This window comes from Dama dama, chromosome 9 (assembly GCF_033118175.1).
Source record: "Dama dama isolate Ldn47 chromosome 9, ASM3311817v1, whole genome shotgun sequence".
Classification (NCBI taxonomy): domain Eukaryota; kingdom Metazoa; phylum Chordata; class Mammalia; order Artiodactyla; family Cervidae; genus Dama; species Dama dama.
The window spans coordinates 13,379,822-13,451,910 of NC_083689.1; the positions used below are offsets into that span (position 1 = coordinate 13,379,822).

A 72,089-nucleotide genomic window follows, 5' to 3' on the forward strand; every position below is an offset into this window, starting at 1 on the left:
ACAGTGAAACTCCGTATTTCAGTGAGTGGAAAACTCATTGAAATAGAGTTGAAAAAGAAAAATTCTGAACTGCCTGAAAATATCTGCAGAGTAATAATTGCATGATTTTATATTTTCCTTCATCTTACTGAAGATCAACTCTACTGCCTGGTCATATTATTTCAATCTTTTTTCTATATTTGTCTTTTGCTGTAGATTCCGCTTGAAGACATGTATTTTATTATCCACTTGAAGACATGTTTTTTATTACCAATTTTTGCCAGCAACTATGGTAGACACAGTGGCATAAGCAATGTATCAGAGTCTAATGAATAGAAAAAGAACATGACCAGTGATAACATCCAGTATGTTAAAGTTTGGATTATCAGGAAGAGAAATTAAGGTAATGATGTGCAAAGAATGATGTTCACAAAAGTGATAAAGAATGGTCTCAAATTCTTCTCTGTAATAATGTTATATAAATAGCTATCTTGCCAAGAGGAATTTCCTCCTCATAGGAGTAGTACAGCTACTATTACCATAAAAAAAAAATACATGGTGTGATTTATTTTATTTGAAAAGAAATTAAATATTTCATGTTCAAGGTTGGGAATACCATTTGGATAATAGAGAGATCACAAACCTTAAAAGTGAGTTGAATAAACTGTATAGAAAATTTGAAATAAAAATAGAAATTCCAAGAAAATTGGAAGAAACATGTTCTATGTCCACAGTCTAAGCAAAGACTGGAAACTTTTGGCTTGCTTTGAGCTCTGTTATCCAGGGCACTTCTTACGCCTTAGGACAATGGCCCTTTTAGAGTCACCTTTCCAAAGAGTGTTTTCAGACCCCTCTTTAAGTCTTTATTTCTCAGACTGTAGATGAAGGGGTTCAGCATGGGTGTGACCACAGTGTACATCACCGAGGCTGTTGCACTTGAGTGTGAGCTGTTGGTACTGGCAGAGCTGAGGTACACTCCTAAACCCGTACAATAAAATAAGGAAACAATGGAGAGGTGGGATGCACAGGTGGAAAATGCTTTATACTTCCCCTGAGATGATGTGATTCCATATATGGAGGAAATTATCTTAGAGTAAGAGTAAATGATACATGTGAGGGAACCACCAGCCAGCAACACAGCTCCAGAGTACATCACCACATTGTTGAGAAAGGTATCAGAACTGGCAAATTGGATCATCTGATTGAGTTCACAGAAAAAGTGAGGAATTTCTAACGAGGTACAGAAGGACAGTCGCAATACCATTAAGCTTTCTAACAAGGAATGCAGGGCACTCATGACCCAGGACACCAGCACCAACAGTTCACAGAGCTGGGGGTTCATGAGGACCATGTAGTGCAGGGGGTGACAGATGGCCATGAAGCGATCATAGGCCATCACTGTTAGGAGTAAGATGTCCAGTCCTCCAAAAAGTATGAAGAAATACATCTGGGTGATGCAGCCTTCATAGGTTATAACTTTGCTCTTTGTATATTCACCAGCATCTTTGGGATGGTGGTGGAGGTGAAACAGATGTCTACAAAGGACAGGTTGGAAAGAAAGAAGTACATGGGGGTATGGAGGTGCAGATTTGAACTGACAGCCAGAATAATGAGCAGGTTTTCAAACACAGTGATCAGGTACATGGAGAGGAAAAGCTCAAATATAAAGGGTTGCAATTCTGGTTCTTCTGAAAACCCCAGAAGAAGAAACTTGGAAACACTTGTTAGGTTCCTTGGTGCCATGTGGTGGTGGTGACTAGGAAAAAATGGGTAAATAACATGACTTATTTTCACACAAATGGGCATTACTCACAAGGTATAAATGCTACCATTTACATTTCCATCAATAAATTACTTTTAACATTATGTCCATGAATTTTGTGCACTTGAGGGCACCTCTTGTGTTACCTCTAATTAACAAACTTGTCCAACTGTCAGTTTCCCCCAGGATGTCATGTATAGTACAGTTTTAATAAAATTCTGTCATGCATTTGAGTAATATAAATTGAATTGTGACAATATTCTAGCTACTATGTGAGCAAGGAGTTTAGAGTGCCGAAAAACAAAAGCTACTAAAATCTGGTTGTGGAGACAGAATACAAGCAAATAAAAAGGTTCATATGGAAATAAACACACACACACACATATGATGTCTTTTGGTTATAGATGTTACGAAGGAAGCAGGTACAAAGAGAGAGCAAAAATAGAGTATGGTTTTTATGCATATTTAGGCAAGACTTGCAAAGAAGATATTCAAATAGACTTCAAGTGTCACTACTGTGAGCACATTTGGGGAAGGGTATCATCATAAAGGAACGGTTAGTGTGAAGACCCTGAGGAAAAGGTTTGTTCAAGATGCTCCAGTGGATAAACGGAAGCCAGTCTGGTGAGGAAATGAGCAGGAGGGAGAGTGAGGAGAGATAATGTCAGAAGATGTTGAGGGAAAAGGTGGCCTCCATTCTGTTGTTGAAACTTCAAGTCACAAGGGGGCCCTTGTCCATAAAAAGTATCTTCAGCACTTCAGGAAATTTCATAGTTTAAAAAGCCTAGTCTGAACCAAAATTGAAGGGAAATCCAAAACTAAATTCTTAAAGAAATGATATACACTAGTCACAACTTAATGATATCCCTGAGGGTCACTAATTCAATGTTAGATTGCAAAGATTTGGATGTGAAGGAACATGACAGAAAGCCTTTTAAAATGTGAGGAGCAAGCAGTACCTAAGTTATAACTTCCCCTCACATGTAAACATATAGATTCAAATACAGGTACAGAAGATAAAATTTATCTGTAGCTAAATGCAAAGGAGAATGCCTTACAAATGGTGGCTGAATACGATACAACTTTCACGAACAGATCTGATCACAATAAAATCAATTAAACAATAAGGGATAATAAATGTGGAAAGTAGTTGGACATCCATAAAAAGCATGACTTATTAAGATGTATATGCAGAAGAATATTCATTTTCATTTATGTGTAAAGCAAGGATTTGCAAGTAAAGAATATTTAAGTGGCAGCCCTCTTCCTTCAGTTAAAAAAAATACAGCAATGAAGAATATAAGATGATACAGAGATTTCACCACACAAAGTTTATAAACTCTCAGACAGACATTCTGTACAAATTCTTGCATATGTACATAAAATGGCTAAAGGCCAAACAACGAACTTGAAAACATTCCTATTTAAAGAATGAAATAAAAACTAGGAATAAAAACATGCTGATTCACCATACAGAGGCAAAGGAAGTGAACAAGCATAGTTCTACTTTTTTGATAAAAGGACTGACTAACTAACCAACAAACATATTTAGCCTTACAGGAAATAAAACAATCACAAATTAAACTCATTAGCACAACCTTTTCTCATAATAATTTTTTTTTTTAAATACTGAGAGAGGAGATACTGAGAAATTTATGTCTCATGAACTGCTGTTGCAAGGAAATATGTGTCAGCATACCTTGGTCTGGATTTTTCTCATCATAGTAAAGTGTGTTGCATATTTAAAAAAAAAAAAAGGTGTATCTCTGTACATTCCTCCACAGTTAATACCCCATATCTCTACTATAGTTAAAAGTTAATTGGGTTCTGCTTATACTGGAAGCACTTTACATGTCCTATTCACCCTTCTAACTGAGCTTCCATGTCCATCATTTGGGCTTCCCTGATAAATCAGTTGGTAAAGAATCTGCCTGCAATGCAGGAGACCCTGGTTTAACTCCTGAGTCAGAAAGATCTGCTAGAGAAGGCATAGGCTACTCACTCCAGTATTCTTGGGCTTCCTTTGTGGCTCAGTTAGTAAAGAATCTGCCTACACTGTGAGAGACCTGGATTCGATCCCTGGGTTGGGAAGATCCCCTGGAGAAGGGAAAGGTTGCCCACTCCAGTATTCTGGCCTAGAGAATTCAATGGACTGTATAGTCCATGGCATCAGAAGTCAGCATTGACTTTTACATTGCAGAGTTCCATATTCATTTGTATTTTGGGCATCAAAAATTAATAAATTAAAGTATTAATCAATCACAGGGGGAAGAAACACAATAATTTTGGGTTTGGGCTAGTCTGGATTGGCTCTCATGAACTCAGGTAAACATTGCTATTCCCTTTGACCATCTTCAGTATTTCTGGGTTCTTAGACTCACCTGTTGGTGTCTCTCAGAGAAAGGTCTTGACATAAGTGTTCAGATTCCTCTTGGGTGGTTGATGATGGAAATAAAAGCTCTGTTCCCCAACAAGACAGTGGGATGGACTCAAGCATTGGTCCCCTGTATCAGTTATGACATCCAAAGCAGCATCCATGTCTCGTCCATGCCAAGGATGCACAGGCTGAGGGATGCAGCAGAGGAGATATTTACAGCTCCCCGTGTCTGCTCATTACCATTTTCCTCTCCTTACCACCACCTCTAGTAACTGATTTCCCTGAGGAAAGTGGTCTGGACAGATAGGAAGTTTTGCCTGCTCATTCTCTGTGTCTAGTGCACAATGTTACAAACCAGATGCATTCAGGGTTTATTACTCCTTCCCCCAATCTCTTCTGTCTTCCAGAAGAATAAACCTGAAAGTCACATTACCTCACTCTAGCTTGAATAAAAGTTTTCTCCAGGATCCAAGACTGAGATTTGTCTTGATTATGACCCTCCCTAGACAAGCACTGGCTGTAGTGAGTCACAGTCCCACTATTATGTAGGTGGGACTAAATTAATCACAACTGTCCTCTAAATATGAAAGAGAAGGGGCAAATGCATGTTACTCTGAAAGAAACTTAAACATGCGGGAAAGACCATTAGCTGAAGAATGCAGGTGGTCACTGGAAACTGGGATAGGAAAAGAAACTAATTTTTGCCTGGGGTCTTTGGAAGGAAAGCAGCCCTGCTGACACCTTGGTTTAGTCTAATGAGACCCACTATAGGCTTCTGATCCTAGAACTTTAGTCTATTGAGAACATAACTTCGTTTGATGTAAGCCAGTAGTGTGGTAAACTTTCAAAGCAGCAGTAAGAACATATTAATAATATACACACTTATCCAATAAAATGTTGTTCAGGAAATTGAGATAAACATCACTATTCATCCTTTTAGTTTTCCTTGGGTAAGGATATTTTGTATTACATCTCTCAAGTAGAAGTAGAAATCTAAAGACAATTTGGATATAAATAGCTTGGATAGTTGATAGAGAATGCAACCATGCCTCAAGATTAGATGCTTTTGACGTGTTGCTATAGGAAAAGAAATAATTTAAATAAAAATTATTCAATTATTTTTAAATTTTGTTGTCTAAATTGTACATTCAAGATTATGTCAACTCAAATGTTCATTCTTTTCATTTTTGTTCTCTCCAAAAATTTTTCATGCTTCCTTTCAACATGTAAGATGTAATTAAGTAAGTCTGTGTTTATGCACTGATTGATGTGAGAATGCCAGCATAGCCGCTCAGTGCTGTCCGACTCTTTGCATCCCATGGACTGTAGCCTGCCAGGCTTCTCTGTCCATGGGATTTTTCAGGCAAGAATACTGGAGTGGGTTGGCAATTCCGGGGAATCTTCCCTACTCAGGGATCGAACCTGTACCTCCTCTGTCTCCTGCATTGGCAGGTGGGTTCTTTACCTGCTGAGCCATCAGGGAAGCCTGTATGTGAGTGCACTTGCTGTAAATAAAAATGTATACAAATGTACATATACATACACATGCACAACCTTTACTTTTGAACATTTGACTCAATGACATATTTCTACACCTTTCACTTATTCCATCTGAAGTTATGCTTACTATTCCATACATTCTTCTTTGATAATAAAGGCACTATGTTATATCATTTGCTTGTAGCATGGCTTGTATGCAGGAAGAGTTATGTAACTCAATCATCCAAGCAAACAGAACTGAGGGCGGTTATAATGATCTGCTTGATTATCAGCACTGTTGTATTTGAAGATAGCAGTCGTAGTTACTCTGTTAAGATGTTTATTTCAGACGGCTGTATTAAAATATGACCATATTGGGAATACATTTCAGGTATCCAAGAGAGGCTGAAAGTACATGCATATTTCTGTGGGAAAAATGCTGATGTGGAGCTGTATGACTGCATAGCAATTTAAAATTTTTCATCACTCATTCTTCACCCATAGAGATAGATTCTTGAGCATAAAAGATATATATATATATACACATATATAATTGGAAGATACTGATATATATATACACACAAATATACATATGTATATGCTAAATATATATGTACATACATATGTATATATGATAAATATATATGTGTATACATATGTGTGTGTGTGTGTGTATATATATATATATATATATAATTAGAAGATGCTGATAATGATCACTCACCATGCCTTTAGTTATCATGACAAAGTATTGATGCAGGGAGACATTTCATTCAGAGCAATGCACTGAGTCATCCTGAAAGCGCATCAGGAGATTTTTAACACAAACAGGAAGATAATTCAATAAAAAATATTTTAAATGCCAGTCAATTGTTAAACCATATCTATACACTCCTGCATACCTAGACAACAACCCTCCACACTCCAATGAGTAGATAACCAACATGAAAAAGAAATATTGTTACATAATAATGCACTACATAATTTAAAACTTTGCTCCAATAAATTTAAGGTCAATTATGGCTCTTCTGGTTCAACCAGATCACCTGAAGAAGGGCATGGCAACCCACTCCAGTACTCTTGCCTGGAGAATCCCATTAACAGAGGAGCCTTGAGGGCTACAGTCCATAGGGTCGAAAAGAGTCAGACATGACTGAGGTGACTTAGCACACATGCCTGCCGGCTTCTCTGTTTATTTAAAGTTTTATTTCTTTTTTTTTTAAACCAATAAAATATTTATTTATTTACACTTAATTTTTGCTATCAAGCTCCTTCTACTCCTTTTCTAATGATCTTTTATTCAATTTATTTTTTTTAATTTTCTTTTTCATTTATTTTTATTAGTCAGAGACTAATTACTTTACAATATTGTAGTGGTTTTTGCCATACATTGACATGAATCAGCCATGGATTTACATGTGTTCCCCATCCCGATCCCCCCTCCTGCCTCCCTCCCCATCCCATCCCCCTGGGTCTTCCCAGTGCACCAGCCCTGAATACTTGTCTCATGCATCCAACCTGGGCTGGTGATCTGTTTCACCCTTGATAGTATACTTGTTTCAGTGCTATTCTCTCAGAACATCCCACCCTCGCCTTCTCCCACAGAGTCTAAAAGTCTGTTCTGTACATCTGTGTCTCTTTTCTGTTTTGCCTATTGGGTTATCGTTACCATCTTTTTAAATTCCATATATATGCGTTAGAATACTGTATTGGTCTTTATCTTTCTGGCTTACTTCACTCTATAATGGGCTCCAGTTTCATCCATCCAGAAACTATAAAACTCCTAGAGAAGAACATAGGCAAAACACTCTCCAACATAAATCACAGCAGGATCCTCTATGACTCACCTCCCAGAATATTGGAAATAAAAGCAAAAATACACAAATGGGACCTAATTAAACTTAAAAGCTTTTGCACTACAAAGGAAACTATAAGCAAGGTGAAAAGACAGCCCTCAGAATGGGAGAAAATAATAGCAAATGAAGCAACAAAGCATTAATCTCAAAAATATACAAGCAGCTCCATTCCAGAAAAATAAATGACCCAATCAAAAAATGGGCCAAAGAACTAAACAGACATTTCTCCAAAGAAGACATACAGATGGCTAACAAACACATGAAAAGATGCTCAACATCACTCATTATTAGAGAAATGCAAATCAAAACCACAACGAGGTACCATTACACACCAGTCAGGATGGCTGCTATCCAATTCTACAAGCAATAAATGCTGGAGAGGGTGTGGAGAAAAGGGAACCCTCTTACACTGTTGGTGGGAATGCAAACTAGTACAGCCACTATGGAAAACAGTGTGGAGATTTCTTAAAAAACTGGAAATAGAACTGCCATATGACCCAGCAATACCACTCCTGGGCATACACACCGAGGAAACTAGATCTGAAAGAGACACGTGCACCCCAATGTTCATCGAAGCACTGTTTATAATAGCCAGGACATGGAAGCAACCTAGATGCCCATCAGCAGACGAATGGATAAGGAAGCTGTGGTACACCTACACCATGGAATATTACTCAGCCATTAAAAAGAATTCATTTGATCAGCTCTAATGAAATGGATGAAACTGGAGCCCATTATACAGACTGAAGTAAGCCAGAAAGATAAAGTTTTATTTCAATGAAGAAAACTTTTGGCATCATGTATTTAATGATTGTTTTTTCATAAGGACTATGGTTTGCACCATGAACAGAGAGCTGAATAAGAGAATAAGGTTTTAATGAGAGGAATAAATCCAAATGATCACCTATAAAGCACGGTATGTGCTAAAGTATACATTATCCAGAAGAGCAGCTAAGATAGTGATATACATAGGATTGATATGGCTTTAGATTCACTTTTTTTTTTTTTTGCAAAAATATTTTTTTTCCTTGGGAGCTGTCACGTTCTTAAAATTTTTAATTGGAGGATAATCTTACAATGTTGTGTTGGTTTCTGGCATACAACAATACAATGTGAATCAGCCGTGTGTGTGTTGGTGGGTGGGTGGGTGCTAAGTTGCTTCAATCATGTCTAACTCTTTGTGACCCTGTGGACTGTAGCCCACCAGGCTACACTGTCCATGGGATTCTCCAGGCAAGAATATTTGAGTGGGTTGCCATGGTCTCCTCCAGGGGATCTTTCAGACCCAGGGATCGAACTTGCATCTCTCATGCCTCCTGCATTGGCAGACAGGATCTTTACCACTAGTGACATCTGAGAAGCCCTGCGAATGAGCCATAAGTGTGTGTGTGTGTGTGTGTGTGTGTATACATATATATTCCCTCCCTCTTGAGACTCCCCTCCCATCCCTCTAGGTAGTCTCAGAATGACAGGCTGGGTTTCCTGTATTATATAGCAGCTTCCCATTAGCTATCTATGTTACAAGTGGTAGTATGTGTGTGTGTATGTATATATATATATATATATATGTAACATTGATATATATATATATATATATATATATCAATGTTACATTCTCAGATAGTCCTACACTTTCCTTACCCTGCTGAAAATTACTAGAGCTAATCAATGACCTTAGTAAAGTCATATGATTTACTTCTACTACAGATTTTATAGACAACGTTAGTTTCCATGTGCATTTTCCCCATAGTAATAGAAACGCTCATGGAATTTCTTTTATGTAAAACAAAAGATAAATTATTGAGTATGATTTTGAGATGAAAATATTCTTTAAAAATATACTTTGTCCCATTAGGTAAATGAAATTTTTAAATATTTCTAATGCAAGGTCAACAACATATTCTGTAAAGTAAAAAAGCAACAAAGGGATATGGTAGGCTATCCAGGACCAGAAAGCTTAATAAAGTGAGTTACTTAATTTGAATAAAGAAGTTGAAATAAAAACTTCCAAAAAGACAAAAAAGGAGTAAGTTCTATACACAGAGCCTCATCAAAGTGTTATAAATTCTTAGTCTGAGGGTCTGATCACTGCAATCATGACACTTCTTCACCCTAAGAAAAATGTCCCTTTTAAAATTCTCTTTCCAAATAAACTTTTCAGAGCCCCCTCTACGTCTTTTTTCCTTGGACTGTAGATGAAGGGGTTCAGCATGGGTGTGACCACAGTGTACATCACCGAGGCTGTTGCACTTGAATGTGAGCTGTGGGTAGCAACAGGGTTAAAGTACACTTCTAGACTCATACAATAAAATAAGGAGACAACTGAGAGGTGAGATGCACAGGTGGAAAATGCTTTATACTTCTCCTGAGCAGATGAGATTCCAAGTACAGAAGAAACTACTTTTGAGTAACAGTAAAGGATACCAACCACTGAAATATCACCTGGCAGCCCAGGGGCAAAATACATCACCATACTATTAAGAAAGTTGTCAGAATAAGCAGATTGGACCATTTGTTTGAGTTCACAGAAGAAGTGAGGGATTTCCAAGGCTGTACAGAAGGAAAGTCACAATAACATTAAGTTTTCCAACAGGGAATGAAGGACACTCATGACCCGCGACACCAGAACCAGCTTTCCCAAAGCCAGGAATTACTGTATAGCACAAGGGGTGGCAGACGGCCACAAACGAGTCATAAGCCATGACTGTCAGGAGAAAGTCATCCAAACATGCAAAAAGCATGAAAAAATACATCTGGATGATGCAGTCTTCATAGGTATTATCTTTGCTCTGTGTCTGTATGTTCCACAGCATCTTTGGAATGGTGGTAGAAGTGAAGCAGATGTCTACAAAAGGACAGGTTGGAGAGGAAGAAGTACATGGGGGTGTGGACGTGGGTGTCCAAAGTGATGGCCAAGATGATGGGCAGGTTTCCAAACACAGTGATCAGGTACATGGACAGGAAAAGTCCAAATATGAGGCGCTGCAGTTCTGGATCTTCAGAAAATTCCAGGAGAAGAAATTCTGAAATTTGTTTATTATTTGCTGGATCTATGTGGTGGAGGTGACTACAGGAAAAAGGGAAAACCTGATCAATTTTACAGAAATGAGCATTAAAATGTAGCTGAAATATTATAATTCTTACTTTACAATGAAGAAATATTTCCAATATTTAGTGCCCATACACAAAATTCTCTTGCAAGCAATCTTCATTTTATCCGTGATTAGGACTTTTTATATCCAAATGTGCATTTCAGTCATGAGAATATAAAGTCAATAGTTTAAATGAGAAATTCTCTCATATATTTGAGAAATACAGAAACACACACACACACACACACATACATATATATATTATATATATATATATATGTAATATATATATATATATATTCAGTGTAGACTATCACTAAGGCACTGTTGCTGAAAGACAACGTGCTACAATCTAATAATTGTGAAGGTACATAAGTGAATATAAGAATTATATAGCATTATATAGGCATGCTTCATAGCTCCAAATCATATGTGACTGGAGCTATGAAGCAACCATGCAGATATAAAGCAGGGAGTAGCTATGTGGTGTCATGTTTTACTGGATGTTGTGGCAAGAGGTCAAATAAAGTGACAAGTGAACAGAGACCTCAAGGCAGAGGAAGCAGGAATTGGAGCAAATCTAGGGAAGTGTATGCCTGGCAAAAGCAACAGTCACTGCAAAGGCTCTGAGCAGGATGCTTCTTTCAGATGCTGAAATCCAAAAATAGAAGTCAATGAGGGAAGAAGGGTAAGTGAGAGGGAGACTGGTGGATGATGGAGTTAGTGCATTTTTAAAGAACAAGGGGCCTCACTGCTGCTTAAAGTTTAAGACACAGGGTGTCTCTCAACCACACGATGTACCCTTTGCACTTTTTAATTCTTTGAATTGAAACAGATCTCCTTAGTATCATCAGTTGATTGTATTCTAAGAATGACTTTGGAATACATGAGCTCATGTACCCCTGTCTGAGAATAATTCTCAGTCCACAAGGCATACACACACACACACACACACACACAGAGCACACCGTAGCCTCCTTGTAGAAGTTACTCTTATGTTCTTCTCACACTCCTCACTGTTTATAAGTTCACACAATTTATATTCCACTGCTACCCAGGAAAAATAATAAAAGGTAAAATAAATAAACAAATAAATTTTTCCAAGAAAAAACTAGTGATATCTTTATGGTGTAAAACTTCTTGCAGATTGAACATCAACAAGAGAGAAATGACTAAAAGGGTTAAATCATCACTCCATAAATGTTTTATTTTTGTGTGTGTTAGTCACTCAGCTATGTCCAACTCTTTGTGATCCCATGGACTATAGCCCACCAGCCTCCTCTGTCCATAGAATTCTCCAGGCAAGAATACTGGAATGGGTTGCCATTCCCTTCTCCTCATATAAAAAGGTTATATCAAATATATTTAATTTTGGTTTGGGGATTTCAAATGTCAGATATCAGAAAGCTTGATTTTCCAGTACTCAATGATGGAGTAGAAGGATGTACACATCTCTTCTCCTGCAAGAACTTCAAGATTACAACTCCCTGCTGAACAACTGTTGACAGGAGGATGTTGAATCCCACCAAAGAAAGATACTCCATGTCCAAAGGCAATGGAGAAGCCCAAGTAAGATGGTAGGAGGGGTGAAATCACGTTTGGAATCAAACCCCATACCAGCTAGAGATGCTTGGAGGGCTCAAACAAACCTTGTGCACACCAGGACTCAGAGACCCCACAGAGGTTGAGCCAGAACTGTGTTTGAATGTCTCCTGTGGAGGTACGGATCAGCAGTGGACTGCTGCAGGGACAGGGGCTCTGGGTGCAGCAGACCTGGGTATGGCAAGAGCCCTCTTAGAGGAGGTCTCCATTAACCCCACCGTAGAGCTGCCAGAACTTACCCAGGACTGAGGAAACAGACTCCTGGAGGGCACAAACAGAACCTTGTGCACACCAGGGCCCAGAAGAAAGGAGCAGTGATCCCACAAGGGACTGACCCTAACTTGCCCGTGAGTGCCCACAAGTCTCCGTCAGAGGTGTGGGTTGGCAGCAGCCTGCTGCAGGGTTAGGGGCACTGAGTGCAGCAGAGCCTGCATGCAACCTTTTGAAGGAGGTCGCCGTTATCTTCATGACCTCCACCATAGTTTGGCCTCAGGTCAAACAAAAGAGAAGGAATACAGTGCCACCCATCAACAGGAAATTGGATTAAAGATTTACTGAACATGAGTGAGTGAAAGTCACTCAGGTGTGGTCGACTCTTTGCAACCCCATAGACTATGCAGTCCATGGAATTATCCAGGCCAGAATACTGAAGTGGGTACCCTTTTCCTTCTCCAGGGGATCTTCCCAACCCAGGAATCAAATCAGGTCTCCCTCATTGCAGGTGGATTCTTCACCAGCTGAGCCACAAGAGAAGCCTTTACTGAGCATGGCCCCGCCCATCCGAAGAAGACCCAGTTTCCCCCCTCAGTCAGTCTCTCCCATCAGGAAACTTCCATAAGCGTCTTATCCTTCTCCATCAGAGGGCAAGCAGAATGAAAGCCACAATCACAGAAAACTAACCAATCTGAACACATGGACCACAGCCTTGTCTAACTCAATGAAACTATGAGCAATGATGGGTAGGGCCACCCAGACAGACCAGTCATGGTGGAGAGTTCTGACAAAATGTGGTCCACTGGAGAAGGGAATGGCAAATCACTTCAGTTCTCTTGCCTTGATAACCCCATGAATAGTATGAAAAGGCAAAAATATAGGACACTGAAAGATGAATTCCCCAGGATAGTAGCCCTGTACACTACTGGAGATCAGGGGAGAAATCACTCCAGAAGGAATGGAAAGACGGAGCCAAAGCAAAAACAACACACAGTTGTGGATGTGACTGGTGATGGAAGTAAAGTCAGATGCTAAAAAGAGCAATATTGCATAGGAACCTGGAATGTTAGGTCCATGAATCAAGGCAAATTGGAAGTGGTCAAACAGGAGATGGCAAGAGTGAACATTGACATTTTAGGAATCAACAAACTAACATGGACCAGGATGGGTGAATTTAACTCAGATGACCATTATATCTACTACCATGGGCAAGAATCCCTTAGAAGAAACGGAGTAGCCATCATAGTAAAAAAAAAAAAAAAAGAGTCCGAAATGCGGTACTTGGATGCAGTCTCAAAAACGACAGACTGATCTCTGTTCATTTCCAAAGCAAACCATTCAATATCACAGTAATCCAAGTCTATGTCCCAAAAGTAATGCTGAATAAGCTGAAGTTGAATGGTTCTATGAAGACCTATAAGACCTTCTAGAGCTAACACCCAGAAAGGATGCCCTTTTGATTATAGGGGACTGGAATGCAAAATTAGGAAGTCAAGAGATGCCTGGAGCAACAGGAAAATTTGGCCTTGGAGTACAAAATGAAACAGGTCAATGGCTAACAGAATTTTCCCAAGAGAACACACTGGCCAACACACAAGAGAAGACTCTACATGTGAACATCACCAGATGGTCAAATAGCAAAATCAGATAGATTATAATCTTTGCAGCCAAAGATGGAGAAGCTCTATATGGTCATCAAAAACAGGACCAAGAGCTGACTGTGGCTCAGATCATGAACTCCTTATTGCCAAATTCACACAGAAATTGAAGAAAGTAGGGAAAACCACTAGACCTTTCAGGTATGACCTAAATAAAATCCCTTATGATCATACAGTGGAAGTGAGAAATCGATTAAAGGGATTAGATCTGATAGACAGAGTGCCTGCAGAACTATGGATGGAGGTTCGTGACAACCTACAGGATACAGAGAAAAATCATCCGCAAGAAAAAGAAATGTAAAAAGGCAGAATGGTTGTCTGAGGAGGCCTTACAAATAGCTGAGATAAGAAAAGCCACAAAAGGCAAATGAGAAAAGGAAAGCTATGCCCATGTGAATGCAGAGTTCCAAAGAATAGCAAGGAGAGATAAGAAAGCCTTCCTCAGTGATCAATGCAAAGAAATAGAGGAAAACAATAGAAAGGGAAAGACTAGAGATCTCTTCAAGAAAATTAGAGATACCAAGGGAATATTTCATGAAAAGATGGGCACAATAAAGGACAGAAATGGTAGAAACCTACCAGAAGCAGAAGATATTAAGAAGAGGTGGTAAGAATACACAGAAGAACTATTAAAAAAAAAAAGATCTTAATGACCCAGATAACCACGATGGTGTGATCACTCATTTAGAGCCAGACATCCTGGAATGCAAAGTCAAGTGGACCTTAGGAAACATCACTGTAAACAAAGCTAGTGGAGGTGATGGAACTCCAGTTGAGCTATTCCACATCCTAAAGGATGATGCTGTGAAAGTGCTGCACTCAATTTGCCAACAAATTTGGAAAACTCAGCAGTGGCCACAGGACTGGAAAAGGTCCGTTTTCATTCCAACCCCAAAGAAAGGCAATGCCAAAGAATGTTCAAACTACCACACAATTGCACTCATCTCACACGCTAGCAAAATAATGCTCAAAATTCTCCAAGCCAAGCTTCAACAGTACATGAACCGTGAATGTCCTGATGCTCAAGCTCGATTTAGAAAAGGCAGAGGAGCCAGAGATCAAATTGCCAACATCCGCTGGATCATCAAAAAAGCAAGAGAGTTCCAAAAAAACATTTGCTTCTGCTTTATTGACTACACCAAAGCCTTCGACCATGGGATCACAACAAACTGGAAAATTCTTGAAGAGATGGGAATACCAGACCACCTTACCTAATAAATCTGTATGCAGGTCAGGAAGCAACAGTTAGAATGGGACAGGGAACAACAGACTGGTTCCACATCAGGAAAGGAGTACATCAAGGCTGTGTATATATTGTCACCCTGCTTATTTAACTTATATGCAGAGTACATCATGAGATTTGCTAGGCAGGATGAAGCACAGTTGAAATCAAGATTTCCAGGAGAAATATCAGTAACCTCAGATATGCAAATGACACCACCCTTATGGCAGAAAGTGAAGAAGAACTAAAGAGACTTTTGATGAAAGTGAAAGAGGAGAGTGAAAAAGTTGGCTTAGAACCAACATTCAGAAGACTAAGATCATGGCATCTGGTCCCATCACCTCATGGGAAATAGATGGGGAAACACTGCAAACAATGACAAACTTTATTTTGAGGGGCTCCAAAATCACTGCAGATGGTGATCGCAGCCATGAAATTAAAAGACGCTTGCTCCTTGGATGAAAAGTTACGACCAACAGAGACTGTATATTAAAAAGCAGAGACATTACTTTGCCAACAAAGGTCTGTCTAGTCAAAGGTACGATTTTCCCAGTAGTCAAGTATGGATGTGAGAATTGGACTATAAAGAAAGCTGAGGGCTGAAGAATTCATGCCTTTGAACTGCGGTGTTGGAGAAGACTCTTGAGAGTCGCTTGAACATCAAGGAGATCCAACCAGTCCATCCTAAGGGAAATATGTCCTGAATACTCCTTGGAGGGACTGATGCTGAAGCTGAAATATCTTTGGCCACTTGATGTGAAGAACTGACTCTTTGGAAAAGACCCTGATGCTTGAAAAGATTGAAGGCAGGAGGAGAAGCAGACGACAGAGGATGAGATGGTTGGATGGCATCACCAACTCGATGGACATGAGTTTGAATAAGCTTCAGGAGTTGGTGATAGACAGAGAAGCCTGGCATGCTGCAGTCCATAGGGTCTCAAAGAGTCAGACATGACTGAACAACTGAACTGAACTGATTCCATATTTATTTGATGATTTTGTCTTTTTGTCATCCAATAGAGCACAAAGCAAGTTCATTTGTCACTTTTCTTAAGTGGCATCTTCTTTTTTGTTATTCTCAGACTTTGGGTTTTGATATCTTTTTTGCCAAGTCAGTGGACATAATTGTTCATGGTTTTGTTGTTTGTCCAATGTTCAGACCACACTCTATAAAATCCTGAGCACCCCGTTACAATACACCCTCTTATCCAATTATTTTTCTTTGTGCAATTTAGCTCAGGTTATTACATCATACTCACCTTTATTTCATGAACTCTGCCTTTCCCGTTATGATGCAATTAGCAAAGAAGCAAGGATTTTACCTGCTTTGGTCACTTTTACATTTTCAGAAAGATATGTAAACATATGTGCACTTATATAGAAACTCAATTAAGAAAACAAGATGTTATAAAGTAAAAAAGTGAGACAGAGGACAGTTAGGTTAAATGGCATGGTTTTCAAACAACTGAATTAAACAAAATTGTATTGAGCACTGAAAACTAACTGAAACATATTATACAGTGTAAGTATGTTAACACATCAATAATAATTAAATTATCAAAGACCTTGACATGTAAGAGTGTAACATATAAAGATTCTGGAAATTTCTGTCTGGCAAATGCTTTTTTTTTTTCCCCCAGATGACACCTAGTGGTAAAGAACCCATCTCCTAACGCAGGAGGCAGATGCTTTTTTATTGTTTGTTGAATGTCAGGACTTATGTCTCAGTATACATGGGCATTTAATATATGACAAGCTTGTATTTCATTTGGAACAGGCTGGATTGTTGAATAAAAGCTAGCATAAAGCTCTGAAAATGTGAAAGAGAGTGAAGTGGTTCCCTGTGTCACACATGTAACAAAAAATCCGAGGGCTTAAACCCTCAGGTTAAGAGTAACTATTATGTTTTAGGCATAAATCTTGAAACCTAAACATAACATCTATAGAGGCCCAACCATCATAAACAAGGAAAGAACTTTAGAAGTAAGAAGATATACATATTTAACACCATAAAAGTAGAATATTTTATGGCCCAAAATACCTAACCAAAAGTCAATAGAAAAACAATTGTCTGTAAAAAAATCATTTTAATAGAAAAAGAGCATATGATATACCTGCAATGGGCTTCCCTGGTAGCTCAGACGGTAAAGTGTCTGCCTACAATGTGGGAGGCCTGGATTCGATCCCTGGGTTGGGAAGATGCTCTGGAGAAGGAAATGGCAACCCACTCCAGTATTCTTGCCTGGAAAATCTCATGGACTGAAGATCCTGGTAGGCTACAGTCCATAGGTTCTCAAAGAGTCGGACACGACTGAGCGACTTCATATAAGCAAATGAACATAGTGACCAAATATATGCGTACTTGCTGCCACTCTGTAATAGTCTGAGAAACAAGAAGTTTCTTTCAAATCCATTATTCGTGGGGTGGAGGGGGGGGAGCTTATAGAGCTGCCACATAGATTGGAATTGGAAATTATAAACAGGTAATGAATGCAGTATTCTGTAATTTTTTCTAGTAGAATTGCGAAGTGTTACAATATCTTGGAGAAATATTCTGAACATATTTAAAAGTATTAAAAACCCAGATATGCCTTCATTCGGTGTTTCTCAGTCTTGGCTCTGTCACTATTTTGGACCAGATCCTTCTCTGTGGTGAAGTCTCTCCTATGCTCTGTAGATGTTTAGCAGCATCCATATTTCCACCCATCCTTCTGCAATGTGGCAGCTAAAAATGTCTCCAGATACGGTTCAGGTTCCCTGAGCATACAATTGCCTTCTGTTGAGAAACAATAGTTCTAACTTAACTGTCCTGAAAGCAGTCTGTAGCACTGATACAAGTTAATAAAAAATAATAATTTAATGAAAAAATATGAAAAGCCATCAAAAAGTGCAATTCATACAGCCTGAATAGGAACTATTTTTCAGGCATTGAAATAATGAATCACTGTGCTAGATGTTTAGAAGATCATCTGTAAGGTAGTATTGAGTAAAAATGGAGGAGAAAAACTAAAAAGATCATGTTAAAAAATAGAGCATATTTGTTGTGTGTAGATTTTCTTTCATATATTTGAATTAAAAATGTGTGAATGTGTACAGGTCAGGCTCAAACTCCTTAACTATACCTCCCCTCCACCCTACCCCATTGGTAACCATAAATTGGTTCTCTATGAGTCTGTTTCAGTTGTATAAATAAGGATAACCAACAAGGACCCACTATACAACACAGACAAATCTGTTCAACATTATGTAACAACCTAAATAGGGAAAAAATCTGAAAAAGAATAGATCCATGTATATGTATCTATATGTATATGTATGTATATACATATGCATGTATATGTATATGTATGTATCTATAACTGAATCACTTTGCTGTATACCTGAAACTAACAAAGCATTGTTAATCAACCATACTGAAATATAAAATACAAAATTTTAAAAACATGTGAATTCATATGTGTGCATAACATAGAAGAGTTTTCAAAGAAACAAAGACTTTTGGATAATAGAATGGAGGTGAAAATGCAATTAGATTAAGTACAGTACAAAACTGTGTGAATCAAGACTGAAAGAAATCCAAAGTTAACTTCTGAAAGAATATTGAATGTAACAACATCAAGATGGGTCACTAACTTATATTAGACTGCTAGAGGCAGGAATTTTTAAAATATACATGTATGAAAGTACTTTAAAATGTGAACACTAAAGAGTATCTTAAGTTTTAATTTTATCTTATATGATATGTAGATAATGAATTGCCGGGGTCCAGCCTCGGCAGGATCCAGGGGGTACCCTCAGGATGAACGGCGTCGGCGAGAGAGAGAGAGAGAAGACACGTGAAACCAGCCTTGATAGGGCCAAGTCTGCGAGGGAGAGAGAGAGAAAGAGAGAGAGAGAGAGAGGAGAGAATGACCAGACGGGGGTGTTTGCAGGGTCTGGCAGAGTCTGGCAATGCTTTATTTTTTACCGTGGCTTTTATACCCTAAATTAGCACATTTCTAAGGGGAAGATAGTTTAACATTACATCAGCTTGTTCTTCACGAAACCAGGGTGTTTTCTGTGTACTTCTTTGTTTACGAGGGTCTTGTACATTATCTTCTGGCCTTAGGGCCTATTGACATTTTATGACCTAGGTGAAAGCAAAGCTGTTTTCCCTTAATGAACACAAAAGTCAGTCCTTTTGCAGAAGTTATCAGTTAAATTTATCTACAATGTTTACCACACAAAGATTCTGCAGCTCAGGTGAGGCAGCCCCTGTTTAGCATTCCTGGTTAAAATTAACAATTCTAAACTCTTAGTTTTCTAAATCTTTAACTATAACCACTTTTAGAATAATATTTTATGTTCTCTAATAGGGCTTCCTCACCCCCGAAGGGCTCTGTGCCTATTAGGGCCTTTATGTGATCAGGTTCTTTATGCTGTTTATGATTAAGGTGTTGTGAGCAGTCATGTGCATTAGTAGGCATTTGCCAAGCAGGCTAGAATGCCAGCAAAGGGGTCTAAATTGAAACACTCCTTTCATCCTGGATAATCTTATAGGATACCCCCGTCCTTTGGCGACATATTGATTAAAGTTCTAAGTTGATTCTGTTTGGAGAGAGATCGGGGAAGGCCTTCTGCCTGTGTCACAGAAATTAGGGAGTAGTGTATTGAAGCAAGCATCAGAAAGACAGATATCATCTTTAAGGTGAGCGCCGGGGGCAGCTTTTCGGAATCCCTGAAAACCTGATCCGCCTTGCTTGTCAGGTTTTCTCCCTCATGACCTTGTCATGGGTGGGATCTCATGTGCCGGCTCCCGGCAATGAATATGATTGCAGTGAGGAAAGCTGATCTCTAGTCAAATGTAAAGAATGCTTTCCAAGGGCTTCCTGATAACTCAGATGGTAAAGAATCTGCCCACAATGCAGGAGATCTGGATTTGATCACTGGGTCAGGAAGATCCCCTGGAGAAGGGAAGAGCTACCCACTGCAGTACTCTTGCCTGGAGAATTTCATGGAGAGAGGAGCCTGGCAGGCTATAGTCCATAGGGTCAGAAACAGTCGGACATGACTGAGCAACTAACACACACACACAAAGAATGCTTTCCAATAGTTAACTGAAAGTGATGCAAGTTTTAGAAATAGAACTAATTACAAAAGGTCAAAAGTAACAATAAGGAATAATAGAGATGTGAAAAAGAGATATGTCCAGTTGCCCTTTAGTACTGGGTAATTGGTTCTAGGGCCCACTTGTTTAGTCATTGAGTCGTGTCCGAATCTTTTGTGACCCCATGTCAGGCTCTTCTGTCCACCGGATTTCCCAGGCAAGAATACTGGAGTGTGTTGCCATGCAAAGTAAGCTCGTTTGCATACCCTTCCCCACATAATATATAAAAAATATTTTCACTTGAATACTCAATTAAAAGAGGCACTGTGATGTATCTCTCTCATATGTTGCCATTTCAAGGATGTAATTGCTAGCATTCTTTCCTCTGATTCTTTCTCTTTAAATGGAACATAAAAAGAAATGCCCTCATGTTACTGAATATCCCTCCACAGCTGATACCTTACTTCTCTACTCTGTTTAACTGCCAAGACCCTTGGTCTCATGTTCTACCTTTACTGAAAGCCTCTCATTCCTCTGACTAATTGGGTTTCCATTATATTATTTAATTTTTGACATTAACCCCTGCATTGCTGAGTTCAATTTTAACATCTCTTTTTAACATTATAAATGAACACATATTTGTTAATCATTACAGCAAACTCTAGGTTCCAGATTAGGCTGAACTGGCCTTATGTGACCTCAGGTAAATATCCCTGGCTTTCACTCTCTCCATCTTCTCCTGAAACACCTACAGGGCTCTAGAGCTCACCTGGGTGGGGTCTCCGAGAAGAAGATCTCCACTTGGAAATGAAAATCCTCCTCTGTGTGAGAGATGATGGAGATGGGAACTCTGTTCGCAGACAAGAAGAGCAGAAAGAAGTCAAGCTTCAGTGACTCAGCCAGACTTAGGACTCCAAAGGTGGCAACCACATCCTGTCCATCCTGAGGGATGCAGCAGGGGACTATATACAACACCCTGTCTGCTCATTAGCGCATTTCTCTCTTGTCACGAATGCTTCCAAATAATTGGGCTTCTTGCTGGACACTGGTCTGAACAGAAAGAATAATTTCCTTGTTGGATCTCTGTCCCTATATGACTGGGCTATAAGACAGGTGAATTCAGTTTTTATTATTCCTTATCTAATAATTCTCCTGACTTCCAGAGGTCTAACCTTAAGTTGTTTTATCCAGTGTATAATATTGAGCAAGTCATCTTGCTTAAGTTTCTTGGACTTTCAAAGTTCTGACTTGTGATGGGGATAAAACTCCTGATATTTCTAGAAGGTTGATTTTTTTTTCCTCCTGAACAAAAGGGATACATTTTTTTCTATAACATAAAACTTTTATAATATAGACCTTAGCTTTGTGACACTTTTGCCAGATAATGAGGGATTTCATATTTATATAGCAGTAGAAGTGTTACTTAAAACTTCAGTATTAAAAGTTTGTTAATTACAAGAGATATATTTAGGCCTTAGCACTTTATATGTATTGTCTAATTGTTTTGAAAAGTCTTGTTTATGCATGCTTAGTCGTGTCTGACTCTTTTGTAACACTATGGACTGTAGCCTGCCAGGCTCCTCTCCATAGGATTTATCAGGCAAGAGTACTGGAATGGGTTGCCATTTTCTCCTTCAGGGGATCTTCCTGATCCAGGGACAGAAGATGTATCTCCTGTATCTCCTGCATTGCAAGCAGATTCTGTACCCACTGAGCCACTGGGGAAGTCCTATTGTCTATGAACACTTACAATTATGATCTCTGTTCTTCATGCACGAGTGGGGTTTAGAGGGGTTTAGTGATCTGCTCATGTTATAGTCAGAGTAACAAATGGAGTTTTGATTGGAAATATGTCAGGATGCTTTCAGTTCTCAAACTCTGTAGCAGTGTTTATCATCCATGTATGATTTTCCTCCTAAGGATATTTGACATTGTCTGGAGGGATGGGCTGGTAACACTGGCAATGCAGAGAATAAACACCAACAAATAATAATCGAACACAAATATAAATGGTAAGAATATCAATTTTGGACCAACACTTCAACTTTTTGATGTGCACAGGAGTCACTAGTAAACTAGGGAACTAGTGATGCTAGTTCAAATATAAATGCTGATTCAGTATATCTCCTGTGAGCCCAGAAACTGTGTTTCTAACAAGCTCCTGGGTGATATTGATGCTGCAGGTCTTAATCTATGGACCACTGTCTGAGTTGCAAGACTGTGGTCATGTGTTAAGAGTCAGGTGTAGTTAAATTTTTCTTCACCATGTATTTTGCTAATATAAGACTTTAATGAAAAGTATATTCAACCAATTCAGAAGCTACCATATATTCTGTGTATGACATTTATTACAAACCTCAAGGGACTTCATTTAGTATACTTCTGAAAAGACTGTGTCGTAAACAGGATGTGTTATTGTACTCAGTTGAATCAGACTCTTTGTGACCCCATGGACTGTAACCTGCCAGGTTCCTATGTCCATGGGATTTTCCAAGCAAGAATACTGGAGTGGATTGCTATTTCTTCCTTCAGGGGATCTTCCTGACCCAGGAATCAAACCTGCATCTCTTGCATCTCCTGCATTGACAGGTGAATTTTTTACCACTAAGCCACTTGGGAAGCCAGTAAACAAAATAAGAACTTCCAAAAGATGTCTACCTACTATAATATGTTAGTTTATATATTATATAAATATATTATATAAACTTAATTATATATTAAATAAACTTTTGTCTCAGTCAACTAAGTTTAAGCCTCTCATTTCATTTGTTTAGCTTACCTTGGGTGAGGATATGTTACCTTGAAATTCCATCTTAATAAAAGACAAAGTTTAAAGTACTTCTGGAGACAGGCTACCCACTTTAGCTGGCCAAGTAAATGGCCTTTTCATTAATGTAAGTGTGAGTCTGATGGTCTGATTCTGAGGCCTTTGAGGAATAAATATAGGAAAATAATTTACTATGAAAATTAAGGTCACCAATTCTATTTTAATTCTGTTTCTGAATTTCTACACTTAACAGTTCATGTTAATTCAAACATTCATACTTAGATTTCTATCCTCTCCAATTTACTCTCAAATTTTCTTTCACCATAAAAGAAGAGATCATAGTTGTCTGTGCATTTGTACATAAATGTGTTTGTGCTTATTTGAAAGAAGAATGTGTACAAATGCACATACACAGACCACTCCCATGAATGTTTTCTTTGAATTTAATGATATATTTCCACACACTTTTTAAATTCACCATACATCTCTCTGAATTTTTTTTTAATCCCACAGTACCTTCATAAATATAGGCTTCCCAGACGGCTCAGTAGTAAAGAATCCACCTGCCAATGCAGAAGGCATGGGTCAGAAATATTCCTTGGAGAAGGGAATGGCAACCCGCTCCAGTATTCTTACCTGGGAAATCCTGCCAGAGGAACCTGGCAGGCTACAGTCTATGGGGTTGCAAAGAACCAGACACAACTGAAGCAATTTAGCATGCATGCACTTTCAGAAATAAGAAAATTGAAGTTTATGGAAACTAAATTTTTACTAATTACATACAAAACCCTTAATGGGTATTTTGTATTTTCTTGAATTATTAATATATACAAATGCAAAACTGCAGTATGCCCTCTTGATTCTGTAAAGTTTCTTTACTTCATCAAAATTTACACTTAGTGGGTGCAATTTATTATGTTCATTATATGCCAATGAATTCTTTATTTTTTTGTAAATTAATTTATCTATTTAATTGGAATTCTTTAAATGAAAAAAATCTCGGTTGAAGTAGGATCTAGAAAGCACAAAAGTAGCTGATTCACCCTTAAAATGAGAGAAAGGTATGTTTTCTAACCATGACAAAAGCAAAATGTCACATACATATAGGATCAGTGCATTGAAGTCAAAGTATATATGCTAAATATGGGTTTTTTTTCTGTAAATAGAACTTTAATAATAGAAATGAAGTAAACTGACCATAAATTGGTTCAAACCAAAAGGCACTATAGACACACACGGGACATGGATGAGCTAAGGCTTTTAAGGTTAGGATTTTAAGAAACCCACCGCAGAGCCTGACAGCTGACTCCACACTCATAAGGAACCCAGTAGAGTTCAGAACAACCCCACATCATGTAGCCTCTTTTAATAATAAAGGCATTCAATTAAACCACTTGCTTTTCTGAAGACCTATTATGCAACAATAGTTAACTGATACAACAAAGTCATCTGAACTGAGGACAGTCCTAAGAGTTCACTGCTTCTTACGTCAGTGATCTCTGTTCTGATATTTGAGGACACTGTTCATGATAACTCTGATACAGTTTATTTCAGACAACTCTACTAAAATGTGAGGTTCTGTTCCAGGGAACTTGGACAGGTGAGAAGGAGTTGTATTTTCATGCAGAAAATCTGCTGTCCCTGAATCACATGATTGGAAAGGAATTCAAACTCTCCTGTGAGTCATAAATTCTCATGAAGATTAACATCTTGTTCATTCTGCAAGTAGACATGGAATGAATAATATGTTAGTCCATTACTCCTTTAGAGATGATGATGCAACTTAGAAAAGATTGAGGCATATCATCTATAGAAATGGAAGGATTTATATAGGTGGGCAGCACTGGACATTTTCAAACAGGTTTAGGAAGATCATCAATCCCATTGAAATACATGAAACACTCCAAGTCCTTCACTCCATTATATAAACCCTCTAAAAGATAAACACAAATCTTCCATATGTCAATGAGTAGATTTACAACTTGAACAGCAAACATTTTGCATATAATGTATAATTTTAAATTTTGCTTTGTCATATTTAGGGTCACCTATGACTTAATATTGGGGAAAAAAAAAAAAAAAACTGAGATCATGGCAACTGGTCCCATTACTTCATGGTGAATAGAATGGGAAAAGGTGGAAGCAGGGACAGATTTCCTCTTCTTGGGCTCTAAAATCACTGTGGATGGTGACTGAAGCCATAAAATTAGAAGACAATCATTTCTTTGCAGGAAAGCTATGACAAACCTAGACATGTGTGGAAAAACAAAGATGTCACTTTGCCAAAAAAGGGCCATATAGTCAAGGCTGGTCTCTCCAGTAGTCATGTATGGATGTGAGAGCTGGACCATAAAAAAGGTAGAGTGTCAAAGAACTGTGATGCTGGAGAAGACTCTTGAGAGTCCCTTGGACAGCAAGGAGATCAAAACAGTCAAACCTAAAGGAAATCAATCCTGAATATTCATTGGAAGGATTGATGCTGAAGCTAAAGCTCCAATCATTTGGCCACCTGATGCAAGGGAGCTGACTCATTGGAAAAGACCCTGATGCTGGGAAGGGAGAAGGAGAAGAGGGCAACGAGGGTGAGATGGTTGGATGACATCATCGACTCAATGGACATGAACTTGGGCAAACTCTGGCAGATGGTGAGGGACAGGGAAGCCTGGTGTGCTGCAGTCTATAGGGTTGCAAAGAGTCAGACATGACTAGGTGACTGAATAGCAACAATGACTCCAAGTACATATTAAGTTAATTTGTTTATTCTAAGTTGTGCTGAATAAATACTCCACATGGAGACACATAACCTAATGACCTATTTCTTGCCAATGGCCATGGCAGGCATTGTGGACATGGAATTGAATAAGAGAATAGGATCCTAGTGAGGAGACTAAAAGTCAGTGACTAGATATAAAACACAATATAGATTAGAGTCAAGTTCACCTATAAATTAATATAGAGATACAGAAAAATGATGGCCCCAAAAGGAAAAAACTGTCTGAGATCTTCCTCTAAATCTTGTATAAACATATAAATGTGATTGTGTCTGAGTGTATTTCTTTCCAAGGGAGTGTACAACTCATGACTAATCTTTTACTAAAAAAACAAAACAAAGCATGGCTTCAGGCAGTTCAGTCACTCAATTGTGTCTGACTCTTTGCAACCCCATGGACTTCAGCATGCCAGGCTTCCCTGCCCATCACCAACTCCCGGGGCCAATACAAACTCATGCCCATTGAGCCAGTGATGCCATCCAATCATCTCATCCTCTATTGTCCCCTTCTCCTCCTGCCTTCAATATTTCCCAGCATCAGGGTCTTATCCAATGAGTCAGTTCTTTGTATCAGGTGGCCAAATATCGGAGTTTCAGCTTCAGCATCAGTCCTTCCGATGAATATTCAGGACTGATTTCCTTTAGGATGGATCTAGTTTGATCTCCTTGCAGTCCAAGAGACTCTCAACAGTCTTCTCCAAACCACAATTCAAAGGCATCAGTTCTTCGGCCCTCAGCTTTCTTTACAGTCCAACTCTCACATCCGTACATGAGTACTGGGGAAACCATAGCTTTGACCAGATGAACCTTTTGAAAGGTTGTTGCTGAACCACGAAAGACGCTGGGATTCTAGGCCTCCGGAGGAGAATAATTCAATCTGGGGCCAGAGATGAGGTTTGATCACTCAGAGCTTTTGTGTAATAAAGTTTTATTAAAGTATAAAAGAGATATAGAAAGCTTCTGACATAGACATCAGAAGGGGGCAGAAAGAATACCCGCCTGCTAGTTTTTAGCTGGATGTTATATAGTTACTAGCAGTCTGTTAATGAAAGAGGAATGCCTAAAAACTCAGAGAATGGCACCAGGCCCCTCACCCACAAGATGCATTTTGAGATAATCTTGGCACCAGGTGAGTCATCCTGGGCCATAAAATTATTGACTTGAATCTTGTAGAATGGCAGATTACAATACAAATAGTTCCATTTACACGGATTAGGAGAACAATGTATGAGGGTAACATACTGGTTTGTCAAATCAGTTCTGAGCCTTTAGGTGGAACAGCCTTGAAGATAGAGTTTGGGATAAATGCATCGTACATTAACATAGCTTAAGACAAACATTTCCATAAGAAAAATGCATTGGTTAGCTCAATATTTGAGAAAAGTTAAGTTCAGGTGGAACTAGGTGTCATTATGGCAACATAGTATTTTAAGAGAAACCTCTTTTTAAATTTGTATACAGAAGGGGAAAAATATATCACTAGTTTGTTTCCTCCTGCCACTTAAGAGAGAGATAAAAAAATGTCTGACACTTACAATCTATTTCCTCTTTTTGGAGACCCTGGCCTTCCTGTGTGTTACCCTCTCACTTTGTTGGCAAAGTAATGTCTCTGCTTTTCAATATGCTGTCTAGGTTGGTCATAGCTGTTCTTTCAAGGAGCAAGCATCTTTTGATTTCATGGCCTCAATCACCATCTGCAGTGATTTTAGAGCCCAAGAAAGTAAAGTCTGTCACTGATTCCATTGTTTTCCCATCTATTTGTCATGAAGTGATGGGACTGGATACCATGATCTTAGTTTTCTGAACTAAGCCAACTTTTTCACTTTCCTCTTTCAATTTCATCAAGAAGCTCTTTAGTTCTTCTTCACTTTCTGCTATAAGGCTTGGTATTATATTTTTTATTTGAGAAATAAATTTTTAAAGAAATCCAAAGTCATATGATTTGAAATAGAAAATAATTTGGGAGAGCAGGAAAATGATAAGAGATAAAACTGCTGAAATTATACCTTCTGGCTCCAAGATTATAAATCCTGTACTCATACGGCCTTGTTCAACTCCAGGACAGTTGCACCCTGTGTAGCTGTCATCCCCACATATCTTTTCATAGCCCTCTTTATGTCTTTATTTCTCAGACTGTATATGAAGGGGTTCAGCATGGGTGTGACCACTGTGTACATCAATGAGGCTGTTGCACTTGAGTGTGAGCTGTGGGTAACAGCAGAGCTTAGGTACACTCCTAAGCATGTACAATAGAATAAGGAGACAATTGAAAGGTGAGATGCACAAGTGGAAAATGCTTTATACTTCCCCTGAGATGATGAGATTTTACAAATGGAAGCCACTATCTTAGAGTATGAGTAAATGATACCAACCAGGGGACCACCACCCAGAAGTGGGGCTGCAAAATACATCACTATGTCATTAAGAAAGGTATCAGTGCAGGCAAGTTGAATCAACTGATTAAGTTCACAGAAATAATGAGGGATTTCTAAATGTGTATAGAAGGTAAGCTGCAAAACCATTAAGGTTTGTAAGAAGGAATGCAAGACACTGATGATCCAGGAGACCAGGAGCATAATGCCACAAAGCCATGGACTCATAATGACTGTATAGTGCAGGGGGTGACAAATGGCCACAAAGCGGTCATAGGCCATCACTGTTAGGAGAAAGTCATCCAACCCTACAAAGAGTATGACAAAGTACATCTGAGTAATGCAGCTTTCATAGCTTATCAGCTTGCCCTGGTTCTGGATGTTCCACAGCATCTTTGGGATGGTGGTAGAAGTAACACAGATGTCTACAAAGGACAGGTTGGAGAGGAAGAAGTACATAGGTGTGTGGAGGTGGGAGTCAGAAATGGTGGCTAGGATGATAGCCAGATTTCCAAACACAGTGATTAGGTACATGGAGAAGAAAATCATGAATGTGATGGACTGCAATTCTTGTTCCTTTGAAAATCCCAGAAGAAGAAATCCTGAAACTACTGTGAGATTTTCTTCTTCCATTTGTTGAAGTTAAGAATAAGAAAGGAGAAAAATAACATTAGTTATCTTTACACAAATGGCTTTCACTCACAAAATTGAAATGGTTAGTTTACATTTTGCAGTAACAAAATTTATATCAATACTTTTGTGTATGGACCTAATCCTCTGTGGGATTCCCTATTGTTATCCCTGATAAGGAAATTTTCCCATTTTTGGCTTTTTTGTCACCATGTTATGTTCCACCCTTAATGAGAAGTTCTATCATTTATTTCTGAAATTCATATTGTTTGCTGATAGTTTTCCTATTACTGTCTAGTCTTTGAGTGTAAGAAGATGAAAAGCAAAAACACCCAACATGCATAAAAACATCACATGTGATGTACCCACAGCTAACTTTATACTAAATGGTGAAAAAAATAAAAGTTTTACCTGTATGATTAGGAGCGAGGCAAGGATACCCTCTCTCACCACTCCTATTCCACATGGTACTAGAAGTCCCTAGTCAGAGCATTAAAGTACAAAAAAGAAATAAAACACATAAGATTTGGAAAATAAGAAGTAAAATTGTCTCTTTTTGCAGATGACATACATATAATACAATCCTAAAAAAATCTGTGAAAAATGTTACAGCTAATTAAAAAATTCACTAAAATGCAGGATACAAAATTGACATATAAAAATAAGTAGCAACTGTATATACTAACAACAAATTATCAAAAAGGAAATAAAGAAAGCAGTAGTACTTACAATAGCATTAAAAACAACAAAATGTTTTGGAATAATTCAACCAATGAGGTAAAGTTTCTCTATGCTGAAAATTACAAGACATTGTTGATAGGAATTGAAGAAGATACAAATAAAGGGAAAGTATCCCGTGTTTCTAGATTGGAAAAATATATATATTTTTCTTATAGTGTTTGTATTAGTCAAAGCAAATCTACAGATTCAATGCAATCCCTGTCAAGATTTCAACGGCATTTCTCACAGAAACAGATAAACAATCCTAAAATTCATAAGAAATCACAAAACCATAAATATCCAAGGTAATCTTGGGAAAGAAGGACAGAGATTGAGCCATCACACCTTCTGCTTTCAAAAGTATACTACAAAGCTACTGTCATCAAAACAGCAGGGTACTAGCATGAAAACAGACACGCATAACTATGTAACAAAATTGGGATCCCATTAGTAAAATGACACTTAGATGGTTAATTAATCTATGATAAAGAACACATTAATATAAAATAGGGAAAATATGGCCTCTTCTATAAGTAATATTGGAAAAATTGTCCAGCTATGTAAAGCAGAATGACATTGGACCACTACTTTATGGTAGTCAAAGAAATCCCTCCTAAATGAATTAAAGACATAAGTAGACCTAAAACCATTGAAATCCTAGGGGAAAACATATGGAAATGATTTCTTGGCATAGATCTTGGAAATATTTATTCTGGATTTGACATGTTAACAAAGTATCAAAATAAGAGATAACCAAGTAGCACTACATCAAACTAGCATCTGCAGAAAAACAAACAAACTAACTAACTAACTAACAGCATGAGCAAAAAAAGATATGGAAATGGAAAAAATATTTTCAAACAAGATATCTGAAAGGGAGTTAATATTCAAACTATAAAAGGAACTCATACAACCCAGCAGAGCTTCCCTGGTAGCTTAGTGATAAAGAGTCTGCCTGCCAATGCAGGAGTCACAGGAGATGTGGGTTTGATCCCTGGGTCAGAAATATCTCCTGCAAGTGGAAATGACAACCCACTCCAGTATTCTTGCCTGGAAAACCCCATGGACAGAGGAACCTGGAGGGTTACAGTTCATGGTGTTGCAAAGAGTCAGACACAACTCTGACAAATGAGCATACAACCCAGGAGCAAAAGAAATTCAAATAAAAAATAAGGAAAGGATATGAGTAGACGTTTTTCAAAGAGATACTCAAATGGTCAACAGGTGCGTGAAAAGGCACACAACAATGCTGTTCATTAGGGAACTTCAAGTCAAAACTGAATGAAATATTATCTATTCCTGTTATAATGGTGATTGTCAAAAATACTAAGCTAAAAAGTGATTGTAAGAATGTGGAGAAAAGTTAACTTTGTGCACCATTGGTGTTAATATAATTTGTAAAATCTGTGTAATTTGTGAAATGGTCATTATATAAAACAGAATGGAGTTTCATCAGAAATAATTAGGAAGAGACCACAATTCAATAACTTCATCTCTAGAAAGTGAAAGTGTTAGTCACTCAGTCATGTCTAACTCTTTGCAACCCCACGGATTATAGCCCACCAGGCTCCTCTGTCCATGGAATTCTCCAAGCAAGAATACTGGAGGGGGTTGCCATTTCCTTCTCCAGGGGATCTTCTTGCCACATTGGGAATAGGTACACAAATGATTTATTAGCACTAAGGAGATAGAGGAAATTTCACTAATATTTTTGTTTAAAGCAATGACTTGAGACCGAAGAATGTTAAAGTGACACCTCAAATATTTCAGCAAAGAAATGAAAAATTCAAATGCAATGGAGGGAGCAGTCTATGGCTGGTGGATTGATTTGATCATGAAAAGTTGTAAACACTCACAGTTGCCCACAGACACATTTATAATATGTAAAAGAGCTAAATGGCAAGCAGTCAGTTTGTGGAAAAACTTCAATTCTTTGAAAGAACTCAGTGAAAAGCGGGAATGAAAATATTTCAACTCACTATATAGAATCAAATGCCACATACCTATAATTTGCATCAAGAAAGCAAATGTCTAACAAATCCACATATATATTCAGCCTCACAAGGTAATAAATAGTTGCAGAATAAAGCTGGTTGCATACCCCTTTGACATATAAAATATTTTTTTTTCCACGTGGACACTCTGAGTGACAGAAGATACTCTGAAATGTGTATTTCATGAAATGCTATTGTAAAGATTCATTTGCAGTCATTCCTTGGTCTTGATCTTCTTATCATATGGGTATATAGTCAAATAGGCACTATTTTAAAAATGAAAGGAAACCCCACACTTCTCTCAACATCTCTTCACAACTAATATCCTATTTGTTTACTCCTATTAATTAATAGGTTCTTGGACATAAATTTCACTTTACTCAAAGTACATCACACCTCCCGGTCCCCCTTCTAACTGGATTTCCATCACTAAGATTTAATTGGTATCATTGACCCTCAGACTGCTGGGTTCAATGTTCATGTCTCTTTACAGCATCATAAAAATACATTGATCTATTAATCAAACATCTTTTCAGGTGGCACAGTGGTAAAGAATCAGCCTGCCAATGAAGGAGCCATAGGAGACTCAGGTTTCGTCGCTGGGTTGGGAAGATCCCCTGGAGTAGGAAATGGCAACCCACTCCAGTATTCTTGCCTGGAAAATCTCATGGACAGAGGAGCCTGGGTCACAAAGAGTCAGACATGACTGAGTGTGTGCACAGCATGCACCCGCGTGCACGTGCGTGCACACACACACACACACGCACACACACATCAATCAAACAAGCGAACAACCACAGTGATCTCTGGACACTGGGCTAGACTGGATTGGCTTTCAGATGACCTCAGATAAGCAGCTAGCTTCCATATTATCTGATACCTTCTGTATCAGTTAGGCAGCAGAACTAACCTGGATGGAAACTCTCTGTGTGGAAGTCCTCCCTGGGTGGTGGATGATGGAGACTGAAACTCAGTCCCCACAGGTCAGCAGTTAGGGGTCAGGCATCCTTCCCTGATCCAGACCAAGGACAACAAAAGGCTAACTGTGTCCCACCCAATCCAAGTTTGTACTCACAGGGGACTGCAGTGAGAAGGTGTTTACAGCTCTCTGCCTGCTCATTAGGTATATTTCCCTCCTTTACTTCCAAATCCATGTACATGATTTCCCAGTGGGACACTCATCTAGTGAGCGTGACACTTTTTCTGCTGATTCTCTGCTCCTAGGAGACCAGGTTATGAGCCAGGTGAATTCATACTTTATTACTCCTCAATTAACTCTTCTTCCTTCCAGAAGTCTAAACCCTAATGACCTCATCAAAACCTGGAGTTAAAATTTTCTCAAAGCCTAAGACTGAAGATTCTGTATCATTTAGGTTCCCTGGAAATTCACACATTGATTTTCTATTGAGATAGTGTCCCTGAAACTCCAGATAATTATTATTCCTCTGTTTTTAAAAGGGACAGATTGTAAAATTTAATATAAAACTTTGGGCAGTATACTCCTTGGCTTCCTGACACTTTGACCAAAACAATTAGAAAACCCATAGTTATATCACAAGATAAAAGCTATAGCTTAGTCCTTTATTATAAAGTTTGTATTAATTACAAGAGAAACATTAAAATAGACATTTCTCCAAAGAAGACATGAAGATGGCCATGAGGCACATAAAAAGATGCTCAACACAATTAATTATTAGATGAATGCAAATCAAAACTACAATAAGGTATCACCTCACACTAGTCAGAATGCCCATCATTAAAAAGAAATCTACAAACTATAAATGCTGGAGAGGGTTTGGGGAAAAGGGAACCCTCTTACACTGTTGGTGGAAATATAAATTGATATAGCCACTATGGAGAACAGCATGGAGGTGTCTTGAAAAACTAAACAAAAAGCTACCATTTGATCCAGCAATCTCACTCCTAGGCATATATACAGAGAAAACCATAATTTGAAAAGATAAATATGCTCCAATGTTCACTGCAGCACTATTTACAATAGCCAGAACATGGAAGCAACCTAAATTTCCATCGACAGAGGAATGAATAAAGAAAATGTGCTACATATATACAGTGGAATATTACTGAACTGTGAAAAAGAATGAAATAATGCCATTTGCAGCAATATGGACAGACCTATAGATTATCATACTGAGTAAAGTAAATCAGAAGAGAAACATCATATGGTATCACTTATATGGTACAAATGAATGTATTTATAAAACAGAAATAGAGTCACAAATGTAAAAAGGAAACTTATGACTACCAGGGAGAAAAGAGAGGAGTAATTTGGAATCTGAGGTTGACACATACACACTGTTGATGTAGTTTAGTCAATGAGTCGTGTCCGACTTTTGGGGGCCCCATGGACTGTAGCCTGCAAGACTCCTCTGTCCAGGAGACTTTTTCCAGGCAAGAATACTGGAGTGGGTTTCCATTTCCTCCTCCAGGGGATCTTTCCTACCCAGGGGCTAAACCCGTGTCTCTTGCATCTCCTGCATTGGCAGGCAAATTCTTTACCACTGCACCACCTGGGAAGCCCCAGTGCTGTTAATGGGGACATAAATTGGTACAGTCACTATGTAGAGTAGCATGGAGATTCCTTAAAAAAAAAAAAAAAAAAGCTAAAAATAGAGCTACCATATGATCCCACAATCCTACTCCTGTGGCATATATCTGGAGAAAACCATAATTGGAAAAGACGCATGTACTCTGATGGTCACAAACTAGTCAAAGGACATCAAACTCAGGAGAATATTGCCCAACTCTGAAACGACTGTGAAAAAAATACATCTGGATAATGCAGCCTGCATAGGTCATGACTTTCTTCCTTAGTTACATACTGACTCTAAACAGTGGTTGAGGTGAAACACATGTTGATAAAGGTCAGCAAGAGATAAAGTACATGGGGTTATGGAAATAAGAATCTGATCTGATGGTTGCAGTGACAAGTGGTTTTATGCATACAGTGATCAGGTGCTTGGAGCGGAAAAGTCCCAAAATGTAGTTGCACTTCTGGTGCCTCTGAAAATCCCAGAAGTCGTTCTGAAATTCAGGTAACTTCTTCTGGTTCCATGTGGTACAAGTGACTGCCAATAAAGTGTTTTAAGATTAATGTTCACACAAGCTCATGTTAGTAACCTCAAATAAAAACTGTGATATAATTTTAAAGCAGAGAAGTTTCATTTCAATATTTTCTTTATGGATTCGTGCCCCTTTAGGACATTGCATTTCCATTTCTTGCAAGGAATTCCTTTACTAGTCTCAGCATCTTTTTCAAGCATAATTTATACCATTTTTATTAAAAATATCTTTCATTTAATTGAGGAATATATATTGAGTACCAAATATTTTCTAGGCACTACCCAGACAAGGAGTATTGGGTACTGAGAAAAAAACATCTGTACAATCCAGTTATGGAGAAAGAATACAAACAAATAAAATAATGATATAATAGGTCAGATGGTGAAAATTGTGATGAAAAAAAACAGAAACAGGTATAAAAGAAAGAGTGGAGAGCAGCAGCTATTATTTATTGGGTATTCTGGCAAGACTGCAGTCAAGATGATGTTTCAAAAGAGATCTCAAGGAAGAGACAGCAGGGGGAATGAACTTATCTGAGGAAGTGTGTGCCTGGCAGAGGGACTGGCCCCTGCAAAGGTCCTGAGGAAGGTGGCTGTTTCAATCAATCAAGTATAGGAAAGGAAGGCAGTGTCTGGTAGGGGAATGAGAAAGCCGGAGGGTGATGAGAGATGATGTCAGAGAATGTTGAGCAACAAAGTGACCTCCCTGCTGAAGTAATTTCAAGTCACAGGTGTCCCTCCTCCACACCATGAACATTTACACTTTAATAATCTGGTTGCAAAGACATCCCATGAATTGAAATAGATCTCCCCCCTCCCCCTCACCTGTTACCATCCATTGGTTGAGTTCTGGCCTCTGTATTATTAAGGGTCATCTTGAAAATATAAACCCAGTTACTCCTGCACAGAAAAGAAAGTCATTGTTTCCCTTGTTTGATTTTTTTCTGTCTTTTGTTTTCATGCAGTTTATTAAATTTCTTTAAGAGGATTATTATATATATTTAGTTAGACAGTTTACAGAACTCTGTTTCTTTAGGAGCACTCATAGGAGCTGTATTCGTTTCCTTGCAGTTTAGGCATGTTCAGTCATGTCTGACTTTTTGTAACCACATAAACTGTAGCATGCCAGGTTTCTTTGCCCATGGAATTTTCCAGGCAGGAATACTGAAGTGGTTTCCCATTTCATACCCAGTGGTCTTCTGGATCCAGGCATTGAACCCATGTCTCCTGTGTTTCTTGCCTTGGCAGGTGGATTCTCTACCATGGAGCCACCTGGGAAGTCCTTTAAGTGGTTTCTTTTTTGACTTGAGTACTTGTGATCCTCACGGCCTTGCATCAGTGTGCATTTAAAGAAGTTGGTATCTCTTCCTGTCTTGGCATAGAAATTCCTTCACCAGACAGCCTGTTATGTTTCTGGATGGGCCACATGGTTATGTCTTTTGGTCAGCTTCCTTCTGGAGTCCTAAAATGGACAGGTCTTATGTCTGGGCTGGTAAGTGATAAGGCCTGATGCTTGGGGCCCTGGGGATAGACCTGGACTTTGGGTTTGTAGGGGTTGACGAGGCATCAGGGAATACTGGAATAGGCCTGGCAGTTGGGCTGCAAGAGCTGGCCTCATGCTGGGGTAGACTGAAAGCTCTGGTTAACAGGAGTCAAGCTGACTTGGTGCTTAGTTGAGCTTGGAGCCTAGGGTCTCAGCAATCATATGGTATCCTATTCTCAGGACCGGCCTTCAGTTTGGGTCAATGCAGGATGTCCTCAGGCTTGGGGGCATGGAACATTGTTCTACTAGAGCCTCAGTCTGGGGCAGTCTGCCTGGAGCCTGAGGCTGCAGGGGGTCCCCTGGTGCATGGGCTACAGTGAGGTCAGACAAACACCAGCTTCTTTCTGTCATGGGGAGGGTATCTGTCTCCACGCTTTGTTGCCCACTTGTGGAAATGTTGTAATGAGGATAACAGAAAAACGTCTTTACTAATTTTTTCTCTTATTAATGTACAGTAATCAGTGGCCTAAAATCCTGACACTTATGAAGGTATTGTATACAGTTATTCAAGTTGATGTTTCTAGGGGTGGAAGAATGCTAGAAATCCCTATATACCTCGTATCAAGAAGGGCATGGCAACCCACTCCATTATTCTTGCCTGGAGAATCCCATGGACAGAAGAGATTGGTGGGCTACAGTCCATGGGGTCACAAAGAGTCAGACATGACTGAATGACTAGCACACACACAGACACACAATCATATACCATCTTACTGACATTACTCAGAGAAAATCAGTCTCCTCCATCTATCACCTGTACTTTAAAATATGTCTTCTTTAATGTATGTCATTATATTCTAATAGGATTTCCCAGGTGGCACTAGTGGTAAAAGGATCTACCTGCTAATTTAGAAGCTTCAGGAGATGTGAGTTCGATCCCTAGGTTGGGAAGATATCCTGGAGGAGGACGTGGCCACCCACTCCAGTATTCTTGCTGGGATAATCCCATGGATGGAGGAGCCTGACGGGGTCACAAAGAGTTGGACATGACTGAGCATACAGCATGATACTCTAATAAATTAGTTAAAAGGAAAAAAAATTAATTTGAGAACGTGAAAGTGAAGTCGCTCAGTCGTGTCCAGCTCTTTGCGACCCCATGGACTGTAGTCTACCAGGCTCCTCCATCCATGGGATTTTCCAGTCAAGAATACTGAAGTGGGTGGCCACGTCCTCCTCCAGGGTATCTTCCCAACCTAGGGAGCGAACTCACATCTCCTGAAGCTTCTGAATTAGCAGGTGGATCCGTTTACCACTAGTGCCACCTGGGAAGCCCTATTAGAATATAACGACATACATTAAACAACACATATTTTAAAGTACAGGTGATAGATGGAGGAGACTGATTTTCTCTGAGTAATGTCAGTAAGATGGTATTTGAGGCAGTGTGATAGTGTTAGTATAACTAATCAATTAGTTAAAAGGAAAAAAAATAAATTTGAGGTATTAATTAATCAAAAATTAATAAGTCAGATAATATTTAGAGTGAAGTATGGAATATAGGTCTTCTAACTGGGAAGAAATCAAAGTGCTATATATGGATATAGGAATTGTGACATTGAGGTATAGGGATTCATATTTCAGAAACTCATTTTTTCTGTAAATGGATAAACTGGGTATAGACAAGGAGTGAAATGACCATAAATGTGTTCAAGACAAAAGATCCTGAGTCACACAGTTTCATGGATGAGCCTTAGAAACACCATGAAGAGACTTCTAGCTGAATACAGACTCATCAACGAGCAAGCAGGGCTCAGGACCACTCCACATCATACTGCCTCATTCAATAATAAAGTCATTATGATAAGTTATTTTATTTTATGTTGGCTTGTTATGCTGCAATAACTGATGCCATAATTGATACAATAACCCAAAGGCACAGAACTGAGGGCAATGACAATAATCTACTTGATCTTATTTTTGATATTTATTCTGATATTTGAAGATAGCATTTCTGATTGTATCATTATTTATTTTTATATCAAATTCCTGATAGCTCAGTTGGTAAAGAATCCTCCTGCAATTCTTGGGTATGGAAGAGCTGCTGGAGAAGGGATAGTCTACCCACCCCAGTATTCTTGTGCTTCCCTTGTGGCTCAGCTGGTGAAGAATCTGCCTGCAATGCAGAAGACCTGGATCCAATCCCTGGGTAGGGAAGACCCCCCTGGAGAAGGGAAAGGCTACCTACTCCAGTATTCTGGCCTAGAGAATTCCATGGACTTTATGGTCCATGGGGCAGCAAAGGGTTGGACACAACTGAGCGACTTTCACTTTCACAAGTAACAGTAGTTAAAAAATGACTACACTGATATCTTTTCCAGCTACCTAGGAGAACTTGGAAGGACATGCAGGTTGGTGCAGAAACTCAGCTGACTCTGAATCACGACTAAGAAGATTCACATTGTCTTGGGAATCATTTATGATACTAAAGATTGAAGAAATGTCCCTGTATAGGAGATATATAGTAGATGATTATGATTATTCACTGTTCCTTTAGTGTTCATAATGAAATTTAGAAAAGGATAAGTTATTTTATTTAGAGCAATAGAAAGAATCATGTTTGTATGCATTACTGGAAGATTTCAAGGAAAAAAAGTCAGTAATTCAATGAAAAACCTTAAAACATACCTCCCAAAACTTCACACCAAAGAATAATCCCCCTTAAACAAGTGACAGTTATCTTACTTCAAAAAGTAAATGTATATTTTGAAAAAGAAATATCATGTAGAGTGATACAAAGTATAGGTTAAAGCTTGCTTCATCATATTCAAGGTTGTATTAATTCAATGGTTTATTCAAATATCTGTTTTCATGGAGACATCACTAGGAGACATGTATTTGGTAAACAAAGTCAGGGGCTAGTGTTGGCACTGTGCATACAGGGTGTCTAAAAGAAAAAGAATACCCATTCCAGTATTCTTGCTGGGGATTAATTAATTAAAATTAATTAATGAAAACAAATGATTAGCTAAAATGCACTATATGTTAAATCTATATAGTTATGAAAAACAACTGTTTTTGATACACAAGCAGTTGTGCTCATATAGTGAAAAATGGTGGTCTCAGATTTTCCTCTCCTGTAAACTTATATAAATGATCCTATTTTCTCAAATGTGTTCTTCTTTTCCCCCATAGGTTTAGTACAGCCTATAGTTATGCTTCTCGGAAAACTAAGAGAAGATTACATAGTATTATATATGTCATTTGAGAAAAAAAAATATTGAGAAATGCATAGTTTCCCATGAGACAAATGAGATTCTCCAAATATTTAATATTAGAGATGGGGAATAAATTTGGAATAATTGGAAGACAAAAAAGGAAGAAAATGTTCGACATCAGAGAGAGAAGAAAGCTTAATAATGGTAGTTAAGTTCTTTAGATAAATGGAAGCCGAAGAAATTAAAATTCCGGAAATAGATAGAAAGAGCAAGTTCTAGTTTCAAAATGTGATGCAAATAATCACAATTTATGACTTTGAAGTTGTGAGCCCTGCAATCAACAGCAGTTCTTCAACACCAAGTCAATGATCTCTTTTATAGTTTCCTTTGTAAATAATATTTTCAGAGCTCCTTTTATGTCATTATTCCTGAGACTGTAGATGAAAGGGTTCAGCATGGGTGTGACCACGGTGTACATCACCGAGGTGATTGCACTTGAATGTGAGCTGTGGGTATCAGCAGAAGCAGCGTACACTCCTAGGGCTGAACAGTAAAATAAGGAGACAACTGAGAGGTGAGATGCACAGGTGGAAAATGCTTTATACTTCCCCTGGGCTGATGAGATTCCACATACAGAGGAGACTATCTGAGAGTAAGAGTAAAGAATGCACGTGAAGGAACCACCACCGATCAGCACTCCTGCAAAATACATCACCATGTCACAGATGAAGGTGTCAGAGCAGGCAAGGAGGGCAACCTGGCTGGTTTCACAGAAGAAGTGGGGGATTTCATTGTTTGTGCAGAAGGACAGCTGCACCACCATTAGGCTCTGTAGCAAGGAATACAGGAAACTCACAATGTACGATGACAGAAGCAGGAGACCACAGAGCTGGGGGCTCATGATGACCATGTAGTGCAGGGGGTGACAGATGGCCACATACCGGTCATAGGCCATCACAGTCAGGAGAAGGGCATCCAGTCCCCCAAACAGTAAGAAAAAATGCATCTGGATGATGCAGCCTTCATAGGTCATGCCTTTGCTGTGAGTCTGGATGTTCCACAGCATCTTTGGGATGGTGGTGGAGATGAAGCAGATGTCTGCAAAGGACAAGTTGGAGAGGAAGAAGTACATGGGGGTGTGGAGGTGGGAGTCTGAGCTGACAGCCAGGATGATGAGCAGGTTTCCAAACACAGTGATCAGGTACATGGAGAGGAAAAGCCCAAAGATGAGGGGCTGCAGTTCTGGTTCCTTTGATAATCCCTGAAGAAGAAATCCTGAAACCTGTGTGTTATTACTGGTTCCATAAGGTAGATGTAATGACTAGAAAAGAAAAAAATAATATGACTAATTTTCATACAAATGCACATTACTAACTAGGTGAAATATTACAATTAACTCTCTCTCTCTCTCTCTCTCTCTCTATATATATATATATATAGCTTGCATATATTAAAGTTTTAAATTAAGCCATATATATACACATATATACATATATATATATATACCAGTGAGGAAGCCACTAGCAGCCCCCATGTATATATGGCTTAACTGCAAGCTTACATGCGTGCTAATTCACTTCAGTCATGTCTGACTCTTTGTGACCCTATGGATGGTATACCACCAGGCTCCTTTGCCCATGGGATTCTCCAGGCAAGAATACCAGAGTGGGTTGCCCTCCAGGGGATCATCCCAACCCAGGGATCGAACCTGCATCTCTTATGTCTCCTGCATTGGCAGACTGGTTCTTTAGAACTAGTGGCGCCACCTGGGAAGCTCAACTCATATATATATATGGAGAGAGAGAGAGATCTGTATCTATCTATCTATCTATCTATATATATATACATGTGTGTGTGTATATATATATATATATATAGAGAGAGTAACCCACTCCAGTATTCTTGCCTGAAAAATCCCATAGACAGAGGAGGCTGGCAGGCTGCAGTCCAAAAGTTTTCAGAAGAGTCAGACACAATTGAGCAACAAACCGTGCTTGCGCACACACACACACACACACACACACACACAGTTTGAATCTCATCCCCTTAAAGGAGTCTTTGTGGCTTCCCTGCCTATGAATTCTTGTCTCATCTTTGTCCTACAAAAGTCCCACAATCTAATCATGAATGAGGAAAGAATATAAGCAAATATATTTCATGCCAGGTGGTGGCAGCTGCTATGAAGTATTGACTCAGATAGTTAAGAATTTTGCTTGCAATGCAGGAGACCTGGGTTCAATTCCCAGGTTGGGAAGATCCCATGGAGAAGGGAATGGCTACACTCCAGTGTTCTTGCCTGGAGAAGCCCATGGACAGAGAAGCCTGGCAGGCTACAGTCCATTGGGCAGCGAAGAATTGGACATGACTGAGCAACTAACACTTTCACTTTCATAAGAGAAGAGGGCTGTTATTTTTTTTTTTTTTTTTGGGAATTCAGGAATCCTATAAACAAAATGATATTTAAAAAGATACTTCAGTGAGGACAAAGCAGGTGACAAGAGGTTATCAGGGTGGCATGTGTGTCCTTAAGGGAGAAGAACCTGTGAAAAAAACTGAGGGTCTTTTTTTCCCCAGATATCCAAGTTTCAAATTTAAGCCATTGTTTGGGGAAATGTAAGAGGGAGCTGATGAAGGGTTGTATTAGAGGATTCTGAGGAATCAAGTGGCTTCCCTGATATTGTTAAAACTTCAAGACACGGGGAGTCCCTTGCTCATGTGTATCCCCTTTGCACTCTGTGCATCCCCTGGATACCCAGAATAACAAATAAAGCAGAAAAAAGATGTAAATGATAAAAGAGATATCCCTATGATATCAAGTCACTTTATCAATTCAACATCCCACTAGAAAAATGAGCAAAGGGAATGAATCCACAATTTAGAAAAGGAAACGCACCATATACAACAATAGTGGGAGATTTTTAAGGTGAAATGGTAAAAGAAACCTCTAAATTATATTCATAACACCTTTTGAAATTAAAAACTTGGCACTGCATCTTGGATCTATCACATATTAGCTGTTTGAATTTCGAGAGGCAACTGAACTATTCAAAAAGTTTACATCCTTACCCAAATAGTGGGAATAGGGGTATTTGTCCTCCTCAAAGTGTTAGTCACACAGTTGTGTCTGACTCTTTGTGACCCCGTGGACTGTAGCCTGCCAGGCTCCTCTGTTCATGGAATTCTCCAGGCAAGAATACTGGAGTGGGTTGTCATTCCCTTCTCTAGGGGATCTTCCCAACCCAGGGATCGAACCCAGTTCTCTCACATTGCAGGCAGATTCTTTCCCATCTGAGCCACGAGGGAAGCCCCTATTCTCCTGAGGAGGTGGTTGACCATCTATGTAACAAGATTAGCATGAACACTGGGCTTGGGCCCCTGTATTATATAGCACCTTCCCATTATCTCTCTATTTTACACTTGATTGTTTATATAGGTCAATGTTAGCAAACTCTTGGCTCTGGGACCAGCAGTTGGCTCTCAGGTGACTTCAGGTATACATGCATGGATTTGATCTTCTTGGACCCTTTCCTGCAGTACCTCCTTGACTAGTCAACTCACCTGGTTGGGAAGTCTGAGAGGAAGATCACTTGGAGAAGGTCCAAACTCCTCCTGGATGGTTAATAATGGAGACTGAAGCTCTGGTCCCACAAAAGACAGTGGAAAGGAGGCTTGCATGAATCTCCAGCCAAACTTAGGACTCTAACCGCAATAACCACGTTCCATCGAGTGCAAGGTTGTACAGAGTGAGGGATGCAGCAGAGGAGATATTTACAGCTCCCCCTGTCTGGTAATCAACACATTTCCCTCTTTTTACTCCAACCTCTAGGACCATGATTTCCCTGTGGAACACTGGTCTGAACAGGGAAGGGAATGTCCTCGAGATTCTGTGCTCCCAAGAGACCAGGTTAGACTCAAGAGAATCCACTGCTAATTATCATTGCTCTTCCTCATGCACTTTGCTGACTCCTCAGTCTAACTTTTGAAAAATGCCTCATCCCAAACCTGATTTTCTCCAAGTTTAGGAATAGATCACATCCCTTCCTGGAATAGATCCCTTGACTCTTCAAGTATTGAGTTGTAGTAGAGACACAACCCCTGATGTCTAGAAAAAATTTCTCTTCTCCTCTTCAACAAGGACAAGGAGGAGAACTGTGTTCCTTTGATATAAACCTTGAGCACTGCACAGCTTGGCTTGGTGCCACATTGTCCAAAATCACTGCTGCTGCTGCTGCTAAGTGGCTTCAGTCGTGTCCGACTCTGTGCGACCCCATAGATGGCAGCCCACCAGGCTCCACCGTCCCTGGGATTCTCCAGGCAAGAACACTGGAGTGGGTTGCCATTTCCTTCTCCAACGCATGAAAGTGAAAAGTGAAAGTAAAGTCACTCAGTCGTGTCCGACCCCACGGCCTGCAGCCTACCAGGCTCCTCTGTCCATGAGATTTTCCAGGCAAGGGTACTGGAGTGGGTTGCCATTGCCTTCTCTGGCCAAAATCACTAGGAATTTCTTAATTATATCACAAGTTGAGTTCTGATTTAATCCCTCAATAGAAATGTTTGTTTATTGTAATAAATATATTTATATTCTTTTCCTACGATAGCCTGAACGCAAAATAGGGAAATAAATAGATTCTTCCCTCTAGCTTCCAGAGGAAATCCAGCCCTGCAAACATGTTGATTTTAGTCCAGAGAAACCCATATCAGGCTTCCGAACTCCAGAATTGTCAGAACATAAATTACTTATTTAAATCACTGGTGTGGTAATTTTATCTTAACATTAGCAATTGAATACAGACATTTTTTTTTTCCCAGTAAAATTTTGTTCCAGAAACGGAGATTACACTTCTCAATTCATTTACTGAGCTTCCCCTGAGGAGAGATATTTTGTGTTATAATCTCATCTTAAGTGGAAAGAGGAAATTTAAATTCAATTTGGGGATATTCCATCTCTTCAGCTGATAGAGATATTCTCATGGCATAAATGTAAACTTGCTTCAGATTGTGATGTCCATGAGGCATTAAGATAGGAAAAGTAATTATTTAATTTGTCGTCTACCATTTACACTGTATTTTGTGCCTAATTTTCTACATTATTTGATTTTATATTCAGTCAAGCATACATTATTTTTACATGTATCCTCTCCATCTTTCTCACACATTTCCTCTCAACATAAAGCATAAGACTGTGTACAAATCAGTGTGCATATGTTTATTTGAAATAAAAATTTATATAAATGAACACACATACACATGACTGTCTTCTTTGAAGATTTTATTTGGACTCATCAAAATATATCTACACATTTCATTTGTTTCTTACAACATTTGTCTGAAGTTATGTTTACTATCCCACATTTTCTTCAGAAACAAGGACAGTAAGACCCAGGAGATTAAATTTTTGACAGTTTCCTAAAACTGATATTAGAGTTATTGTGAACTTTCTTGAACTATACATAAACAGAACTGGGCAGCATGTCCTGCTATTTCTGTAAGACTTCTATATTTTGTTAAAAAGTACATTTTAACTATGTGCAGATTATAGGATATAAATAATGCCAGTGAGTCTATCATTGTTGTTGTTCAGTCACTAAGTCTTGTCCTACTCTCTGTGACCTCATGAACTGTAGCGCACCAGGCTCCTCTGCCCTCCACTATCTCATCGGGTTTCTCAAACCCACATCCATCGAGTCGATGATGCCATCCAACCATCTCAGCCTCTGATGCCCCTTCTCCTCCTGCCCTCAATCTTTCCCAGCATAAGTGTCTTTTCCACTTTTCCAATGAGTCAGCTCTTTGCATCAGGTGGCCAAAGTATTGGGAGTTTCAGTTTCAGCATCCGTCCTTCCAATGAATTATTCAGGGTTGATTTCCTTTAGGATTTGGTTTGATCTCCTTGCAGTTCAAGGAACTCAAGAGTTTTTCTCCAGCACCACAGTTCAAAAGCATCAATTCTTTGGTGCTCAGCCTTCTTTATGGACCAACTCTCACATCCGTACATGACTAAATAAGTCTGTTAGAAAAGAAATAAAATACAGCTGGGCATGGATCAAAGAGGAAGCTGAACCCCAGGTACCTGATTCACACTGAGCAGTGGTAGTGGATATCTCCTCTGCCTGTGAAAAAGGGAAATGTAGATATAGGGACTCTAGTACTAAATTGAGGCAATTCACACTTGATGCTCTTTTTTTCCAATAAAATAGAGGGTAAAATAGGTAAATAGCAGAAACTGATTATATATTTGTTCAAGAGAGAAGAGCACCATGACCACATCCTACATCATTAATGAAATGTAGAAGCACAGGGTAGAGACCCAGATAGACTCCGGAGAAGAACAGCAGAGCTCATGACAACATTTCACCATAGAATCTGATCACTGGCTTTTTGGATATCTGACACAGCATTAGCTAACTGATACCTAATCAAAGTGAACAGAAGTGAGGGCAATGATAATAATCTGCTGCTGCTTACTTTTGACTTGTTATCATATATGAAGACAACATTCATGGCTTCTTTTCAGACAGCTCTATTAAAAAGATGATCTTATTGGGATTCCTTTCCAGGTAACCAAAAATGATGGAAAGAATATGCATTTTTGTGTAGGAAAACTGGTGACCCTGATTTATATGCCTGGACAGGAATTCAAGCTCTTGATTGAGACATTCTTTGACCAGAAAGATGAAGAGATTTCTGACCATAAAGGGAATATATAATGAAAAAAACTGATAATGATTAATCGTGATACCTTTAGTTGTTATGGCAACACTTTAAATCAAGGAGTTATTTCATTTAGAGCAATGGAAGGAGGAGCCATATTATCAGCAATATCAATAGAAGGAACATGACAGGCTTCAGTCCTTGGGGTCAAAAAAAGAGTCAAACACAACTTAGTGACTAAGCAACAACAACAGTTCAAGGTGATATCAATTCACCTTTTTATTCTAATTTCTGTTTCTGTGCAGAGATCACTAAGAGACCTGTATTTGATAATTGATTTTAATCAAGAGCTAGTGTTGGTGCTGTGTACACAAAGGTGAGTTAGAGAAGAGGAATACCATAGTCAGGAGAATAAAAACAAATAACTTGCTATAAGACACTGTATGTTAATATATATTATTATGAAGAGCAGCTAAGTTAGTAATACACTATGATTGGTGGACATATAGTGAAAAACTGTGGTCTCAGATTTTTCTGTTATATAAACTTTTCAACTGACTCTTTGGTAAGGACCCTGATACTGGGAAAGATTGAAGGCAGGAGGAGAAGGGGACAACAGAGGATGAGATGGTTGTATGGCATCACCAACTCAATGGACATGAGTTTGAGCAAGCTCCAGGAGTTGGTGATGGACAGGGAAGCCTGTCATGCTACAGTCCATGGGGTCACAAAGAGTCAGACACGATGGAGCAACTGAACTGAACTGTTAAACTTATCAATTGTCTTGGTTGCCAAGTGTGTTTTTTCATAGAGTTTGTACAACCTAGTACTCTTAGGAAACTTAAGGAAATATTGCATAGGATTACATTTTTCATTTGAAAAAAAAAATTGTTAAGAATTGAATATAGTCCTATGAGATAAATGGGAATGTCTAAATATTTCTTTTTCAAGTTGCAAATAAATTAGGAATAATAGGAAGACAAAAAAGGGGAAAACTCTCAATATCACAGAGAGAAGAAAGCTTAATAAAGTGATTTAGCTTGTATTGATAAATGGAAGCCAAAGAAGTAAAAATTCCAGAGATAAACAGAAAGAGCAAGTTCTACCTTCAAAATGAAATTTAAAAAATTCACCATTTATGGCTCTGAGTTTTAAGCCCTGCAGTCAGTGGGAGTTCTTCAGCCTCAGGACACTTAACTCTTCATTAGTTTACTTCCCAATTATTTTCAAAGCTTTTTTAATGTCTTTATTCCTGAGACTGTACATGAAGGGATTCAGCATGGGTGTGACCACACTGTACATCACCGAGGCGATCACACTTGAGTGTGAGCTGTGGGTATCAGCAGAGGTAAGGTACACTCCCAGGACTGAACAAGAAAATAAGGAGACAACTGAGAGATGAGATGCACAGGTGGAAAATGCTTTATACTTCCCCTGAGCTGATGAGATTCCATTTATGCAGGACATTATCTTAGAGTAAGAGTAAAGAATAGCAGCAAGGGAACCACCACCCAGCACCGCTGATACAAAATATACCACCAGGTCACAGATGAAGGTGTCAGAACAGGCAAGTTGGATCATCAAGTTGGCTTCACAGAAAAAGTGGGGGATTGCCCGCTTTGTACAGAAGGACAACTGCTCCACCATTAAGCTTTGCATCAGGGAATATAGGAAACTCATAACAAAAGATGACAGAACCAGGAGACCACAGAGCCGGGGGCTCATGATGATCATGTAGTGCAGAGGGTGACAGACGGCCACATACCGATCATAGGCCATCATGGTCAGGAGGAAGACGTCCAATCCCCCAAACAGTAAGAAAAAATACATCTGGATGATGCAGCCTTCGTAGGTTATGACTTTGCTGTGAGCCTGGATGTTCCACAGCATCTTTGGGATGGTGGTAGAGGTGAAACAGATGTCTGCAAAGGACAGGTTGGAGAGGAAGAAGTACATGGGGGTGTGGAGGTGGGAGTCTGAGCTGACAGCCAGGATGATGAGCAGGTTTCCAAACACAGTGATCAGGTACATGGAGAGGAAAAGCCCAAAGATGAGGGGCTGCAGTTCTGGTTCCTTTGATAATCCCAGAAGTAGAAATTCTGAAATCTGTGTATTATTACTAGGTCCATAAGATTGATGTGACAACTAGGAAAGAAAAAAATAATATGACTAATTTTCATACAAATAGGTATTACTAAAATAGGTGGAATTTTACAATTAATGTTTTGAAGTTAAGCTACATACGTGTGTGTGTGTGTGTGTGTGTGTGTGTACATGCATACTAATTGGTTCGATTGTGTTCTACTCTTTGCGACTCCCATGGACTAGAGCCCAGCTGGCTCCTCTGTCCATGGAGCTTTTTGGGCAAGAACACTGGAGTGGGTTGCCAACATATATATTTGCTATGGAATTCTTCCTGTTAAATGGGTCTCTATGACTTCTCTGTCTATGAATTTTTGTCTTGGACTTTGCCCTTCAAAAATCCCTATAGTCCAATCACAGAGAAAGACTGTAATCAAATATATACCATGCTATGAATAAAGAAAAGATGCTATGAATCTTTTGTTAGGTGCTATGAATAAAGAAAAGATGCAGGTATAAAAGTGAGTGGATGGCACTTATTTTTCATTGACAGTTCAGTTAATCTGCTAACTAGATGATGTTTGAAAACAGAATTTAAGGAAGAGACAACAGGTGACAAGAGTTTATCAGATCATGTACATGTCCTGTAGGTAAAAAGAACCTGCAATGATACTGAAGATCTTTTTCTAGATATTCAAGCTCAAAAGTAAGCCAGTGTTCAGGGGAATGTAAGAGGGAGGGTGATAAAGGGTTGTGTCAGAGGATGCTGAAAAATAAAATGACTTCTGTGCTATTACTAAAACTTCAAGACATGGGGAGTCCATCATCCAGTGTATTGTTCCCTGCTCTCTGTGCGTCTGCTTGATGTTCAGAGTAACTAATAAAGCAAATATATGTGTGTGTATATATGTTAGTCTCTCAGTCGCGTCTGACTCTTTGTGACCCTATGAACTGTAGCCTGCCAGGCTCCTCTGTCCATGGGCTTCTCCAGGCAAAAATACTGGAAAGAGTAGGCATTCCCTTCTCCAGGGGAGGATCTTCCTGACCCAGGGGTCAAACCCGGGTCTCCTGCATTGGGGGCAGATTCTTTGCTGTCTGAGCCACCAGGTGTATATATATATACACCTCCAGATTGAAAAAAATAAAAAGACATATCTTTATGATAGCAAGGGGTCGCGAAGAGTCAGATACAACTGAGCAACTTCACTTTCACTTTTCACTTTCATGCATTGGAGAAGGAAATGGCAACCCACTCCAGTGTTCTTGCCTGGAGAATCCCAGGGATGGCAGAGCCTGGTGGGCTGCCGTCTATGGGGTCGCACAGAGTCGGACACGACTGAAGTAACTTGGCAGCAGCAGCAGCAGAAAAATCAGCAAAGAGAATAAACCAAGAACTTGCAAATGGAAATGTACAATGTACAAAAATAGTGAAAGGATTTTAAAGGGAAATGGTAAAAGACACTTCTAAATTGTATTAAACACAGACTTTTGAAATTAGGAAACCTTGCATCAAATCTTGGATCTACCACATGCTATCTATTTTAACTATAAGAGGCAATTTAATCATTCTATATTTTTACATGTTTACCCAAATAATGGGAAGAGTGGTATTTATCTTCCTGAAGTGGTTGACATATATGCAAAAAGATTAGCCTCACCTTCCTATTTGCAAAAGAATGGTTGTCAGTGGTAATGAGTCTCCACATTCAGTTCTGTGGATGACAGGGCAAAGAGAAAGCTGCTTGATGCAGGTGTTTAAGCAATAAATAGGAAGCTGATGCTGCAAGATGAAAGTGCAAAGGGGAAAATGATGAAAAAAAGTGTGAAAGAGTGTCCAGGAGTGAAACATCCAGGAGTTTTCAAAATATGAGTAGCACAGCCATTGCATCGAATATTAGGCAGACATTGAAATAGTGAATGAGCAAATACTAGTGGACTGGAGGAAAGTCCATGAGGTATTAATGAGTAAGATGGAACATTGGACACAAGGGAGAAACAAGACTGCACTAAAATATAAAGAGTGTGTATGATATGCACATAATTCTATTTATTTATTTGAATAAAAGTATATGAATATATATGCAAATGTATGTATTATATATAGATTATACATCTATAGGAAAAGAAGTTTAAAAAGAAAAAAGAATTTATAATATAGAGTGTCAGTAAGAATTCAATTAGACTAGAATTAGTGGTTTCTATGCAGGTCAAGAAGCAACAGTTAGAACTGAACATGGAACAACAGACTGGTTCCAAATAGGAAAAGGAGTACGTCAAGGCTGTATATTGTCACCCTGCTTATTTAACTTATATGCAGAGTACATCATGAGAAATGCTGGGCTGGAGGAAGCACAAACTGGAATCAAGATTGCTGGGAGAAATATCAGTAACCTCAGATATGCAAATAACACCACCCTTATGGCAGAAAGTGAAGAAGAACTAAAGAACCTCTTGATGAAAGTGAAAGAAGAGAGTGAAAAAGCTGGCTTAAAGCTCAACATTCAGCAAACAAAGATCATGGCATCTGGTCCCATCACTTCATGGCAAATAGATGGGAAAACAATGGAAACAGTGGCTGACTTCATTTTTCTGGGCTCCAAAATCACTGCAGATGGTGACTGCAGCCATGAAATTAAAAGACACTTACTCCTTGGAAGGAAAGCTATGACCAACCTAGACAGCATATTGAAAAGCAGAGACTTTGTTTTGTCAACAAATGTCCATCTAGTCAAGGCTATGGTTTTTCCAGTGGTCACATATGGATGTGAGAGTTTGACTATAAAGAAAGCTGAACACAGAAGAATTGATGCTTTTGAACTGTGGTGTTGGAGAAGACTCTTGAGAGTCCCTTGGACTGCAAGGAGATCCACCAGTCCATCCTAAAGGAAATCAGTCCTTAATATTCATTGGAAGGACGGATGCTGAAGTTGAAACTCCAATACTGTGGCTACCTGATGCGAAGAGCTGACTCATTGGAAAAGACCCTGATACTGGGAAAGATTGAAGGCAGGAAGAGAAGGGGACAACAGAGGATGAGATGGTTGGATGGCATCAACGACTCAATGGACATGGGTTTGGGTGGACTCCGGGAGTTGGTGATGGACAGGGAGGCCTGGTGTGATGCAGTTCATGGGGTCACAAAGAGTCGGACATAACTGAGCGACTGAACTGAACTGAACTGAATCAACCCTATGAAGCAAAATTGAATGAGAATCCAAAACTAACTTATACAGCAAAATAATATAATAAAAATTTAACAGTAACATCATGGGTGTCTGGCTACAGATTAAATTTCCAAAGACTTGGAAATCTAAGGATATAAGGGAAAGTCTTTTAAACTCATGGAAAAAGCAGTGCAGTGCCTAAGTTTTATTTTCATCCTATATAAAAATATACTGATTCATATAAGTTTATGCAATGCAAGAGACATGGGAGATGAGGATTTGATCACTTGTTTGGGAAGATTTCCTGGAGGAGGGCATGGCAACCCACTTCAGTGTTCTTGTCAGGATAATCCATAGATAGAGGAGCCTTGAGGGTTACAGTTCATAGGGTCATAAAGGGTCAGACATGGCCTAGTGACTGAGCACGCTTCCACACATACAGAAGAATATTCACTTTCATTTTTGTTTCTATCAAAGATCTTCAAGAATACTAAAGTGACAGCTCAATTTTTCAGTAAGGAAAAATATGGAGAAAACAGAATAGACTGAGTGATATATTTGACCACACACAATGAATAAACACTCACAATCCCTTACATATACACCTGTACATTCATAAAAGAACTCAGTCTTAAACAGAGATTTGATAGAAAAACTCCAGTTCCTTCTTTGGAACAATGTAATAAAAAACAAGAATAAAAATTCTCCAGTGCTTCCTACACAACTGTAAAGATTTTGTATAGACTATTTATAATAGAGAATACAAATGAAAAAGTAGCTCATAGATAGTATTCAGCTTCACAGGAAAATAATTGCAAAATAAAGCTATTTAGCATGCTGCTTTTTAATTCTCAAAGATATTTTTTTAACCTGAATATCCAGAGTGTAAAAGAGATAATGTGACATTAATCTATCATGAACTTTTATTACAACATAATATTTGCAAGCAATACATTGGTCTGGATCTTTCCTACAAATATGGAAATGTTTCAAATGTAACCCATCTTAAAAAAGAAAAAAGAAATACCCACAATTCACTGGACTACCTCCATACCAAATGCTTTTTATTTACTTCCTTTTTCTGCAAAACCCCTTAGATAAGTCTTGCTTTTACTAGAAGCACTGTATGCCAGCCATTCTTGACTCTGATGGGTTACCTTCACTTAATAGTCAATAGTCACCCCTGTGAAGGTTCATGCTCATGTCCCTTTTCAACATGATAAATAAATACATTAGTTAGTTAATCAGAAAAGCGAACAACTAACAATCTCTTAGCATTGAGCTCAGCAAGTGGTTATCAGGTGACCTCAAGAATGATTTTCTCTGATCCTTTTCTGTAGTATCTCTGGACTCGCCAACTTACCTGGTTGGGAACTCTGAGAGGAAGGTCACTGGGGGTAACTTCAAACTCCTCCTGGATGGTTAATGATGGAGACTGAAGCTCTGGCTCCTCAAAAGACAGCAGAAACGAGGGTGGCAAGAGTCTCCCAGCCAGACTTAGGACTCCAAGAGCAACTACCACGCCTCACGCAGTCCAAGGCTATACAGGCTGAGGGATGCAGCAGAGGAGATATTTATAGCTCCCCTTGTCTGCTCATCAGCACATTTCTGTCTTGTTACTCCAAACCCTAAGCACATGGTTTCCCAGTGGGACAGTAGTCTGAACACAAAAGGGAAAGTCCTGGAGATTCTGGGTTTCCAAGAGACCAGGTTAGAATCAAGAGAATCCACAGCTTATTACCATAGTTCTTCCTCGTGTACATTCTGAATTCTTCAGTCTAACCTTCCAACACCTCATCCCAAACCTGATTTAAGATTTTCTCCAAAATTTAAGACTGCATTTCATACTTGCATAGATGAGGTTCCTTGAGTCTATAACGTATTTTGTAGTAGAGACACAGCCCCCGGTGTCTAGAGAAAATTTGCTCCTCCCTTTAACACGGACGAGGAGGAGAACTTCATTCCTTTGATATAAACCTTGGGCTCTGCACACCTCATTTTCATGCCACGTTGTCCAAAATCATTTGGAATTTCATAATTATATCACAAGTTAAGAATTGCCATTTAGTCCCTCATATTAGTCCCTCATATTGAAATGTTTGTTAATTGTAAGGTATATATTTGGATTTTTTTTCCTCCATAATATTTACTCAGAATAGGAAAGTAGATATGTTTTTCCTGATAGCTTTCAGAAGAAATCCAGTGCCACAATCATTTTGATTTTACCCAGTGAGACTCATTTCAGTCTTTTGATCTCCAGAATTGTAGGACCATAAATGTGTTTATTTAAATCATTAGTGTGATAATTTTACATTTGTGTTAGGAATTGTCTATAGATATTTATGAACAAAACTAGTGGAGGTGATGGAATTCCAGTTGAGCTATTTCAAATCCTGAAAGATGATGCTGTGAAAGTGCTGCACCTAATATGCCAGCAATTTTGGAAAACTCAGCAGTGGCCACAGGACTAGAAAATGTCAGTTTTCATTCCAATCCCAAAGAAATGCAATGCCAAAGAATGCTCAAACTACCGCACAATTGCACTCATCTCACACGCTAGTAAAGTCATGCTCAAAATTCTCCAAGCCAGGTTTCAGCAATACGTGAACCATGAACTTCCAGATGTTCAAGCTGGTTTTAGAAAAGGCAGAGGAACCAGAGATCAAATTGCCAACATTTGCTGGATCATCTAAAAAGCAAGAGAGTTCCAGAAAAATGTATATTTCTGCTTTATTGACTATGCCAAATCCTTTGACTGTGTGGATCACAATAAACTGTGGAAAATTCTGAAAGAGATGGGCACACCAGACCACCTGACCTGCCTCTTGAGAAACCTATATGCAGGTCAGGAAACAACAGTTAGAACTGGACATGGAACAACAGACTGGTTCCAAATAGGAAAAGGAGTATGTCAAGGTTGTATATTGTCACCCTGCTTGTTTAACTTATATACAGAGTACATCATGAGAAACGCTGGGCTAGATGAAGCACAAGCTAGAATCAAGATTGCCGGGAGAAATATCAATAATCTCAGATATGCAGATGACACCACCCTTATGGCAGAAAGTGAAGAGGATCTAAAAAGCCTCTTGATGAAAGTGAAAGAGGAGAGTGAAAAAATTGGCTTAAAGCTCAACATTCAGAAAACTAAGATAATGGCATCAGGTCCCATCACTTCATGGGAAATAGATGGGGAGACAGTGGAAACAGTGTCAAACTTTATTTTTCTGGGCTCCAAAATCACTGCAGATGGTGATTGCAGCCATGAAATTAAAAGACACTTACTCCTTGAAAGGAAAGTTATGACCAATCTAGAGAGCGTATTAAAAAGCAGAGACATTACTTTGCCAACAAAGGTCTGTCTGGTCAAGGCTATGGTTTTTCCAGTGGTCATGTATGGATGTGAGAGTTGGACTGTGAAGAAAGCTGAGCACTGAAGAATTGATGCTTTTGAACTGTGGTGTTGGAGAAGTCCAGCTGTGGTGTTGAGAGTCCCTTGGACTTCAAGGAGATCCATCCAGTCCATCCTAAAGATCAGTCCTGGGTGTTCATTGGAAGGACTGATGCTGAAGCTGAAACTCCAGTACTTTGGCCACCTCATGTGAAGAGTTGACTCATTGGAAAAGACCCTGATGCTGGGAGGGATTGGGGGCAGGAGAAAAAGGGGACAACAGAGGATGAGATGGCTGGATGGGATCACCGACTCAATGGCCTTGTGTTTGAGTGAACTCTGGGAGTTTGTGATGGACAGGGAGGCTTCGCATGCTGTGGTCCATGGGGTCGCAATGAGTTGGACACGACTGAGTGACTGAACTGACCTGAATTGAACTGATAGGTATTTATTTAGCTTCCCTGGTGGTTCAGTCGATAATCTACCTACAATGTAGAAGACACCAGTTCAGTGTCTGGTCCAGAAAGATCAGGTGGAGAAGGAAATGGCAACCCATTCCAGTAGTCTTGTCTGGAGAATCCAGTCGACAGAGAAGCCTACAGTTCATAGGGTCACAAAAAGTCAGACACGTTTTAGCGACTAAACCACCACCAACACCAAAGACATTTAGCCAATAAAACTTTGTTCAAGTAACTGAGATTACATTTCTGAATTTATTCATTTAGCTTCCCCTGGGGAAAGACATACTGTGTTGTAATCTCATCTTAAGTAGATGAGGAAATTTAAATTCAGTTTGGGGATATTCAGACTTTTTAGTGATAGAGATTTTCTCATTGCATAAACAAAAATGTGCTTTAAATTTAGAAAATGTGATGTCCCCAAGGCACTAAGATAGGAAAAGTAATTATTTAATTTGTTTTCTACCATTTATACATATTAATTGGTCTGATCCAAGAACACATGACATTGCTTCATTTATTTGTGCCTACTTCCACTTCTTTCATGAAAGTCTTAAAATGGTTTAGTGTGTAGGAATTTGACCTCTTGATTAAAATGATTTCTGAGTATTTTTACACCCTTTATGATGCTATTATAATTGAGAGTTTTCTTTTCTTGATTGTTCATTGTTAGTGTATGTAGACATAATTGATTTTTACATACTGATTTTCTATCCTGAAAATTTACTGAAATTGTTTATGTGTTCTAATGTTTTTTGATGCAGCCTTTAGGTTTTCATAGATAGATAGATACATACATACATACATATAGAGACTTTTCATCTTCAAACAGACAGATCGATGTCTTTCTTTCCTATCAGGATGCCTGTATTTTCTTTCCTAGATATTCTAACTAGAACTTTCAGGACTATGTTGAATAGAAGTGGGAAGAGTGGGCCCTCTTGTCTTGTGTCTGATCTTAAAGAAGATATTTTCAACTTTTTACCAGTCAGTATAATGTCATCTATGGGCTTTTCATATATGGTCATTTTACTGTTGAGGTTCATTCCTTCTATAGTCACTTTGGTAGAATTTTTATCACGAAAGAATGTTGGATTTTGTCAAATGATTTTTCTGCATCTATGGTCATTAACATATGATGTTTACCTTCAATTTCATTCACATGGTGTATTACATTGACTGATTTGCTTTTGTTGAACCTTACTTGTGTCCCAGAGATTAACCCCATGTGATTCTGGGTTATGATCCATTTAACGCTCCATAGAACTTGGTTTACCACTATCTTGTTTAGAATTTTTTCATGTATATTCATCAGATATATTGGACTATATTTTCCTTTTTCCTTCTTTAAAGAATTTTGAACTTTTAAAAATAGCTTTATTAAAATATGATTCACATACCATACAATTCACCAATTTTAAATGTACAGTTCAGTTTTTTTAGCACATTCTTAGATATCTACAACTGTCAACAGTTTTAGAACATTTCCTGATAGAATTCATAATGCAGTTGTTAGAATCTGCTTATCTATGATGACCTTCAAGAGTCCTGGCTGCTGTTCTTCTAATCTCTCCCCACTCCCTTGTCATGAAGTTTATGTCAGTTTTCTGGATGGTCATGTAGTCACTGGATCATCTGCACAGCTGGGGAAGCTGGATTCTCACTCATATGCTCTCAATTTTTTTGTGGGAGAAATCACAGGGCAAAATGTTGCACATGGCATTGACCTGTTTCACCTCAGGGGAGGCATGATGCCAGGGAAACTAATTTGAAACATAAAGAAAGACAGACACCCTCAATGAGAGTCTTGAATGCAGATGTGAGAAACAACTTGCCTGGAAAAGACTAACAGAAGCAGCAAAAAAATGCAATATTTTATGTGTTTGCATGAAAAATTAATCAATTTTTAGAGGTCAGGTATGGACTTGCTGTATGAGAAGAACTACATTGCAGGGGGTACTATTTCACTGTAACTACTAGATAGTCATGCAAGTTGGCAGACCAGGCAAAGTTGATTGTCAAATAAAGCTCTTGGGCAAAGAACTCCAGAAGCTGGTGGTTTGTAGTTGAGCTGAGAAATCTCATATATGAAAAGAATCAAGATGATACATGTGGGACACACCAGTATCTAATATAGATATAAATAGTGTGGTTCATCCCTTGGGGATTTGTTGAAAGTCTACTATTCTTGGATTTATTGATGTGAGGTGAGCACACAGGTATGAAGTGAGCACATTGGGATGATAGGATCATACACAATGTACACAATGTTGAACTCAGCTATGTGGACTTATGAGCATCTGAATAGTGATCAGAGCACCTCCAGGTATCTAATTTCACTTGATAAGAAAGACATCGTGATAAACTGTATGATTTAGGATAGCTTGTTATGCAGCAATAGCTAACTGAAACAACAAAGCAAGCAGTAATGACAGCATGCATAACAATCTACCGCTTTTTATTTTTGGCATACATTTTGATTTGGAGACAATACTCATGATTATTATTTAAACTTGTTTCATATAACTAGATTATCAATTGGTTCATTGGTTTCTCCTTAATGAGGAACTTTAAGTTCTGTTCTAACAAACTTGGAATGGCTGGAAGGATGTGCACGTTGTGCCAAAGTAAATGGTGATCTGGAATCACATGACTGGGTAGAAATTTAAGCTTGCTTGTGAGTCATCCTTTGATCATGAAGACTGAAGATTCCTGAGAAGGAAGGACATACAAAATGGTTCAGCTTGATATTATTCATTCACTGCTTCTGGATCTTTAGGGGTTATGATGTAATTTAGAAAAGTGAAGATCCTTCGTTCAGAGCAACAGAGGAGTCATAGCGTAATCAGGACAGGAAATGTTAAAGTCAAAATTGAGTGATCCAGGAAAACAATTATAAAACACACCAACCAATCACTAACTCCAATATATAGACTCCCTCTCTCTTGGACGCCAATTTTCCATTTTTCAATGAGTAGATGTATAGATAGAAAATTTTTACACGTAAGGTTGAAAATTTGCTGTGACATATTTAAGGTTATCTCTGACAATAGGACCACATTGTTGCTGTTGTTCAGTTGATGTTATGTCTGACTCTGTGACCCCAGGGACCTCTGCAGGCCAGGCTTCCCCGTCCTTCACCACATACTGGAGCTTGCTCAAGCTCATGTCCGTTGAGTTGGTGATGCCATCCAACCATCTCATCCTGTCCTCCCCTTCTCCTGCCTTCAGTCTTTCCCAGAATCAGGATCTTTTCCACTGAATCTGCCCTTCACATCAGGTAACCAAAGTATTAGAGCTTCATCTTCAGCATCAGTCCTTCCAGTGAATATTCAGGGTTGGTTTCCTTTAGGATTGACTGGTTTGATCTCCTTGCTGTTAAGGGACTCTCAAGAGTCCTATTCAACACCACAGTTTGAATGCATCAGTTCTTTAGTGCTTGGCTTTCTTTATGGTTCAACTCTCACATCCATATATGACTACTGAAAAAACCATAGCTTTGACTATATGGGCCTTTGTTGGCAAAGTAATGTCTCTGTTTTGTAATATGCTGTCTAGAATTTTCATAGCTTTTCTTCCAAGGAGCAAGAGTCTTTTAATTTCATTGCTGCAGTCACCATTAGAAGCAATTTTGGAGCACAAAGACCATATTAGGTCAGTTTATTTATTCATATTTGCATTTTCAGTATAGATTTTACTGGGAGATACACATTTGATAATGATTTTTTTTTGATAATGATTTTTAATAGGTGACTATGGTAGATACTAGGGACACAGGCTGAACAAGCAGCATATAACCCCAGAAGAGCAGTTATAAAACTCAGTAGTATGAATAAAGTTGATATTATCAAGATATCATGGAAATAAGGTTATGATGTAGACAAAAAAATGAGAGACTCAAAATAACAAACTGGCTTCAGATTTCACTCTGCAACAGAATTATATAGGTTACTCTAGCTGTTAAGTGTGGTCTTTCTATGTGAGTGATACAACCCAAGACAATTCTTTATGGAAAATTAAAAAAAAAAAAAAAAAAAACTTGGGAAGATAGCTCTCATTTAAAGATAAAAAATGAGGAAAAAAAATTTTCCCATGAAATAAATGGAAATTTTCAAATATTTCTCATCCAATTTCAGAAAAAAAATTAATAAACTTAGAGTAGTAAGGAAAATATCCATATACCAGACAGAATAGAAAGCTTAATCAAGTGACTTACTTAAATTATATGGAGAAGTTGAAATCAAAGAAATAGAAAGACCAGGAAACAAATACAAGGAATAAGAGCTCTTTCTGAAATCTGATCAAGAATCACAATTTCTGCCTCTAATGCTTTGAGTGCTGTAATAACTGACACTTCCTCAGCCCCAGGACAATTGGCCCTTTTATAGTTGCCATCCCGAAGAATCTTCTTAGAGATCTCTTTATGTCTTTATTTCTCAGGCTGTAGATGAAGGGGTTCAGCATGGGTGTGACCACAGTGTACATCACCGAGGCTGTTGCACTTGAGTGTGAGCTGTGGGTAGCAGCAGAGCTAAGGTACACTCCTAAGCCTGTACAATAAAACAAGGAGACAACTGAGAGGTGAGATGCACAGGTGGAAAATGCTTTATACTTTCCCTGGGCTGATGAGATTCCATGTATGGAGGAAACTATCTTAGAGTAAGAGTAACATATCCCAGTGAATGGACCACCACCAAACAGTCCAACTGCAGAATACATCATCACATTATTAAGAAAGGTGTTAGAACAGGCAAGTTGGATCACCTCTTTGAATTCACAGAAAAAGTGGGGGATTTCCAAGATGGTACAGAAAGACAGTCGTAATGCCAGTAAGCTTTGTAACAAGGAATTCAAGGCACCTATTAGCCATGATATCAGTACCAGCAGTCCACAGAGAACAGGGTTCATGATGACTGTGTAGTGAAGGGGGTGGCAGATGGCTATGAGGCGGTCATAGGACATCACAGTCAGAAGGAAGTTGTCCAACTGTACAAAGAGTAGGAAAAAATACATCTGGGTGAGGCAGTCTTCATAGGTAATGACTTTGGTTTGAGTTATTATATTCAGCAGCATCTTTGGGATGGTGGTGGAGATAAAACAGATGTCTACAAAGGACAGGTTGGAGAGGAAGAAGTACATGGGGGTGTGGAGGTGGGAATCTGAGATGATGGCCAGGATGATGAGCAGGTTTCCAAACACAGTGATCAGGTACATGGATAGGAAAAGGCCAAATATGAGGAGCTGCAATTCTGGTTCCTTTGAAAATCCCAGAAGAATAAATTCTGAAATTTGTGTATTGTTGCCGGGTACCATGTGGTAGTGATCACTACTAGGACAGAAAGAAAGATGATTAATTTTTACACATATAGACCTTAACATAGTGAAATGCTGTAAATTATATTCAGTCATTTTTAAATGGCCTTCTGTGACATCATAAGTGTTATCAGCTCATTTCAGTTCATTTCAGCTCAGTCATATCTGAATCTTTGCGACCCCATGGACTGCAGCCCACCAGTCTCCTCCATCCATGGGATTCTCCAGGCAAGAATACTGGAGTGGGTTGCCATTCCCTTCTCCAGGGGATCTTCCTGACTCAGGAATTGAACCCAGGTCTCCTGCATTGCAGGCAGATTCTTTATGGTCTGAGCCACCAGGGAAGCTATGACAATAGTGAATAGAAATTCCCATAGTCAGGTTTTCCACCTACAGGTAATCTTATTACACAGTTTAAATGCAAAATTCTTTCATACATTTGAAAAATTTATGTTGAATACTGTGTCTTGGCCTTCTCAGGTGGCTCAGTGCTAAAGAATCCACCTGCCAATGCAGTAGATGAGAGTTTGATACCTGGGTCAGGAAGATCCCCTGGAGAAGGAATAGCAACCCACTCCAGTATTCTTGTCTAGGAAATTCCGTGGATAGAGGAGCCTGGCAGGCTATAGTCCATGAGACTGCAAAAGAGTCAGACATAAATTAACTATTAAACAACAACAATTGACTGTATTCTGGGCTAAAATTATAGGATGCTGACAACAAAATTCTCAATGATAAATAATAAAGAAAGAATATAAATTAGCAAACAAAAAGCATATACCAGCTGACAGGTTTTAGGGGAAAAAATAAGTATAAATAGAGTGAATGAAGGTGTTACATTTTAACAGAAGTTGAAGAAGATCTGCAAACCAGGAGAAATTTGAACAGAATCCTGAAGAAAGACAAAGCAAAGACACAAAATTACCTGGTGAAAGAGTGTGCCCTGTTGGAGAAAGAGTCAGTGCAAAGGTCCTAAGTATGTCACTTGTTTCAAATTCTAGACTTAAAAGGAAGCCAAAATGTCTAGGGGAATAAGCAATTGGGAGAGTTATGAGAGATGGTGTCAGACACTGCTGAGGAACAAGGTGACCTCCCTGCTACAACTGAGACCTTAATTCACATGTTGTTCCACTCACATTTTTTTGTTTGTTTGTTAGTTTTGATTCATTCCTCTGAGTAGAAGTGGATACACTCCTTATGCCCTTCTACTGTTAACATTGCAAGATTTGTCTTTTAAGGGGTTCCATTTTGGAGTATATAAACTCAAGTACCACTGCCCAGAGAAATGTTCATTGCAAACACACACACACAGACACACAGAAATACAGCACATTATGGTCTGCTGGGTTTGTTACTTCTTGGCTTTTCCTACTTCCAGTTGCAATAATTAGGACATTGTGCTAGTTATTAAGAGCAAATTATCTTTACCATAAAGAATGTAGAAATAGTACCTAAATTCAAGTTGGTAAGCCTCTTGAGGAAGTGGCATTCCATTTAATATGAGCTTTTTTTTTGCCTTCTCATAAAAGAAAATTTATGCTGGGCTGCCCTGGTAGCTCAGATGGTAAAGTATCTGCCTGTAGTGTGGGAGACCCAGGTTTGAACCCTGGACAAGAAGTTAAAAAAAAAAAACAAAAAAACTGAGAGAGAAGAAACAATAGAACATTTGGAGGAAAATAAAAACTGCCTATAGATCCCACCTCTTGGTGGTTGCCTTGCTCTAGGGCACTGTCCTTGGGGTATGTGTATCTCAGTTCTGCAGGCATTTCATCTTCTTGGATAAGTCTGACGACCTCAGTGATCCACACTATGGTAATCCCCATGCTGAACCCCTTTATCTACAAAACAAGATCTGATAAGCTCAGGCAGTCTCTGGGAGACAGTGAAAAAGAGAGACTCCTTGCTTCCAGCAGCATCCCAAACCCAGTTATACTCTCTTGATGCCCACAATACTTAATAAGGTACCCTAAAGTAATTTATCAAAGAAAACATGAATCATTATCTTTGTAAAGATAAAGCATTTTACTAACTGAACTCTACTAGTAAAAGGAACAAAGGGAATTAGCCCACAATTTGCAACAGAAAATATACAGTGTTCAACAATAGATGAGGATTTTAAACATAAGTGGTATAGAGGTTCTAAATGATTTTAAATGAAAAGTTTTTGAGTCAGAAAACCCATTTGAATCTCAGAACTAGCATGTATCAGCTATTTGTACTTAGTGAGACTACAGACACATTCTAACCGTTAATATCTTTACCCAAAAAGTGGGGGAAGAGGTATCCATTCTTCTAAGTTGGTAGACAAATTTACTCAATGTATATACAAAACTTAACATACTTGTTTCATGTCACTAAGTGAATGACTATAACTTGTGATGAGTTTGGCTGATTATTTTCTTCTACCTCACAAATGTCTCTATTGCCTTCCCACCACTTGGTAACAAAGAGTTGCAAACTAAAGTTCATTAGTATACCATCTTGCATATCAAATACAGCTTTTTCATGTGAACACTCAAGGTGAGAGAAGATACTGTGAAATGTATGTCTCAAGAACTCTGTTCCAAGGCAGTACCTAATTCAATAGATGTGGGAAAAAAATGGAAGATGTCAAATATATCCCATCTTAGAAAGCTGATAAAAGGTATATGTTTCACCGCTCATGCCTCCAAACCTACATTTCTTTTTCTCTGTAACTGTAAACTTCTAATCTGCTCTACTTTACCGGAACCAGTTTGAGCTCCCAATTCCTCCTTCATTCATGTCTCCGAATTGGACTTCCATTCCCATCACTTAATTGTCAGCAAAGACTCTTGTGTTGCTGAGTCTATCAGACACTTCTCCTCTGAACATATTAAATAAACAAATTATAATTAGTCAACCTAGCGAAACAGCATGACTAATATCTCTGCTCTGGTATAAGATAATTAGGCACTCAGGTGACCTCAGGTAAAAGTTCTGTACTTCCATTCTCTTGGAACCTTTCTTGAAGTATCTATAGACCTCCCACTCACCTAGATGGGGACTATCAGAAGAAAGTCCCTGTGTGGATATTCAAGTTCCTCGCTGGATGGTGAATGATGAAGACTGGAGCTCTGTTCCCAGGCAGGTCGGAAGGAAAGAGGGAAGCATTGGTCCTTATTCAGATGTAGGACTTCAAAACCAACAACCATGTCCTGTGCAGCTATAGGTTACTTAGACTGAGGGACTGCAGCAGAGGAGATATTTACTGCTCCCCATGTCTGCTCATTCGGCACTGTTTCCACTGTTACTCCCACCTCTGAGCACAACACTTCCCTGTGGGCACTGGTCTAGTTAGACAGGAAATTATTTTTATGGTACTCAGTTCCCAGGAGACCAGGTTAAATGTCAGGAAAATCTAGTTCATATTGTTGTTGTTGTTGTTCAGTCGCTAACTTATATCTGACTCTATGTGACCCCATAGACTGCAGCTCTCCAGGCTTCCCTGTCCTTCACGATCTCCCAGAGTTTGCTCAAACTCATGGCCCTTGAGTCAGTGATGCCATCCGACCATCTCATCCTCTGTCATCCCCTTCTCCTCTTGCATTCAGTCTTTCCCAGCATCAGGGTCTTTTCTAGTGAGTTGGCTCTTCGCATAAGGTGGCAAAATGTTGGAGCTTCAGCATCAGTCCTTCCAATGAATATTCAGGGTTGATTTCCTTTAAGACTGACCGATTTGATCTTGCAGTCTAAGGGACTCTCAAGAGTCTTCTCCAACACCACAGTTCTAAAGCATAAATTCTTCAGTGCTCAGCCTTCTATCTGGTTCAATTCTCACATCCATGCATGACCACTGGGAAACCCATAGCTTTGACTATAGGAACCTTTGTCAGCAAAGTGATGTCTCTGCTTTTAATACACTGCCTAGGTGTGTCATAGCTTTTCTTCCAAGGAGGAAGTATCTTTTAATTTCATGGTTGCAGTCACCATCCACAGTGATTTTGGAGCCCAAGAAAATAAAGGAAAATGTAGAATTCCTCTCCTGGGGGGTGCAATTATTGTACCACTGTCACTGTCAGATAACCATGCAAGTGTGCAGAGAGATTTTCTCGGTCAGGTAAAGCCCCCAGGTAAAGAGATTTAGGAGGTAACTGTTGACAGTTGTGCTGAAAACCTCAGAAATGTGAAGGATCAAGGTGATATAGGTGGGACTCACAGGGCCTCTGCTTTCCTTGTGGCTCAGTGGTAAAGAATCCATCTGCAATGCAGGAGATTCGGATTTTATCCCTGGGCTGGGAGATCGTCTGGAGAAGGAAATGGCAACCCACTCCAGTATTCTTGCCTGGAAAATTCCACGGACATAGGAACCTGGCGGGCTGTAGTCCATGGGATTGCAAAGAGTCAGAAACAACTGAGCATGCACACACACACCACACACACAAATATAAATAATACTACACATCATATATTATGAAATATATATCATAATATATAATAATTATTCAGTATATATTGTGTATGGTATATATATATATATATAACATGTATTTTATAATATGTAGTGTATATTATATAGTATATATTATACATCTATTTTATGTAATAAGAAAAGAAATTTATATTGTTTATCACTGAACATTTAATGAGCATAAAAATTTTAATTTTGTTTAGAGCAATGGAAAGAGTAGCATTTACAGGCATCATGGGAATATTTCAAGATGAAATCAGGAAGAAAATTCAATAAAAAACAACTTAAGCACATCAAACCATCACCCCAGTGAAAAACATCCTTTCACAGGGACTTCGATCTTCCATACTTCAATGTGTAGATGTATAGCGTGATAAATATTTCACTTAGTAATACAAAGCAAATTTAAAACTTTTGTTCGTATTCATGTTTTTCCCTAACCCAAAAGCCATATTAAGTATAATAAGTAGCATTAAATAAATAAATTTTATTTGCTCAAATTTGTTTCAGTGTCGACTCCACCTGCTGACATGTATTTGGTGAGCACTCCACCAGTCACTAGAGCGGGCACTGCGGACATGAAGCTGAGTAAGAGAACAGGATCCTTTTGAGGAGAATAAAACTCAATGCCCACATAAACACACACTACTATTTAAGTCTACAAATGGTTGCCCACTCTAGCTCTCTTGCCTAGAGAATTCCATGGACAGAGGAGCCTGGCAGGCTATAGTTCATGGGGTCACAAAAGTTGGACACGACTGAGAGGCTAACACTTTCACTTTATCAGAACAAGCAGTTGAGATATGACATACAATGGAATGATTTACACAAAGGTGAAAAAAATCATGGTCTCAGATTTCCCTCTAGTAAAAAATTATACAAATTATTTTGGTTTTTAATTGTATTTTTTAAAATGAGTAATATAACAACAACTACTCTTTCAGGAAAACAAGAAAAATTTACTTAGGATGCAAAATGCAGCACCATGTTACTAAGAAAAATGTCAGAACAGAAATTATTATTGAGAAATTGATGTCTCACCCTATAAAGGATTGAAAATTTCCATATATTTCTATGCAAAGATAGGCAAAGTTTGTAAATTAAAAAAATATGCAAATTTTTAAAAAACTGGCTTTATATTAGACTGAGGAGAAAGCTTAATAAAATGAGTTACTGACAGTGCATAAAGAATTTTAATTTTAAAAAATGAAAATCCCATGAAGTAAATGGACAGAGCAAAGCTGATTCTATAATGATCAAAGAACCACAATTTTTAGTTCCAAGGCTTTGAACTGTGCAGTCAAGAGTACTTCATCACACCCAGGATATCTGTACATTTTCTTCTTGTCATCACACAGGGACTCTTCTGAACTTCATTTATGTTTTTATTCCTCAAACTCTAGAGAAATGGGCTCATCATGAGTGTGACACCTGTGTACATCACTGAGGCTTTTGCACTTAACTTTAAGCTGTGGGTAGCCGCAGAACTAAGGTATATTCCTAAGCTCCTACAATAAAATAAAGGGACAACTGAGAGCTGAGATTCACAGGTGGAAAATGCTTTATTCTTTCACTGAGGTGAAGAGATTCCATGTATGGAGGATACTAACTTAACAAGGGGATCACCAGCCAGCAGCATTGATGCAAAATACATCACTGAGTTCTTAAGAAAGGTGTCAGAACAGAACACGAATAATTTTCACACCAATGGGCATTACCCATATTACTGAACCTGGAAAATTTTCATTTTGCAGTCAATAAATTGACTTTAATTTGTTACAGATAAGTTCTTCTTGAGATTATGCCTCACTCGTTTCAACTCTGCATAGGAAATTTTGCCCCATTCTCAGCATATTCTCAAAAAGATCTTATATGCTGCAATGTAAGAAGAAATTCTTGCACGTATTTGAAAAACATATTTCAAGTGCCAACCACATTCCAAGAACATGTAGGCAATAAGCATAGGGTGCTTAAAAATAAATACCTCACCATCCAAGGATGGTGAAAATGATATGCAAATAAGTATGTCAGGTGATGACAAATGCTATGAAGGAAATAAATCCATGGATAAAAAAAATCTTGGTAGGAGATATTATCTTGTGCTGAATGTTCAGATAAGGCTGGCAAACAGGTGATAATTCAGCAGGTACCTCAAGAAAGAAAGAGAATGATGTAGTATGACGTCAGGAGGACCATGTGCCTGGCAGAGGGAATGGCCACTGCCATGGACCTGAGGAAGATATTTGTTCCACATGTTCAAATGCAAACACGGAAGCCACTGGGGCAGAGGGATAAGCAAGATGGAGAGTGATTAGAGATGGTGTCAGGGATGCTGAAGAACAAGGTGGCTTTCCTGCTTCATCTGACACTTCAGTCCACAGAGAATCCCTTTCTGTATGTCCTTTCCTGCCTTTTATTAACTTGTTGCCAAGGCTTCCTGTGAATTCAAACAAATTTCTTAATGCTATCTGTTGACTGAATTCTCACCTCTGTGTTATGTCACCTTAATATATAAGCCCAGGTGCCTCTGCTTTAGGAACTGCTCTCAAGCCACAGGGCACAGACACATACCAAGTCCTCCTGGGCTGTGTTACTACCATGCATTTCTCACCTAGAACTACCTGCCTGTGTCATTACAACTGAAGCTGGTCAAATCAGATTATCTTTCTCCTAAAGAATGTATAAACGGTACCCAGAAATTCCACTTCCTAACCTTTCCATGGACCAATAAACTAGGGGTTCCTTTTAGGTGTGAGTCTTTCTGCCATGTATTTTAAAAAAGAAATTAAAAAGTAAGAGAGAGGGCTTCCCTGATGGTCCAGTAGTTAAGAATCTGGCTGCTAACCTGAGGGACACAGGTTTGATCACTGCTCCCAGAAGATCCCATATGCCACTTGGCAACTATGCCCATTCATCACAACTATTGAAGCCTGTGTGCCTAGAACCCATGCTCAGCAACAGGAAAAGCCACCTCGATGAGGAGCCAGTGCACCTCAATGAAGAGCAGCAGTGCTACAACTAGAAAAAGTTTGCATGCAGCAACGAGGATGCAGAAGAGTCATAAATAAATATATATATATATATATGAGAAATGAAATGGATATTGCGGGAAAATGATCTAGTAAGCTCAAATGTTCTCTAAGACATTGTGGTGAAGAAGAATAACTTCTTCGGTTTGGTAAAATTCCAGCACCTGTAAGATCTCCTTGATGTCAAGAGGAAAAAGTACCTTTATTCCAATAACATAAACAGTGATAGGCGTATGATGTGAAACACCATACAGATTGAATAGCCAAGAAAAAATAAGCAAAAGGAATAAATCAACAGTTCACAAAAGGGTATATGCAGACACAGTAAGAGTTTAGTATGTCTTATTTTAAGCAGTATAAGATTTGTCCTGAGACTTTTACATATTTTTAGACTTTTTCTTTTTTGTGGTCTTGAAGTAGAAGATAGGTGAGCCCCGCTCCTGTACTGGACAGCTGGTGTTGGTCAAGTGAAGTAAAATTGAAGTTTTGTTCTCACCCAGATATTCCAAGGACAAAGCTAGAGGCAGAAGCTGATTTCTGCTGAAGTAAAGAGATAAAGTGCCCACTCCTGAGGTCAAGGAAGACTTCCGTGTCTGTACATGTGCAGGGAGGCTCCTTGGGAGTTGAGAAGGGAGGGGGTCCCACCCCAAAATAAGCGTGGACATGCACCCATAGGTCTGTGATGGGATCTATCTTAGCAAAAAGTTGTGTATGCGTCTTGGTGAGGGTCCTAGGACCAATCGGGTGTGATAAAAGAAAACAATTAGCTGGTCAAGTGTAAGCAAAGACCCAGAAGGACTGTCCTCTGTATATGATTTAAATCACCTTTTCTACTGTGCTCCTCATTCAGGACACCAGCACTCCTCTCTGGGGGTGTATTTCTGTGCTGATTTAGATAAATTGCTTCTCTGGATATCCTTCCATTTATTGTGCTGTGTCTCTTAATAATAAACTTTGTACCTGTTTTGCAGTCTTTGCCTCCTTGAAACATTTTTACTTTCAAACGGGGTAAGAATCAGGGAACTTTGCCTCTAGCCTTGGTGGTCTAGGGCTTCCCTAATAGCTCAGTTGGTAAAGAATCCGCCTGCATTTGCTATTCAATCCCTGGGTCGAGAAGATCTGCTGGAAAAGGGATAGGCTACCCACTCCAGTATTCTTGAGCATCCCTTATGGCTCAGCTGGTGAAGAATCTGCCTGCATTGCAGGAGACCTGGGTTCGATTTCTGGATTGGGAAGGTCCCCTGGAGAAGGGAAAGGCTATCTACTCCAGTATTCTGGCCTGGAGAATTCCATAGACTGTATAGTCCATTGGGTCACAAAGAGTCAGTCATGACTGAGTGACTTTCACTTTCACTTCTTGGTGGACTAACAGCTAAATTCAATATAAGAACAGGGAAAAAAGATCCTGCTTCAAGACTACTGCCTCTCTGAGAACAGTCTGATAGGGAATGAAGCAAGCCCTGTCTCAGTTTTGTTATAGAGCACTGCTTTTTTTGTTTGTTTTTGTAAGCATGTTTTTAATTAACATTTGTAATAAATATTTTTCATATTAAATGTCTTCAAATAAAGTTGATCCATTACAGATAAATCTGAAACAGGAATTTAATATCTCACTGTTCATTTATTTAATAAATATCTATTGAGCATGATGTTATAAAAGATATTAATGGCTAACATTTAGGTCTTCCCTGGTGGCTCAGTGGTAAAGAACCCACTCGCCAATGCAGGAGACTCAGGTTCAATACCTGGGTAAGGAATATCTTCTGGGGGAAGAAATGGCAACCCGCTCCAGTATTCTTGCCTGGAAAATCCCCTGGACAGAGGAGTTTGGCAGGCTACAGTCCATGGGGTGGCAAAAAAGTTGGACAGGACTTATGGCTAACAACAACAAACGGCTAACACTTAACTGAATATTTAACATGAATCAATGCATTAAATGGATTGTTTCACTTGATCTTCACAATAACTTTATGAAACAGTTTCATTATTATCTTAGTTTTTCATGATACAAAACTGAGGCATAGAGCAGTGAAATGATTTTTCCCAGTGTCTCAAAGCTAGACAGTTGGTATTTTAACCCAAAGTGTCTGAGTCCAGAGGCCAGGTTTATAACCACTGTTATCAAACTCGATGTGATTTACAAAGAATAATAAAGCCCTTTTTTTGTTTTGCATTCAACGAATTTATAGACGATAGATGATAGCTTGTCTGTTATTCTTGGATTTAATATTTTGTCTTATTTTTCTTTTATAAATCCATGGGTACACTTTAATCCTGGTTCCTGTCTTTATCCAAAATGCAAAGGCTTTTCCAGACCCTGCTCTGTAAATTTTGAGCACATCCTGAATATCCATTCTCTTACTGTGGATAACTTTCTTCAAATGATTTAAGGCCAAGGACACTATGTCACACACATGCTTATTTCACTGTACTATGATGTTGACATCTAAAAATAAAATGACGCTAGTGGTAAAGAACCTGCCTGCCAATGCAGGAGACATAAGAGATGCGGGTTCCATCCCGGGGTCAAGAAGATCCCGTGGAGGACAAAATGACAACCAACTCCAGTATTCTTGCCTGGAGAATCCCATCGACAGAGGACCCTGGTGGGCTACCATCCATGGGATCGCAAAGAGTCAGACATGGCTAAAGCAACTTAGCACACCTAATGTTGCCACTATAATGTAAGATCTTAATCATTAGAGACCTCACCTACTTTATCATTTCTTGTTTTCAGAAAGGTGTGTGACTATATCTGTATTTACACAAAAAACATTTAAGTAAATGTGAAATTATGAAATAAAAAGAAGGGCAGGACGAGGGCGGGATGATATGGGAGAATGGCATGGAAACATGTAAATTATCATGTGTGAAACGAATTGCCAGTCCAGGTTCAATGCATGAGACAGGGTGCTCGGGGCTGGTGCACTGGGATGACCCAGAGGGATGGGATGGGGAGGGAGGTGGGAGGGGGTTCAGGATGGGGACACATGTGCACCCATGGTGGATTCAAGTCAATGTGTGGCAAAACCAATACAATGTTGTAAAGTAAAATAAATTAATTAATTAATTTAAAAAATAAAAAATAGACTAAAAAATAGATTTCTTTCAGAGCAACTACATTAAACAAAATTTAATGGAGCATCAAAAACTAACCAAAACAGTAGTTCATTCTCTACATCTGTGAGTCTGTTTGGGTATATTCGTTTCTTTTTAAATTCTACATATAAGCAATAACATTGGCTTTGTCTGTCACCGTTGAGGAAAAGGAAGAGGGAAGAGTCAAGATAGAAGGATGGAATTGAGAAGCACAAACTACTATGTATAAAATAAATAAGTTGTAAGGATACTTTGTACAACACTGGGAATATAGCCAGCATTTTATAAACACTTTATATGGTGTATAATCTATAATAATGCTGTTATTATGGCACACATCTAAAATGAATATAATTTTGTAAATCAAATATACTTCAATTAAAAAAAAACTAACTGAAAGATGGCAAAAATTGTAATGACTTGATGTCACATGGATTTGTAATTAAATTGGCAAAGCTATAAACATAAGTGAATATAATAGACAATGTTCTTAGAAATAGTGGCATATAGTAGATGCTCAGTTATTATTTGTTGATTGAATCAGGAATTAGGTCTCAGTATAGATGTACATTGAATATATGGTAAGGTTATATTTCAATTTATTTGACAAGGTTAGATTATTGAATAAAAGCTGGCAAAAGTGGATATGTACCTGGAAGAAAATGAAGTTTTCCCCCTCCTTCAGTCATATTACCAAAAAATCACAGGGATTATCTAGTCACTGTAAGAGTAACTAATAATTTTTGATGAACATCTAGAAAACTACATATTACAATCTACAGGTGGGGCAAGGAATTTTAATTAAGGCAAGAAACTGAAAAGTAAGAAGATAACCATATGTAACTAAATAAAAGGTGAAGTATTTGTATGGCCAGAACATCCTCCAAATGTCAACTGAAAAACACTAGCTTTTAAAAACTTATTTGAAAGGCTGGTAATGGTAGAGTAATGAACATATAATGTATATGTATACATAAACATAAATATTTGGCCATAAAAATGTCTCACAACCCCTGGAGTAGGAAATGGCAACCAACTCCAGGATTCTTGCCTGGAGAATTCCATGAACAGAGGAGCCTGGTGGGCTACAATCCAGGGGGTTTCAAGAGTCAG

General features: G+C 38.8%; 4 protein-coding genes and 1 pseudogene across 4 annotated transcripts; all 5 read right to left on the reverse strand.

Moving 5' to 3' along the window:
* Nucleotides 1-778: 778 nt before the first annotated feature.
* LOC133061613 (olfactory receptor 7A17-like) lies at nt 779-1,722 on the reverse strand (annotated as a pseudogene).
* Nucleotides 1,723-27,899: 26,177 nt separating this feature from the next.
* LOC133061614 (olfactory receptor 7A10-like) lies at nt 27,900-28,868 on the reverse strand. Its single transcript, XM_061149583.1, has one exon. The coding sequence runs from the start codon at nt 28,866-28,868 to the stop codon at nt 27,900-27,902; it is 969 nt and encodes a 322-aa protein (XP_061005566.1).
* Nucleotides 28,869-39,697: 10,829 nt separating this feature from the next.
* On the reverse strand, nt 39,698-43,035 carry LOC133061615 (olfactory receptor 7A10-like). The gene is made up of 2 exons (XM_061149584.1): nt 42,919-43,035; nt 39,698-40,681 (listed from the first exon to the last, which is right to left on the reverse strand). Exons 1-2 carry the CDS (start codon nt 43,033-43,035, stop codon nt 39,698-39,700), a joined length of 1,101 nt encoding a protein of 366 aa, XP_061005567.1.
* Nucleotides 43,036-47,220: 4,185 nt separating this feature from the next.
* Nucleotides 47,221-53,261, reverse strand: LOC133061616 (olfactory receptor 7A17-like). The gene is made up of 3 exons (XM_061149585.1): nt 53,235-53,261; nt 52,621-52,707; nt 47,221-48,156 (listed from the first exon to the last, which is right to left on the reverse strand). The coding sequence occupies exons 1-3, from the start codon at nt 53,259-53,261 to the stop codon at nt 47,221-47,223; spliced, it is 1,050 nt and encodes a 349-aa protein (XP_061005568.1).
* A 6,168-nt stretch (nt 53,262-59,429) lies between these two features.
* On the reverse strand, nt 59,430-60,320 carry LOC133061617 (olfactory receptor 7A10-like). Its single transcript, XM_061149587.1, has 2 exons — nt 59,966-60,320; nt 59,430-59,680 (listed from the first exon to the last, which is right to left on the reverse strand). Exons 1-2 carry the CDS (start codon nt 60,318-60,320, stop codon nt 59,430-59,432), a joined length of 606 nt encoding a protein of 201 aa, XP_061005570.1.
* Nucleotides 60,321-72,089: the final 11,769 nt, after the last annotated feature.

Bases quoted from the DNA above. Each gene is read 5' to 3' on its own strand.
- LOC133061615 (XM_061149584.1), bottom strand. From the start codon at position 43,035: ATGCAAGCCTCCTTTCCACTGTCTTTTGTGGGACCAGAGCTTCAGTCT. The intron at 40,682-42,918 runs GTGAGTTGACTA...TTTCTTTTCTAG, and splicing joins CTCTCAGACTTCCCAACCAG to TCATTACATCTACCTTATGG.
- LOC133061617 (XM_061149587.1), bottom strand. From the start codon at position 60,320: ATGTACCTGATCACTGTGTTTGGAAACCTGCTCATCATCCTGGCCATC. The intron at 59,681-59,965 runs GTGCCTTGAATT...CTCACCTCTCAG, and splicing joins ACTGATATCATGGCTAATAG to TTGTCTCCTTGTTTTATTGT.
- LOC133061616 (XM_061149585.1), bottom strand. From the start codon at position 53,261: ATGAAAATGAGGTGTGCAGAGCCCAAG. The intron at 52,708-53,234 runs GTTTATATCAAA...CTGTCTTTTGAG, and splicing joins TGAGGTGTGCAGAGCCCAAG to GAGCCAGAGCTTCAGTCTCC. The intron at 48,157-52,620 runs GTAAGTTGGCGA...TTTCTTTCCTAG, and splicing joins CTCTCAGAGTTCCCAACCAG to TTGTCACATCAATCTTATGG.
- LOC133061614 (XM_061149583.1), bottom strand. From the start codon at position 28,868: ATGGAAGAAGAAAATCTCACAGTAGTTTCAGGATTTCTTCTTCTGGGA.